At 27.1% G+C, this 72,089-nt stretch overlaps 8 protein-coding genes across 9 annotated transcripts in view; 4 read left to right on the forward strand and 4 right to left on the reverse strand.

The window, feature by feature from the left end:
* Window positions 1-4,021, reverse strand: part of LOC103579108 (protein croquemort) — a 13,587-nt gene extending 9,566 nt beyond the window's left edge. The window contains exons 1-3 of one of the 2 annotated variants that reach the window (XM_053741756.1): window positions 3,838-4,021; window positions 3,701-3,768; window positions 140-497 (exon numbers count right to left, since the gene is read on the reverse strand). In XM_053741756.1, the coding sequence (XP_053597731.1) occupies window positions 140-256 (117 nt within the window). In that variant the 5' untranslated portion in view covers window positions 257-497; window positions 3,701-3,768; window positions 3,838-4,021. Of the gene's footprint in view, window positions 1-139; window positions 498-3,700 lie in introns of both variants that reach the window. The other variant, XM_008560416.2, reaches the window with a different exon arrangement.
* Window positions 4,022-7,416: 3,395 nt separating this feature from the next.
* On the forward strand, window positions 7,417-11,017 carry LOC103579099 (uncharacterized). Its single transcript, XM_008560405.3, has 4 exons — window positions 7,417-7,818; window positions 8,886-9,257; window positions 9,316-9,619; window positions 10,688-11,017. Exons 1-4 carry the CDS (start codon window positions 7,684-7,686, stop codon window positions 10,945-10,947), a joined length of 1,071 nt encoding a protein of 356 aa, XP_008558627.1. The 5' UTR covers window positions 7,417-7,683; the 3' UTR covers window positions 10,948-11,017.
* Window positions 11,018-11,379: 362 nt separating this feature from the next.
* On the forward strand, window positions 11,380-30,763 carry LOC103579300 (coiled-coil domain-containing protein 34). The gene is made up of 6 exons (XM_008560662.2): window positions 11,380-11,390; window positions 11,591-11,719; window positions 12,436-12,842; window positions 12,919-13,059; window positions 14,119-14,220; window positions 30,710-30,763. The coding sequence occupies exons 1-5, from the start codon at window positions 11,380-11,382 to the stop codon at window positions 14,196-14,198; spliced, it is 768 nt and encodes a 255-aa protein (XP_008558884.1). The 3' UTR covers window positions 14,199-14,220; window positions 30,710-30,763.
* Window positions 14,325-29,137, reverse strand: LOC103579292 (uncharacterized). The gene is made up of 22 exons (XM_053741805.1): window positions 29,073-29,137; window positions 27,325-27,485; window positions 27,046-27,255; window positions 25,565-25,766; window positions 24,739-24,899; window positions 24,174-24,305; window positions 23,919-24,098; window positions 23,617-23,847; window positions 23,093-23,491; window positions 22,424-22,633; window positions 22,195-22,358; window positions 21,395-21,542; window positions 21,211-21,325; window positions 20,914-21,009; window positions 17,750-17,806; window positions 17,543-17,673; window positions 16,549-16,686; window positions 16,267-16,471; window positions 16,053-16,201; window positions 15,536-15,751; window positions 14,634-14,735; window positions 14,325-14,408 (listed from the first exon to the last, which is right to left on the reverse strand). Exons 2-22 carry the CDS (start codon window positions 27,475-27,477, stop codon window positions 14,325-14,327), a joined length of 3,483 nt encoding a protein of 1,160 aa, XP_053597780.1. The 5' UTR covers window positions 27,478-27,485; window positions 29,073-29,137.
* LOC128668571 (arginine kinase) lies at window positions 19,619-20,869 on the reverse strand. Its single transcript, XM_053741793.1, has one exon. The coding sequence runs from the start codon at window positions 20,867-20,869 to the stop codon at window positions 19,619-19,621; it is 1,251 nt and encodes a 416-aa protein (XP_053597768.1).
* A 208-nt stretch (window positions 30,764-30,971) lies between the features above and the next one.
* On the forward strand, window positions 30,972-32,463 carry LOC103579089 (uncharacterized). Its single transcript, XM_008560393.2, has 4 exons — window positions 30,972-31,156; window positions 31,250-31,389; window positions 32,026-32,151; window positions 32,223-32,463. The coding sequence occupies exons 1-4, from the start codon at window positions 31,078-31,080 to the stop codon at window positions 32,373-32,375; spliced, it is 498 nt and encodes a 165-aa protein (XP_008558615.1). The 5' UTR covers window positions 30,972-31,077; the 3' UTR covers window positions 32,376-32,463.
* Window positions 32,463-33,835, reverse strand: LOC103579281 (peptidoglycan recognition protein 1-like). Its single transcript, XM_053741849.1, has 3 exons — window positions 33,745-33,835; window positions 33,050-33,376; window positions 32,463-32,725 (listed from the first exon to the last, which is right to left on the reverse strand). Exons 1-3 carry the CDS (start codon window positions 33,833-33,835, stop codon window positions 32,481-32,483), a joined length of 663 nt encoding a protein of 220 aa, XP_053597824.1. The 3' UTR covers window positions 32,463-32,480.
* Window positions 33,836-39,051: 5,216 nt separating this feature from the next.
* Window positions 39,052-54,225, forward strand: LOC103579077 (ATP-binding cassette sub-family G member 4). The gene is given in 11 exon segments (XM_008560375.2): window positions 39,052-39,634; window positions 44,220-44,404; window positions 46,399-46,640; window positions 47,919-48,036; window positions 48,122-48,519; window positions 49,023-49,199; window positions 49,273-49,649; window positions 50,935-51,103; window positions 51,170-51,426; window positions 51,994-52,147; window positions 52,150-54,225. Coding segments are annotated over 10 exon segments (2,214 nt in total). The 5' UTR covers window positions 39,052-39,634; window positions 44,220-44,252; the 3' UTR covers window positions 52,320-54,225.
* Window positions 54,226-72,089: the final 17,864 nt, after the last annotated feature.

A 72,089-nucleotide genomic window follows, 5' to 3' on the forward strand; every position in this document is an offset into this window, starting at 1 on the left:
GTTTACTTTTGAATACTTATTGTCAATTTAACCATACAATCCCTTAATAATAATCCCGTAGCTTTACATCAATCTTTTAATAGAATCAAGGCCTTAATTAAAAAAAAAAATACATAGATTTATATTATTGCTCACTTACTTTTTTTAAAATCCCATCGAATATTAGCTGCCACGTGCAACTCAAAAGACTCCCAACAATTAAACATATTAATCCAATAACACCCAGCGCCACTGTTTTATTAGTCCAGGGTCTCATTTTATTAAATATAACTTGTCTCGTTAAATAAAAAAGTTATTTTTTTTTATTTTTATTCTATCTGCCGTTTCTCCAGCATGTGTATACACTTAATATAGATTTCTGTCATATATTGTACACTTTTTTTTAATAATGCGTCTTCCTTAAAGTGACACAATCATATAATCGTAACCCCCCGCCGGTCAAACCGATTGGACTCCGGGTTATTTTATTTTTTTTCTTCTCTTCTCCTCCTTAAGCTCTAAAAAAGATAAAATATATCTAATCTCATATATTATTATTATTATTTGTACTATTATTTATTCAAAGCATCAATACATTTTTTTATTTATTTAAATAATTTTTTTTTTAACGAATGTTTAAATTAATTAGTGATATAAAATTTACGACTTTTTTTTTTAAATTTAATTAGTCATTGATAATGATAAAAATAAAGTAGAGATAAAATTTTTTCGTTTTTTATTTATTATTAAATTTCTTGTTCATATGTATAATATATATTTATATATACAGTGAAATGTGTAAACAGTTGTATAAACTTAATAAATGAGTTACTCTGCGCGAATAGTAGAATGATTTGTCTAAACTTAATATCAGCGTAAGCAGTTTTTATCCATTTTATCTTCTGCATTCATATATCAGTCTATATATATTTTTTCTGTTGTTTGACATTTTTATGCTTGAAAAGAAGTTTTTTTTTAATCTTGATAATTTGAAATAAAACAAAATTTAGAAAATTTTCAAATTTTAGTATCACAATTTTTTTTTCTAAAATATTAATCAAATTCAAAAAAACCCGCGCGCGCAGTAAGTAGAGTTTTTTCCACGGAGTGATTTCGGAGTCTGGATTTTTTTTTTTTTCAGGGTCTTAATTTTAAAAAGTACAAAATTTTATAAATTTTCAAATTTTAGTATCACAATTTTTTTTTCTAAAATATTTTTCAAATTCAAAAAAACCCGCGCGCGCAGTAAGTAGAGTTTTTTCCACGGAGTGATTTCGGAGTCTGGATATTTTGTTTTTTCAGGGTCTTAATTTTAAAAAATACAAAATTTTATAAATTTTCAAATTTTAGTTTTTTTTCTAAAATATTTTTCAAATTCAAAAAAACCCGCGCGCGCAGTAAGTAGAGTTTTATTCCGCGTAGTAATTTTGGAGTCAATGAATATTTCTTTTTACATGCATTCATTACGGAGTCAAAATAGAATAAATTTTTTTTCTAGTGTCTTAATTTTAAAAAATCAAAAATTTAAAAAATTTTCAAATTTTAGTATCACAATTTTTACTTAAAATTTGGAGTTTATTTTGAGTCTGACTTAACTTCGTTGTTTAAATTTTTGAATTTAAAAAAAACCGCGCGTGCAGTAAATAGTTTTTTTTTGCGGTAATTTCAAAGTTAATGGATATTTTATTTTAATTAGCATTCACTTCAATTACGGAGTCAAAGTAAAATGAATTTTTATTCAATAAAAAAACAAAAATTAATCAGTATTAATAATTTTTCCTCTAGAAAAAAAAACTTAGCTGTCAAAAAAAGATCCAGAGAAAATTGTAAAAAATCGATCTCACAAAATTATAAATAAAAAAATACATAAAAATAAAAAATTGCACTTTGTACATCAACGTAATGACTAATGTACAATTATAAAGATTTCTTATCTTTATGCATCGTTAATTTAACTAGACATTAAAATAATTTAAAAACAAATACAAACTATAAAAAAAAAAAAAAAACAATTCCTTTTTTTTTTTTTTTTATAATGTTTCTAATAACTATAGTGACGTTAAATAATCATTGATAAATTACTTTTTTATATTAAAATTATTATCAAAGTATACAAAATTACAAAAGATGAATCTGCAAGATTTTACGATAGAATTATATTAAACAGTTAATGAGTTTAAAAATAAAAAATTTGTAATTTATGTTTTTTAATTCATTAATTATTCAATGAAGTAGTAAGTCAACATATTTTTAAATTTATCATATATATTATTATTTATTAATTTTTCTATTATATAATAAAACTTTTTACTCCTTTCTTTTTTTCTCTACACATATATATATATATATATATATATATATATATATATATATATATATATATATATATATACACATACATATATATAGACATATGTATACATCCATAGATATACACATATATATACATTTACATATGTATACATCTATACACATACACATATATATACATATGTGTATGTATATATACATATACCCTCATATATATATATATATATATATATATATATATATATATATATATATATTTATAAATTTAAAAAATTATCAGTAAAATATATGAGTAAGAAACCCTAGTTCACTGCCTTTAGATCACGTGTCGGTAAAAGAATTAAAAAAAAAAAAAACCGATAAAATAGACATAGACTTCGTAAGTTTATTCTTAGTTAGACATTCTTATTTCAAATTAAGATCACTTATGACCCTCTTTATATACATATTAACTATTTATTTGATAATAAAATTAAACAAATACTTTCTCTTAAATATTTAATCCAAGTAAATAAAATTTATCATAATTTAAATAAATTTATGTTAACATACATTTTATTAACATTTTGTATAATCACACTAAAATTTTGAAAATTTAAATAATAAATAAAAATAATTGTTTATCGACCTTGGAAAAATCTAACAATATACTGATATTATGGTATGAGATAATTTTTACATACTTTCGCTCGTTTCGTTTTTGTGAAAACCTGTTTTTTTGAATGTTTTTAATACACCATTTATATTCTAATGCGTAATCTAACTTACGAGTAATTAGTTTCCAATAAATTATTTTTTTTATTCATAGACCTTTACAAAAAACTTTCACTTTTCGTTTGAACATTTCTTGGGTCCCTTTAAATATTTAAAAACTACAAAACAAGATTTAAAAATTTCCATGGTCTTAATCTGTAATAATTTCCCCCGTTTTTTTCTAAAAAAAACCTCGAAACCCAAAATTATAACGAGGCTCAAATAATCTAGCAATCTACATTTCATTTTCCAAAATTTTTCCTTTGTTCAAAAAACCCTGAACAAAGTTTCCTCTACTGCGCAAGTGCAACCAGGATCTAACGTTCGTCGTCTTTAGTGTGATAGAGAAAAAAAGTTAGGCTTCTTAACAATTTTTAAAAAAGTCTATTCCTTCCTTCTTATACTATATATACATATATATCTATATATATATATTTTTTTTTTGTTAATGTATAGTACGATCCATGCACATGCTAGTAAATAAACGTCACTACTACTAATGTATTAAATAACAGGGGGAAGAAAAAGGGGGAGGGGATTCTTTGTCCCCCTTAGAATCATCCCCCTAAAGAATTTTTTTTTTCTCTACTCCGTTTTAAAAATTTTTACCTGCTATTTATTATTATTATTATTATTATTAATAAAAAAATTTACTTACAAATAAAAATGTTGAATTAAAAAAATAGTAAAACCGGATGTTATCGGTAATTAATAAAATGACATTAACTAAACATAAATGTATATAAATGTATATGTACTACAAAAAGTATGTATTAATACAAACGATGAAATTACCGGCATTATCTTAATATGTATATGTATATGTATATATGGGAGCTGAGAAGTGAAATGACTAAAGTGTGTGAATATGAACACATTACACGATACACGAGATCCAAACCCGGTTCATAACACGAACTTACTATTCTGATCGACACGAGGATAGACAACAAAGAAACTGAGCGACCGACTCGCCGGATTCGACTGAAACTGAACTGATATATGTGAGCACAATATGAGCCGGTAAACTCCGATGTGGTAGGGAGTGAAGCCTGTTTAAATTTACGATAGACGATGGCACTCTTTTACGGCAGTTTCTGTAGAAACTCTGTTGATAATCTAGCTTTTTGTTATTTTGTTATAAATAATTTATAAACTGACGAAAGTTTATTCAAATTTTTGCGGGAATCGATGTAATTAATTTTTTTGGTAATTATTTATTAGTATAATTGATGTTTTTTTTTATATTATGCTTTGTGACGTTTATTTAAATTTTTAATTTTAGTTAATTAATGAATAAATAAATGGAAGTTATTCAAATTTAAATTTTGGTTAAAAAAACGGCAAATATCAGGTGCCGAAGTTTACAGATTTTTATTTTTAAATTGATGAAAAAAATGTAAAATATATTTCTAGGAAAATTGACTTCAAATCGCTACTCGTAAATTTGTTGCCTTGAAATCGTCTCCCTGGTGGAAATTTTTCAGACTTCTGTCTTAAAAAGTCTTTGGAACTCTGAAAAAGTCTTTAAAACTCTAGAACTGAGTTTTTAAGACAGAAGTCCGAAAAATTTCCACCAGGGCTATTAAACGGTTCTGCTTTAATTCGATCCATGTCAATGTACACCAACTCCAAAAGTCAGTTTTTCACTTTTTTTTACATATTTTTGGTAATAGTGAAGAAACGGCTCATTTTACGAAAAATATGTATAGCATCAATCTTTTAGGAAATTTTGTCCTCTACAAAATTGCTTATGTCACTTTTATTGCTAAAGTGCACTGTTTATAAGATACAAGCAGTTGAACATTTACAGCAAAAAAAATTTTCAAGCTAACAGTAGAAAATAAGTAAGAGAAGTGGGGTAAAATGGGTTCTCAAACGCGTAGGGGTCCATTTTGCCCTTAGGGTCCCATTTTGCCTCCTTTCCTTTACCAACATTAAATAAATTTTAAATCAAAGTTTACATCGTAAAAGTAATTGTACGCAACATTACGAAATTCTCGAAATGAAGGAAAAGATTCCAGGCTTAGAGGTAACACTCGAGATACGAATCGTAGATTCAATGGATGATTAATCATGTGATGCTAGATGAGTAGTAGATAAACGTAATAGTACTAAATCAATCACTACTTTTATAGTTTTTGAATAAGTTGTATCGAGCCGATTGACGTAAATGTGAACGTAAAAGATTTTCAAACCGAAAATCAAAACAATACTCTGACCCATGTCAAGTGTTTTTTTAAATTTTGAAACAAAAAAATACATATTTTAAGGCATGAATAAATTATTGAAGTAAATGAAAAAAATTTAATTCTTACAATCTGTACAAGGAAAGGAATAATTATAAACAAGATAAATATGCAAATTTGTATATTTTTTTTATAAATAAATTTTTAACTGAAACTTAAACTCAATACACTTGACAGTGAATTTTTTTTTAAATTTTTATCCTAAGTCAAGATTTAAATACAATAGTAATACTTTAAGTATATTAAAAATATATACATTGGTAAAATTTTTCAGAAATAGAAAAAATTTGGAAAATCAAACGCAGTGTAAAAAAAAATTTGTTCTAAAAATATTTCTAAAAAAGTTCATAAACGTGAAATTCTAAATTTGAGACAATTTTGAATTTTGAGTTGATCATTTTTTGAACTTTGAAAAAATAACACTTAAGCTTATGCTTAGAAAATGCAAAAAAATGTCCCTAAAAAGCACTCAATTGAAAATACTTTTTACGCTTAAGTGTTATTTTTTCAAAGTTCAAAAAATGATCAACTCAAAATTCAAAATTGTCGCAAATTTAGAATTTCACGGTTATGAACTTTTTTAAAAATATTTTTAGAACGAATTTTTTTTACACTGCGTTTTTTTTTTTCCAAATTTTTTCTATTTCTGAAAAATTTTACCAATGTATATATTTTTAATATATTTGAAATATTACCATTGTATTTAAATCTTGACTTCGGATAAAAATTTATTAGGGTAAAAAGTATTTTCAATTGAGTGCTTTTTAGGGACATTTTTGTGCATTTTCTAAGCATAATTAAGTCGATTTTAAAATTTTTGCTGATTTGAAAAAAAAAAAAAAAAAAACAAAACAAAAAAAAACTTTAAAACCCATGTTTTTTGACTTTTTATAAAAACTTTTCAAAAACGAGGTCTGTAGATAAAATTTTTTTTTCAGTTCCAAAAATCATCAATTCAAAGTTAAGAATTGCTTCTAATTTTGAAGCTTACTGTCATGAGTTTTTTGGAACACTTTTGAAAGTAACTTTTTTTACATCGGTAATTTAAGTAATCTTCAAAATTTTGCTTTTTTTTTTATGAATTCATTTAATGATTTGCTCTTTCTTATGTCATAATTATTGTGAATTAGTTTCAGAATTGTTTCTAGTTTTCGAAAACATTAATTTTTTTTGTAAATTTACAAATAAAAACTAGTTTCAAAACTAAAATTTGAAATCCGGCCAAATCATAACAATTTTAAAAAAAAGTTATTCGATTTACAGCTTTTTAAATAGGAAAAATTTTAAATGTAAAAGGAAGTAGGGGAAGGGGCAGGGCCCAAAATTTAAGGGGCCCATTTTGCCCCCCCCCCCCCTCCCTCCTCTACTTAAAATGAATATTAAGGACTCAAAGTTTAAGGAAAATTTTTTTTCCATGTTAACAATGACATTTAGGTGTGTTAGCGAAAAAAAAAAATGTTCGTTTCAAACAAAGCACTTTGACGTAAAACTGCCAATAATTTATTTATTTAATTGAAACATTTTTATTGATAATGTCATACATATGGTTTTCATATTTTTTAGTCTTATTTTCTTAAATTATTTCTATTTCTGTGGAATTTTCCCAATTTTTTTTTATATTTCCGTGTAAAAAAAAAATTGGTAAAAAAAAGGTTAAAAAAGTGTTGACTATTCTAAACTTCAAAACGTGACACAACGACGAACTTTTTTTAAACTTGAAAATTCATACTTCCATAAGATTTATGTTTTTTGGAATTATTTCAGAGGTTCAGTGAATTACTAATTTTCTTCTTAATGTTAAATAAATTATTATTAACTTGAAATACAAATTCATCAGTGAAATAAATATGGCATTGAAGCCACCTATCGGGAACTTGTCAAACTAAAAAATAAAAAAACACCAAAATTAATAAAAGCCAACTCCAAGTAGTATTTAAAACTCTAATAAGCAATAAACTAAAAAAACATTCAACTAAACTCTTCTTCAGCCGTTCGATGCTTGAATAAAAATTCAAAAATAAAATGATTCGCGCTTCGGCTCTTAAGGTCTCGCGTTTGCGCGGCGGCTTATCAACAAAAGATCAAAGAAATTTCTCAGTAACCCGCGGAGTAAAAAAGTAAAAAAACAAAAAACAAAACAGGAAAAAATAAGACCTGTCATTTTGACATTTCAAGGTTAGATTTTTCGATATGGAAAAAACGCGATATCTTAATCACTCAAAAATTTACAAAACAATGTGACTTAAATAATTTAATCTAGAGGCTCAATACAAACAAATACACAGTACATATCCAACAATGGGTTAGACATATCTCAGTTAGACGACAAATATTTATTTATAAAAAAAGTAGTAAAAGCAACAAAGTTATAAAAAAATATATAATGTAAACAATGCGTTCTAAATGTCTGCTATTATTTCTACTTTGTTTAGTAGGAGTAACAATATTGTTTATAACCATCAGTAATCAGCATCCCGCGATACAAAATTTAGTCACCGAAACGCATAAACAATTACGAAGCTTCCAGGTAAATTTTACTATTCATTCCACTGTTAAAAATCGGGAGTGAATTCGGAGTGATTAAGGATTTTATTTAAATTTGCATTCAAATTTGGAGTTCACTCCGAAAATTTTTTACAGAGTATAATTACATGTATGCACTACTATATCATATGAATAAATATTAGACTGATTCAAAAAAATCGAATTTTTTTTTTAATTTCTCGGAGTCTATTAAACAGTTGTAGAGGAGTGAAAAAAGATGCCTAAGATGAGCTCTTAATATTAAAATTTAGAGGTCGCTAATCGCAATCTTCTATTTCCCATTTAAATAACATGGAAAACAAAATTTAAGTTTGGAATTTTATACTGGCAATGGCTCATTGTATAGATAAGCTAAGGATATGATTTTGTAGGGAATTAAACGCTCTACAAAAAAAGTCTCTTATAATTTTTTTAAAATTTCATCTGTTGAAAAGTTATTGGAGCTTGAAGTCAAATTTCGAGTAAATTTCGAGATCTTTTTACTTTTCCGGCGAAACTATCGGACTTGGCAGAAAATTTCATAGGACATTTTTTGTAGACAATTTCATTCCTGATAATTTACCTCTGATAAAGTTTTTCAAAATTCCGCATTGTTTTCTAGTTATTTCCATTTTATTGTCAAGCTCTTAATAAAAGCTGTGTTCTGATTGATTTCAAGATCTTGAAATTAAAATGGAAATAACTCGAAAACAATGCAGAATTTTGAAAAACTTTATCAGAGGTAATTTGTCAGAAATAAAATTATCTACAAAAAAGGTCTTATGTCATTTTGTGATAAGTCTGATAGTTTCGGCGGAAAATTAAAAAGATCTTGAAATTTATTCAAAATTTGACTTCAAGCTCCAATAACTTTTCAACAGATGATTTTATCAAAAAATTATAAGAGACTTTTTTTGTAGAGCGTTTAATTCCCTAGAAAATTATGTCCTCAGCTTATTTTTACAATGAGTCACTGCCGGTATAAAATTCCTCTCTACAACTGTTTAATAGGTTTCGAGAAAAATTCGATTTTTTTAATCAGTCTAATAAATACAATAATTAAAATTTCAGGAAAATTTAAAAGATGTTGAAGAAAAACGTCTCGTAACAGATTCAAAATATTTAGCGCTTTTAGGACTCGACAAACAAACGTCATCAGGCGCAACCATAACATTACCAAGTACCCAAAATAATATTACGATTGTAACATTACTGAGACCTGGAAATGAGCTTAATTTCTACGGTTTTTTGAAAAACGTAACTCATTTTTTGCCAAATAATAATATTGTTATTTATGCCGTCAGTTTAACTGACGACGCATTACAAAATTTACGCGGTTATTGCAATTCTACAAAATGCAATATTTTGACATTTGATTTGAATCCTTTTCCAAATCATATTGAAGATGATCGATTGCATGCCTATCGGCCTCTAGTCATACAGGTAATTTTTAATTAATTAACTAATTAATTAATTGACTGATTAATGAGTTTGTTTTCAGACAGCATTAAATACTCTAGGCAATATCTTATATATGGACTCAAATATTCGTATAAATAATACTGAAGTAGTTAAATATTTATTACCAAAGTATGGAATACTTACGTGGCCAACAAATCACGCAATTAGTACATTAACGCACCCGAAAATGTATGAGTACTTTCATTCAAATGCTGAAAGTTATTTCTTCCTACCGTTAATTCATGCGTCGCACATTATTATTAAAAATAGTTACGATATTAGGGAAAACATTATGCTGCCTTGGGTGCAGTGCGCACTTACCCGGGATTGCATTAGTCCCATAGGTAATTCATTAATTACTTTCTGTTTATTTTAATTACTATAAATTTTTGATATTTTATCTTTATCTTAGATAAAAATTATGATTGTGGTTAAACTACTGGGTTATGTAAAAAGTCATAAGAACCTTTTTTGTAGGAAATTTAATTCTCTACAAAATTATCTGTATACATTTTTGTCATATCTCTGATAGTTTAATCAGAATTTTAATTTTAAGTTTTTGAAAAAATTATGGTGACTGAAAATCAAATTTTGACGTTTTTCTTGAAATTTAAATATTGTGTAAACTAATGAGTTTGGGAAAAAAATGAATGAATACTTTTTTGTAGAGAATTGAATTTCCTAAAAAATTGTTCTAGTGCATTTTTGCCGTATCTCAATTAGTTTAGTCGCAATTTAAATTTTAAGTTTAAAACTACTAGGCTTCAAAGTTTCAATTTTGTATATTTTATATTTATCCAGACAAAAATTATAATTGTGTCTAAACTACTAGGTTTATGTAAAAAGTCATGGGAACTTTTTTGTAGGAAATTTAATTTTCTACAAAATTATTTCTATACATTTTTGTCATATCTCTGATAGTTTAATCAAAATTTTAATTTTAAGTTTTTAAAAACAATTATGGTTACTCCAAATAAATTACACGTTTTTCTTAAAAGTGAAATATTATTCAAGCTATTGACTTTAGAGAAAAAATGAATAAATACTTTTTTGTACAGAATTAAATTTCCTACAAAATCATATCAGTATACTTTTACCATATCTCTGATAGTTTAGTCAGAATTTTAATTTTTCCGTTTAATAAAAAATTCCGGTTACTCCAAATAAAATTTTGACGTTTTTCTTAAAATTGAAATAGTATTTAAACTATTGAGTTTATAGAAAAAAAGAGTAAATACTTTTTTGTAGAGAATTAAATTTCCTAAAAAAAACTATCAGTACATTTTTGCCGTATCTCTATTAGTTTACCCGTAATTTAAATTTAAAATTCAAAACTACTAAACTCCAATTAATTACCGCCTCTAAATATTTGAATTAATTAACACTATTAATTATATATATTTAAATTACAGGAGCTCAATCAGTAGGATGTCGATTCAATAAAAAGCCACAATATCGTTATTCAGGCTGCCACTCATACGACACGTCGGCACTGAATATCGTTCTTGGTCGTTATTTTAATTTTGACGAATCGCGTTACATTAGTCAAGAACGCGAGTCTTGTTTTGTTGAAATAAAACCTTCTGAAATAACTGACGAGTATTTGTCAATTACTCGGCAAAATAATACCACCGAAATAAACCAGAAAAATATTGCTATCATCGACCCATAACTTTATTTATAAAAAAAAACCCATGATATTAAAAAAAGCCAATTAAATAATTAAATAAATTAATTACAATTAATAATTATGTCTAATTAATTTTTTACCTTAAAAAAAATTTCTATTGTCTTTTGTTTAAAAAATTTTTTTTTAATTGTCAAACTTTTAATTAAAAAAATGTAAGTAAATTTCTATTAATTAATTAATTAATTAATTGCAATTAATGATTAATTATTTTTAGGTTAATTAATGGCGGACAGTAATAAATTAATTAATAATAATTTATGTGTAGAAGATATTTTAGAAATTAATTCATTGCCGGATATTTCATATGAGTAATTAATTTTTTTTAAAGGGATTAATTGAAGTAATTAATGGTCATTAATATTTATTAATTGGGTTACAGTTTGACGGAGAGACGCTGCATTAATTCGGCAATTTATGCGGAGTCGGTAAATAATTTACATGAGAATTTTGATAAAATTGATTTGAATTCAAATGGCGGGGAATTTAAAAATGAAAAACGCGATCTGACTAATGGGTTGCCGAGAAGTTTTATTGAAAATCCTTGTAATAATTATAGTAATAATGATAGTTGGAGTAATTATATAAATAATGAATTATTGAATACTTATCGCTGTAACTCATTGAGTTCATTAACGTCCTCGAGGCCGTCGATAAACTCCACGAAGTCAAGATCCACCCGAGTTGAGCGACGTTGTAAAATTATTAATGATTCTAATGATTTTTGTTTTGATGGTGATCAGGATGAAGTCCAGAGGTAAAAAAAAATGATTTTTTTTTTTTAATTATTTTTGGGTATGATAAGGGATGGGGGTAATTTGGGCCACGTGAAATTAATTAAAAAAATTTGGAATTTAAAATTAGCCGAAATTTTTTCTAAAATTATTTGAATTAAAGTTTGTAAATTATATAATTTTTTTTGTGGGTGATTTTGGACATTTTGGACGTGATGGGGTAATTTGAGCCACATAAAGTTAATGGAAAAAAAAATTTTAAATCCAAAATTAGTCTGGAAATTTAAAAAAAAATTAATTTAATTAAAATTTTGAAATTTGAGTTTTTTTGTGCACTTAGAGTATGATGAGGTAATTTGGGCCACAGAAAAATAGTAAAAAAAAAAATTTTTAGTTTAAAATTAGTCTCCAAATTTTTACTTGAAGAATTTTACTAAAATTTTGTAATTTAAATAATTTTTTTTGTACAGTTCAGGCGTGTTGGGGTAATTTGAGCCACATATAATCAATAGAAAAAAATTTTAAATTCAAAATTAGTCTTAAAATTTCTTCAAAAATAATTTAATTAAAATTTTGTAATTGAAGTTTTTTTTGTACGGTTAGGGTTTGATGGGGTAATTTGGGCCACAGAAAAATAGTAAAAAAAAAATTTTTAGTCAAAAATTAGTCTCCAAATTTTTACTTGAAGAATTTAATTAAAATTTTGTAATTGATATAATTTTTTTTTTTTTTCGAGTAGATATTCAGTAAATGGTTATAAAGTAGTAAAAATATCAACATCACTACCAAACTGTACTTCAAAACGCCCTCAATCATCATCGGGTAAGAAATTAGCTTACGATGACTGGATTGAAAAGAAAAAAAGTGAAATTTTAGAGCAGAAAAAAAAAATCGCTGAAATTGAGTTGAACAAAAAAATAGAGGAAGAAAAACTACTGAAAGAAAAAAAAGAGCGTGAGAAGAGAGAAAGGGACAATTTTAAGTCGTGGGTCGAAAAGAAGAAACGAGAAGATTTAAAGAAGAAATTAATCGCTGAAAAGGAAATGGAAATCGAGTCGCGGCTGGAGGAAATCGAGGCCAAGACTGTCGTTGCGAAAGAACTTTATTTAAAGCAGTGGTGTAGGAAAAAAGACAAAGAGCTTAAAAGTAACTGAGTAAATCAATAAATTAATTAATTAATAATTAGTAAAATAATTAATTTATTAAATTACATGATTTAAAGTGCAAATGAATGAAAAAAAATTAAAAACCCAACAACTGGAAGCTGAACAAAAAAAAAGGTTTGAAGAAAGTGTTAAAGCATTTGAAAAATGGCGGGAGAAAAGTAAAAAATGTCCTAAACCTGCTACTCAAGGTCTTTTACGTAAGTGATGTCGAATTTTACTGTCGGATTCCATTATCTCGGAATTCCCCTCAATCCTGATCCCCACTACGAGCTACGCTCTTACCCAATTCTATACATTTGTATGTACGTCTATATTTATATATGTATATGTAAGAGCGCATGCGTGTAGTTTACTCTTTAAAAAAGGGGCATTCGATAAGTTGGGATTCCCAGGAAATTTTTGCTTTTCCGTAGACTGAGCCCAGGTTAATGGAACTCGACTGTTTTTAGTTCAGAAGTCAGTTGGTACAAATTTGGTTGAAGGTTATGGTGTCACTTGCAAACACATCCCATGATAAAAAAGTCATAACTCTAAGGGTGGATGAGAAAAAAAAATATTGTCATCCCAACAAGAGAATGGACTTCGGATGTCGTCGGTTTTTACTCCCACTCTAGATGTTTTGTGTTAAATGTCCTCCCACTTTTCTGTGCGCATGCGCAGTTCATAAATATTCGGTAGTAGGGCCAATTTCCGAGGTCTATTCTCGGGTAGTTCCGGGAACATTCCGAATTGAACCTGGAACCTGGAATCAAAAATTATTCTGCTACTTGACTGCTTGTTGGTAATGATGACAGTGGCGCGAAAAAGAGAACTAGTGAGCATACTAAAGTGAATTTTGAGAAACGACCGGATACGTATCCGACAAAAGACATAGTTCATGGAACTATACATGTCTGGAACTACCCACCTCTAATTCTCTTACTGGGACCACAATAAAAACATCCTCAAAAACAGATTTTCGCAAGCATGTGAAAAAACTTACAAGCAAAACTATTGTGATTTAAAGTACATGTTATGAAATTTAAATTTTGCTTACTATTATTAAAACTTTTAACGGTTCAATAATAAACATATTACAAGAAATCTACTTTTCGGCTGCCGAATGTCTTTTTTTATTTCGGGGATGTATGAGGGTAGCATCGTAGACCTTCAACCAAATTTGCACCAACTTTCCAGAAATGTCTCCTATTTTGTAATTTCGAGTGGACAAATAAATTTTTTTGTAAATAGAAATTTAATCTAATAATTAATTACAGCTCATCAACAAGCGACTCCTGCGTATGTTAACCCCGTGCCTTGGGTTGATACCACAGAGGAAGAAATTAATTTGTCTTGAAAAAAAAATAATTTATTTTCAGGTACAGAAAATTTTTTTTATTATCAATACATAAATCAATAGTAATTGATATAATTATATATTATAAATAATTAAATAAATAAATATATTTGTTGATAAAAAATATTATTTAGGCATCGTTTGCTCTTCGTCTTGTAATCTTTGAATGTCCGTTTTATCCATAAAATAATAAGATGGCTGCCGTGATTTCTTAAACAAATTAATTATTTTTTAATTACATATATTATAAATATACACATATATAGTCAACCTGAGTAATTTTCACGGTGGGGTAAGATAGACATACTAAAAAAAATACTAAAGATTTTTTTAGTAACGATAAAATTGCGCGTTAGCTTTTGAAACGTTCGCTAATTACGCGAGTGAATAAGAAATTAATCAGATTGACTAATTATTGTATAGTTTATTACTTACGATGTCTTTTTGGATTCGTTTAGCACCGGATTTTATTAAAATACTCGTTACTATTTCAACAGAAGGCACTCCCATGGCATAGTGTAGAGCCGTTCTTTCCATCTTAATTTAAAATATATTTTATTTATTAATGCATATTTTTTTTTTTTTTTAATTAAGGTCTGATATTAAAAATTTTTTCTCTGTTATTTAAAAGAAAACTGGGTAAGATGGGGCAGCAGTTTTTTTTCTATACAGTCGACTCGTCATAAGCCTGGTCTAGGGTACAGGGTAAATTTTTTTTTAAATTTCAGTCTTCCCGTGCATTTAGTTTTGTTCTCGACTACTCGTTATAAGCCTGTGTTTATTTTATATAATTTTAAACGTCATATTTACGTTTTGTCACATGCGCCAGTGTCCCGGTTTTTCTAGTGCTTATAGCGCTAAAATAAATACTTATCTTTTTACACAAATAATAATTGTAATGTAAAAAATAATAATTACAAGGGTATTAATGAAAGTAATAATAATAATAATTGTTATTGATCAACATAATGCTCAATAAAACTTTTAAATTGTAACAGAAGCTTTAATTGTAATTAATCATTACAATTATCACCAATAAATAATATTTAACTTAATATTTATAAAATTATTATCCGCGAAAGATCGATAGTAAATTTTCATAATTAATTTAGATATTTTGTTGCTATTGTTAGTTTATAATTTATGTAATTTTAACGGAGGCTTATAACGGGATGTCTGCTACCAAACTCAAAAAAGTGGTTAAAGGTGCTGTTTGGACTCAGCTGCCGATTAAGGGGAAGAGGCTTATCGACTGTATTTTCGCGGGAAAAATTTTGAATAAAATTACACGGACTTAATTTACCAGTAAAAGAGTAATTAAAAAAAAAACTAATTACATTGTCCCCGATGCGTAAAGTCTCTGGATAATTTCCAGCAATATATCGAATGATGTCAACATGTTCTCCTAGTACTGCGATATGCAAAGAACATCTTCCATATGTATTTTTACCAATCGCGAACAAAGTCGATCCCCCAGGATTTTTTTCAAATATTTTTTTAGTCGATTCCAAGTCTCCGCCGCGTATAACTCGGTGTAATTCATCTCTCTGCGTCTAATTATAAATACAGAAAAAAAAATAAAATATTAAATTACTCCTAATCTGCATATTCTGACCACAACTCGCCTCTCAATAATTTATTGACCGATTCGTCCATTTTTTTTTTTTTAACCAGTTTTAAAAAAATTATCAGACTTCGCCAGCCTCGAAATTTATTTCTCAATTCTTATTTTCATTTCTTATTTTTTTTGATATTAAAAATCAGTCAATAATTTTCTGAGATCGAGATCGCCAGTAAAAAAAATTTCCTTTTTTTTTCACGTGACTCAAATAATTAAAAAAAATTTTTATTTACAATATAATTATCTATAGTTTGCAAAAATTGTACAGTAGGATGTCGATTTCGTTCAGCGGAAATGTCGACGATATTAACACCGTCATCCTGCGCGTCTAGAATATGATCGTAACCTTCCAGTAATAATTCCACTAATTTATCCGTCTCTCCTGCAATTAAAACAAAATTTAATTACCATTAACATAAAAAACAAGTAATTAATTATTGTTAGTACCCCTGGCCGCCAAGTAAACAACAAAACGATCGATTTCTTCTACATTATCATAAAAATTAGCTTCCTCAGCGACGTCGCGTGCAGTGCGATACAATTCGTCTCTTAGCGCGATATTTATTTGACGCTCTTGTAATAAATGAAAGAAACCATTTTTTGGGTGAGTTCTTACTGCTGAGTAGTGGATTAGACTCTGGCCATGTTCGTCCTTAAATAATTAATCAATATTAATCAATTAATTAATTTATTAATTAATTATTATAATTTAATAAATTATTTAATTACTCTAGAGGCTTCCATGAACGCAGACTCGGGTAATATTGAAGACTCGGGACTTTTCGGATAACCGTCGTCTAAATTACCGTTTTCTAAATCATATTTTTCAGTTGATTCTTCAGAAGTTATTATTAACACATCACTTTTCTATTAATATATTTAAATAAATTTATTTTAATCAGAACATTTTTTAAATTAATTCACCGCTACCTTTTTTAACTTTTGTTTTTGAGCGGGACCACTAGTGTGACATTTTGAAAAAATCATGTTTTTGCATATTGATTGCAGCTTCTTTTATACATGTTTATACGGACCATGAACCTCCAGTTTTTCGATCGAATCAAAAATTCGCGCGAAATTTAAAACTTTTTTTTTTAAAAACCCCGCCATTTTATTAAATTTTTGAATTTTCTCTTCACCCGAGGGTCATGTTACGGGAAATATCTTCTAGTTTGATAAACTTTTTGGTTTTTTTTATTTCCGGTACTGCGAAGGTCGCTGTCCCTGCAGCGGGGACTTTTTTTGAGCGGGAAATTGTGAATAACTCGCTGAATTTTTAATTTTTTTGTCCGAAAATTTTATCCTATATTCATTATATATCCACAAATATATCCTTAAAACATTAAAACATTCCATGCAATAGTTTTCTTTAAAAAAATTCCGTAAGATCATTTTTATTTCAGGCGATCACACTAGTGCTCCTCCTTAATGAAAATTTTTTGATAAAAAATTTTCCCCGTTTTTTTTTCTTGATTTCAAGAAAAAAACAAAAATTTTGAGATTTTCATTTTTTTCTTTGTAAAACTTCGACATTTTCCTCAAATTTTCCAAAATTTTCAGTAGGATTTTTTTCACTTGCTTTTTTTTCCTCAAATAAAAAAAAAAGTTAATTTATATTTTATATTTATGACTAAACTTTTTTCCTCTAAATTTCAAGGAAAATTTTTAATTGAGTAATTAAAGATAGCGGTTTAATTAAAGTAAAATAAATAATTAAAATTACCGGAGATGAATATTCATTTTCCTGACTTTTACTTGCAAAATTATTTAAATACGTTGCCAAGTACGTCACTGGATTTTGAGGCCGTTTGTCTACGACTTCAGTTAATCCTTTAATTAACGGTGCGCCCAATGCTGTTAATTAATAAATAAATATATCAATTAATTAATAAAAAAGTATAAAAATGCTTAAAAATTAATATTAACTTACAGGAAGCTAAATAACGTCCATCTTCTTCACGAAAAATCGGAAAATCTTCACCGTCGTCTAAACAAATAAATAAACTAATTAATTAATTAATTAATTAATTATTAAAAAATTTTTCAACACAAGATAAATTCATATTCCAAAGCAGAAAAGCTTTAAATCTTCAGCTCATAAGCTTGGAAAATTTATTTACGTGCAATAAAAAACAGAAGCGTGATTTTCAATCGATACTTAAAAATAGTTGGTAATAAATATTGTTAAGAATAAATATATAAAAGTATTAATTGGTAGTAGTAATAAGTAATTGACGATGACAGAGAGGTCAGATGATGAAACAATAACAATGTTGGAAAGATATGTGCGATTTTTTTTATCTTCTTGTGACAATGACTCGTGACAGACAATAAAAGCATCTAAAATATTTATTTTTAACGCTATTTTTTATTTTTGTTTCAAAATAAGTCAATTTGAATTTTCGCGGGCTTGGAAAAATAATTAATAGTCTATTTATTAATATTTTTTTTTGTAATTGTAATTGTAAAAAATGTAAAAAATGTCGAATTTTCCTTTGAAATTCTTCAGCATTTTTTTATCGCATATTTTTTGAAAAAGTTTTTGATCCATTGGAAAAAAAATTTCTAGCGAATTAATTGAAATTAGTCTGTATCCGCTCGGTACAACAAGAAAATTTCTACATTTCCCAGTGAATTTCCATATCAAAATTAAATTATTGTCCGTGATATTCAAAAAGATTTTTCTCTCGTTCATTTCCATGAAAAAAAAATTAAACCCTTGGAAAAATTGTTATTTAAAAAATTAATTAAAAATCGTCTTTGCCCGCTCGGTTTAAGTGACTTCAAAAAACGATTCAGTGTCGAAATAGTCTTATATTTATAATAAAATTTGTTATAACCTCGAAAAATTATAATTTACCAGAAATAGCTGCGCGCGCAGTTACAATTTTTCAAAATCTCGAGTTATAGCCTATAAAAAGTTAAGGATTTTCCCCGCGATTATTCTCCCTCTACTAGAAAATTTTTAGTTTTGCGCATGCGCAGAATATCATAATAGAGGGGGAAATAAAAATGGTTGAAAAAATCCCAAACTTTCTTCGACTATATAAAAATTTAATAATTTTCATGTCTATCTTTTCCTGATTTAAAATTTTGATCAGAAACTAAATCGTATTGAAATGGAAAATTTTTCTTTCAATTGAAATTTTCCCATTGAATTTAATCGGAAAAAATATAGACTTTTTAGGTTAATTTCCGATTGAGTCCGATTCAAATTTTCCAATCGAATTCATTCGGAAAATGAAATGTACTTCAGATTTCAATCAATTTTAGTCAGAAAATTCCAATTGAATCCGATTAAAAATTTTGAAGTCGCGCTTTTTAAATGTTTTTTAAAAATAGCGTTAAATAATTCAATAAAAAACACCAAAACTTTTAATCATTATTAATAATTACTAACCCAAAATATACTCCAGTAGTTTTTCCAGCCGCCATCAAAAATAAATCTACTATTTTTCAAAATTAAACTGACTATTGACCGTTGTCTGGATGAAGATAAAGATCTCACACATCTTTCCAATATTTTTACATATTTTTCATATATTTCTAACCTATTCTTATCACTATATATAATAATCCTAATATTCTTAATATTAACAAAAATAATTAATAATAAAATTGAGGCACTAAAATTATCACAGATAAATAAATTGCTATTTATTAAACATTAATATTAATATTTAATTAAAAGATAAATTTTAAAAAACAAATTATTAATTAACATTCGTAATATTTTGTCCATTACTTAAAATTACAAAGTATTTAGATAATTAAAAATTATTAAAATAAAATAAAAAATTTATCCCCTAAATTTTCGTGCTGACGATTTTTTCTTGAACATATTGACAATTAATGATGCGATATTCATTGAATTGCTTAAAATCATCTCTTTTTCCAATCCAATAATACTGACAACCGCGTTAATGAAATCCTGAAGCGTCTGTAGCTCAGTGATACTCAAACACTGCTGGTTACTCAATTTAAAAGTGTCACTGCGCATTGTCTCCATGGGCTTAAGGCCCCTGACAATACACAACTCTTTCAAATTATCCATTTTTTTGGACAGACCCTGGAGTTTTATAATGACACTGAACCTCAGAGTGTTTCCTACCGCGGAAGGTCTCGCGCTGAGAAACCCCAACTTCTTGTCCCTTTTGAACCTGAACTTTTTGTCCAAAATGGTCAAGATTTTAGCGATTCGGACATAGGTTTTTCCAATTTGCCCGGGTTTATTTTCGGAAGTGCATGCAATTATTCTCAAATGGTCCTGGACATTGACCCAGACTGCGACATCTCCTGCGCTGGCGACGTAGACCCCACGGCCGTAGGGCCAGTGGCGCCCATGCAGTCGTTTTTCGTCGCTCATTTCCGTTTCGTTAATCGGGACCAGTAACCCCGCGGCAGCGAGCCGCATTCTGATGTCACTGGGCCTCTCTAGGACTTCATTTAATGTGTAGTAAACTCCCCCTTCGTCTTCACTGCTGCCCTCTGCCATAATCAGGGAAACTTCGGCGCCAATCAGGACCCCGGTTATCTGTTTCTCCGTTTCCTCGAGTTGGTTTATCGTCAGGGTCAGCGGCAGTGGGAAGGCTTCCAAATTCCGACAGGCGTCGATGGTTCCAGCTGATATATATTTGCCCGTAGGGTCGATATCGAAGCCAGCGATCGCTGTTATGTTATCACTTATGTTGTCGTTTTCGTCCAATTCCTCGGGGTCGAAGAAAAAAGATGGCGGAGGTTGATCTGGAAGCTCCCCGGTTGCGGTCACGCAATGCAGGTTACGGATCAAAGGGTCAAGAAGCTCAGAAAATACGTAGTAACTTTCGTAATCTGGAACGACGACTATTCCGTCAAAATCGTTGTCAATATCTAGCATTGATCTACTACTACTAGCGCTAATTATTTGATTTGAGGAATAGCTATTATTGTTGTTAAGGGTTTGATATTTCTGCAAAGACGGCCAAATAACGTCAAAAAGATTGTGGTCCATGCGAGTCACACGGTGCTTGATTTTTTCAAATACTGGACGTTTCATACAACGTCGCAACATTGTACCGGCATTTGCTGTTGGTGTATTCGGCACCGAGTTCCTACGATTGCTGGCAAGTAGACGGAAACAACGCTCCAGCATTGTTAGGGTATCGGCTTCGTTTATGTCACGTCGTGATGAATATACGTCACCACCCGCAACTACATATCACAGGGTCATTTTTTTTATGTAAAAAATAATATTATTTCGAAAAATTTTAGGTCATGTTTTCTGAAAATTGCGGAATTGGATTTTAGATTAAATTTTTTAGTAAAAGCGTGAAAATTTTGAAAACTGTGCTTCCAATTTCGCAATTAGTGATTTTAAGATTACTAGACTATAGAAAATTATTATAAAATTACCTTTGTCGGTTAACATTTCGTCCGCGAGTTCTTCGCGAGCACCGAAATCCCGTAGAAGACGTTTGTGCGATAGGTCTTCCTGGTGATTGCGGTAGAAGTCGGCTTTATGCTCGAACTTGAGAAAACATTTTTAGTTATTAGGTGAATAGGGTATTTTTGATGAAAAGATATTTTTGAAGCTTACATTGTCTTTGGTGAGCGGGTTGGCGCCCAAATGGAGGAGTAGGTTGTAATAGTGACCATTGTCTGCTAAAGTTGCTGCGTAATGGAGGGCAGTGCGACCATCGACGTCAACTGCGTGAGCTGTTTCTGGAAACCTTCCCGCTAAATATCTAGATTAATAAGGCATTAATTAAATTTTAAAATTGTGGCAGTCTAGGGTTTGGTAAAAATTGTCTGAATTCAGGATTTTTTTCTTGAGTCCATGGAATTTGTATTGAATGAAAAATTTATTCAAATTATGGCGCCCGATTTGAATAAAAAAAATTTAGTTTTGAATTTTCATTGAGATTTTCATAATTTATGGAGTAGTTTTAGTAAAAATAGAAGATTTTTCTTCCAAAATTTCCACTAAAAAAAATAAATTCAAATATGGCGCCCAATTTCACTCAAAAAATTATCTCTAAATTTATGAGATTTTCATTTTGCAGAAATTTTATTAAAAACGGGAGACTTTTTCTACAAAATTTTCACTGAACAAATTAATTCAAAAAATGGCGCCCAAGAATTAAAATCTTTCCCAAAATGACTCATTTTCTTATGAAATTATCTTGACAAAAAGTCAATTTTCATTTAAAATTACAATTCCAATGAATAAACATGACCCAGAACGCAGCATTTCAATAAATCGACCTTGAAAAATTCTCTTTCGATTAATCGATTTGATGACACAGATAAGTAATAAAAAAACTCACATAAAACCTCTTTCGCGTCAAAAAAAAACATGAGCGCTCAGCAAAAACGTCATAAATGAGGGTAAATTACCTGATAATTGCCGTGTGTCCAAAAATGACAGCGACATGCAGAGGCGTCGCACCATGAGGCGAAGTATTGTCTCTAGCAATCGCGAATTTACGTCTGTCCAATGCGTTCTGCAAATCTCTCAGGTTTCCTTCTTTGGCCGCAATATGGACCGTGTGAATTTTGCCCTGGAACCACAACAAAATTTAAGTTTTACTTGGAAAAAAACAGTAAATATAAACAAACTACATACAATATATGAAGGAACATTATCGATGAATGCTTGGAGATCTGGATTTCCTGATTGCCTGCCCAGTAGACGTTTTCCTTCCCCATTGAGGACTAAGGCCGCGAGTTGTTCCATGTTACCATTCACCAGAAGATCTTCAACTTCAGGGTCATCGGGCATGCCCGCGTCGTTAAGCTCCGCTTCGGGCAGTTCTTCATGCTCGCCAACGATAACCTGAATGATATAGACCATAAAAAAGACAATATTACATAAACATTGTTATAATGCGCATGTACGGTTTCGTTACCGGGAATCGATATGTTATAGGTGTTTAGAAAATAGTGTATGTGTATCGTCTACTGCGATCTTGATATGATCTATACACGTAATGTGACATATAAATGCATGTACACGTGTCTAGAACTATCGATTTCTGTGGATTTGCATGTCCGTTTAAAAAAAAAATTAATACGATGTGCGATTTTGATGATTATGATAACTGATAAGGTTCTAAGGGATATCCAGTTTGCTTATATAATTAATTGGATATAAACTGGTTTTGGTTTCAAACAAATGTTTATTAGTTCATTGTTATCATTATTAGTACTATTTTTATATATTAATATTTTAAATATCGGTATAGGAATGCGCTATTAATTTTTGTAATTATGATCGGGTGGATTTTCATCCCACCTGATCTTCGTCGGCAGCTATTTCATCAACACCTGAATCTCCAGTACTTGGTTCATTTTTTTCTTCTTCATTTTCATTTTCATTTTCATTAGCTTCTGCTTCTGGTTCTTCTGCTTTTGAATCAGGTTCTGGTTCTTCATCAGGTTCTGGTTCCTCTGCATCAGGTTCTGGTTCTTCTGCATCAGGTTCTGGTTCTTCTGCATCAGGTTCTGGTTCTTCTGCATCAGGTTCTGGTTCTTCTGCATCGGGTTCTGGTTCTTCTTCATCAGGTTCTGGTTCTTCATCAGGTTCCGGTTCTTCTGGATCAGGTTCTGGATCATGATTTTCATCAGGTTCTGGTTCAGGATCAGGATCAGGTTCTGCCTCTGGATCATCTTCCGGTGCTGGTTCTTCGCCCTCCTGTTCTAGTAAATTGTTCTTAATTTCGTGTATTTTTTTTAAGATCATAACTTAAAATTATCGTCACCCGACTTTAATTTAAACCTTCATATTTATAATTTGTAAAAAAGAAAATAGATTCGTACCCCAATTACGTCCGAGCTTGAACTCTTCATCGTACTCTCAGCACTTCCAAAAGCGCTATCAGCAGGACTGCGTTTTTTCGAGCGGTTCGAGCTTTCGGACTCCAAAATTCTCCAGTCCCAATTTTTCGGGTACTCATTACCTGACACTCGGGGAGCATCGGGTATCACGACCAAATTAGACAAGTCAATGTCTCCTGGACGGTTTCTATAAAAACCAGCAGCTTTTTGTTTCTAAAACAATTGTCATCAATTAATTTTATTTTTCTAGGAAATCAGTCCGCTAATTAGACACTTATACTCACATTGTCTAGTTTACTTTCATCCGCGCCATACTCTACTAAAAGATCGTACATATCGCCGCCATCTTTTAAAGCCGCGGCGTAATGTAATGGCGTTTTACCCTCATTGTCTTGAGCTATAGTCGCTTGGGAAAACTTTTCAACGATTTCTGTCGCTATTTCTAAATGACCTAGACCTGCAGCCTATTTAAGAATTTTTTAAAATTAATTATTAATAGAAAACTTTCTAAATTAATTAATTAATTAATTAATTGTTACCTTATGCAAAGGATTTAATCCATTGTTATCTTTAGCCGAAAGTATTATCGGCGATACAGGATCAGCAATTTTATCTTGCAAAGTATTTAAATCATTTTTAACAACCGCTTGATGAATTTGCTTTATCGTAACCTGAAAAATTTTTTTATTAATCATCATACTGTCAAAAATTTTCCGAGTTTATAAGAAGTAAATGCGGAGCAGATGACTGCATATTTATTTAATTTTCTTAAAGTGAAATTTATCATAAAGTTGAGTTTATTTTTATATTAAAACTCAAAATCGGAGTGAATGGGGATTTAAATAAAATCTAGACCTCCGTTGAAAAAACAAACCTGATGGAAATTTTCCGAACTTTTTCTGAAAAAGTTCAAGAGTTCTAAAGACTTTTTCAGACAAAAATTTCCACCAGAAAATTTTCCGTAAGCGGAGTGATTTTTTTAAAAAACTCCAAAAGTTCTTGGCGGTAAATTTGAATTCAAATAAAATCCGTACTCCTGATTATTTATAATGCAGTGATTTGTATAAATAAAATAATAATTAATTGATTAATTTTTTTTTTTACCATAATAAAAGGAACAGCTTCTAAAAATTTTCTGACACGCGGATTGTTGCTTATTTCACATTGAAGTTTAGAGCCATGGCCTTCCCATAAAACTTGTTGCAGTTTTTTAATATCGCGATTATGGATCCATATTCTGATATTTGATGGCTTGACATCCAAAACTGAAAAGAAATTTTAAATAAGTAAAAATCATAGAGGGGAACTCGAATCGGCGACCTGACACTTGGAAATTTTCTTTGAAATTTGAAAAAAATTACTGGAAGTTATTAATTAACTTGTATTATAAATATAAAATTAATTATTTACATATTTTATATTTATATATAAGAATTTCCAACTGATAAATCTCACAAAAATTAAACTCAGTGTATCTAGAAAAATTGAAAAATAAAATTTTCTTGAGCCGAAAAAGAATTTTTGGCGCCAAGAATTTTTTCCATTTCAAATTAAAAAATTTTTTCCGCGCCAAAAAATTATTTTCAAAAATGACAAGTAATCTTATACGAATTAGTGAAACACTTATAAGATAAATAAAAAATTTCTATATTGTCCTTCGTAAAAAAATTACCCAAGGAATCGATTTCAGCAAAACTTGAATCTATAAAAAATTCATACCATCGATTTCCGCGGGGTCATTGGGAACATGTTTCTGGGCTTTTAATGCTACTTATAGTCTTACATTCATATATTTTTATATATATAACTTTCAAAGTGATAAATAATAATTTAAATTTCAAGGACAATTTTTCAGGTCATTGTAAAAGTGGATTTTTTAACCTTTTTTATACAGAAAAAAAAAGTTTATGGGTAATTAAATTTTAATTACCTTCATTTCTGTTTGAAAATTTATGCTCGTCCATTTTGTCGGGCTCAGATAATTCTATTTTATCAGCGCGCTGAAGATAGTAAGCCGCAGGATGTCCACGTTTGTCACAAATACTCGCGTCACATCCAGCATCAATTAATAAATCCCAAATGACTTCTGGTTCTTTGCAATTGCCGCAATAATGTAACGCTGTCCTGCCTTCCTTTTAATTGTAAAAAAAAATAATTGTTAATGATTAGTGTTAACAGCGGAGTATGTTAACACACTGACTATTTAAGTTGAAATGAAAATAACTGACATTGCTGAAGACGTTACTTTACCTAGAGCAATTTATATCATAGTTCTAGAGGTATAAAATAACTAAAGTGAGGGTAGAAGTAGAGTGGGGGTGACATAAGATTGGATTTGTACATGAATAGAAAACAAAATGCTTTTGATATTTGATGGAAAGGAGCAGAAGCTTCGATTTACCATTGATTTACCGACGGGAGAGACTGAAAACATGTGGTTACACTTTATGATTATACGAGTCACGCAACACTAAATTTCATTCGGAAAAAACTTATGCATTTATGGCTGGATATTATACTATAAAATTACGTATCATTTGTAGTAAAAAAGGAAAAAAAAAAAATTGAAATTTATTGTTTCTATTTAATTTAAAAATTTTCAAAAAAAAAAAAATTGAAAGTAAATTAGAGTTTTTGAAATCTGATATGGAATCAATCAATTGCACTGTGTCGGGATCGAACCCGTGCTCAGAACGACAGTAAATATTTTTTTAATGAGCAGATCGAACCCGGGAGTTAAATAAATAATTATTAAATTGGAGTGTAATTAATGACAAATTTTGGGGTTTTAATTTTACGACTTCATTCTTCATTTTTTTATTGTTCATATTTTTTTTTTTTTTTTTTTTTAAGATGATCAATAAAAAAAAATTATTTATAAAATTTTGAAATGTTTTAAAACAATTTTAATTTAGTCTTGAAATTTAAAAAAAACTATATTTTGTAATTGGCGCGAAATTTAAATTTTTGAAAAATTTCAAAACTTTTTTTAGTTTCTTCTGACATTAATCATTAAAATTCAATAAAAACTAAAAAAAATTTTAATTTAAAGTCTTAAAATAAAAAAAAACTGTAATTGGCGCGAAATTCAAATTAAAAAAAAATTTCAAAGCTTTTTTTAGTTTCTTCTGGCATTAATCATTGAAATCCAGTAAAAACTGAAAAAATCTAAGTCTAAAAGTCAAGCCCTTGTACTTATAATTAAAAATCAGTTTAATTAATTTTTGAGTACCGGTTGAATGTCAAAAATTTTGTATTATTCTCTAAAATTAGCATCACTATAAATACTAGTAATAATAAGAGAGTCAAAAAAAAATTTGAAAAATTACCCTGAGCTGGAATCGAACCGTGGACCGCGCGCTTACTTTACGGATGCTTTCAATTGAATTTTGAGTGTTAAAAAATACTTACTCGGTCTTTTTGACGAACTGTATTTGGATAATTTTGTATCAACCACTCGACAATATCTTGATGATCAAAGTAAACAGCTTTATGTAACAATGGCGTCCCGGAAGTGTCTTTAGCAAAAGCATATTTTTTTTTAGGTTCATCGCTTAAAAATTTTTTCAGCTCTTCTAATGACCCACGTGGTATCGTATCGTGAACTTGACTTATTTTCGTCTTGAAAAATATTGAATATGAATATAATTCTTTAAAAAATAAAGTAAATAATAAAAAGATAATAAATACCAAATAATTAGGAAGAGATCGTAAAAATGCTCGAGTTTTAAGATCTGGTGAATGTTCGCCTAATAAACGGGCGCCACGGCCTTCCAATACAACATGTTCAAGTTTTTCAAATTCACCGCGTGACAGCCAGGATTTTATTGTAGTGTGATTCATTTGCAAATCTGTTAAATATTTCTAATTAATTTTCAATAAAAATTAATTCATTAAAAACTCGAATAATGATAATGAGGGACATTATTAAAAAGTTATGCGAAAAAAAATGATTTTTTGGCACGAAAAATATTTCGTATTATGAATTGAAGACAAAAATTTTCGGATTTTTGTTTCAACGAATCAATTGCAAAAAAAAATAAAAATATGCACATGTTGAAAATTCAAAAAACCACAGGTGCATTTTTTTCAAATATATTTTTTTTTATAATTTATCGTTTAAAAAAATAAACAAATAAAAATTTTCTTAAGGCGATTAAAAAATTTCTGAGCCAAGAAATCTTTTTTTTTTTAGTAGTAATGAGTAATTATCACCTTTTTTAAATTCGGTATAAGAAAGACGATGCATGTAGAAGAATATATGTGGCAAGTTTATCATAGTATATGTATATAGATATATATTTATATATAAATTATTAAATATGTTGGGCATCGAAAATTAAAGACAGACATTGACACAAATTTTTGATGTTTGTCCATTTTTATCTATATATATTTATACATATACATATATGTATATATTGTATATATTATTGATTAAGTATATGTCCTTATAAAAAATTTAGCGGATTCCTTTGTGAACTTTCCTCAAAGCTACAAAAGCCCAGAGTTCATTTGAAATTATTAAACAAACATGTTGACGTCAATTTTTTTTTTTTTTTTTTTTTTTTTTTTTTTTTTTTATTAATTATTCATAAATAGTGGGGAGTAATGATGATAATAATAATAGTATTAAAATTTTTTTTATCAGAAATCATCAAGATATATAATTTTTTTTTCCAATTATAAAAAACATTTAGGAAATAAAATCAAAATTTTATTTTTTGCCGATCAATAAAAAAATTTTTTTTCAATTTAAAATAAAAAATTCTTATATTGTGATATATATTTTTTTTTTTATAAAATTTTACATATATTTTATTAAGTATAGTAAAAATTAATTTGCAAATTTAAAAAATTTATTCATAAATTTGAATAATCAAAATTTGTTTATAAATTTTTTTTTTACTTTCCAATATTTTTAAAAATAATTTATTTATAAAATTTTTAATGTAGGGAAGGGGGCAAAGTGGGCTCCATAAAATTTTCAAAACTTCAAAAAATATCGGGGCAAAGTGACCCCTCAAAATTTTCCATACGTCAATAAATTCAGACGGATAATAAACTTATAAAAATTTCTTATATAATGAGGGTTAAAATGGACCACCATAACTGTTCATTAAATATAATTTGCTAAGAAAGTTACAGATAATAAAATTACGTTTTAAAGTTATATCGCAACAGACTTAAACTGATTTTTTATGTGTAGAAAATAAAAAATATCAAATTCGAAATCTTTTCATGGGTCCTTCGCCCCTAATTTTCGATTTTTCAATTTTAATACACGCAGCATAAGTAAAAATAAGTATCGAAGGTCTAAAAAGAAGTAAACGCGTAAAAAAATTAATATAATTATTTTTCTTAAGGGGCCCACTTTACCCCCCCCCCCCCCTTCTCCCCTAAGTAAATGTGAATAATAATAAAATAAAAAACAATACCTTGTTTGCCAATAATTACAAAATGATGACTTCATTCGATTGTTATACGTAATAACAATCACTAATATATATAAAAAACAAATATATATATATAAATGTATATATATTAGTAATTCATAGAAATGTCACCGGGAGAATATTTTTTTTGCACTTTAAAAACACTAGTCAACACACGTGTATTTTTTTTTTTATATAATAATTCACTGTGAGTATATATGTATATATATATATATATACATATATGTATATAAATTTTTTATGTTACGTAATAAAATATTCCCGGCACATAAAATATTGAATACAGCAAAAATTGAAAGAAAAAAAAAAGTAATTTTTAATTTAAAAAATGACTAATTAATTAATTATTTTTTTTTTAATGACTGTACTATAGTGAGTTAAAAATCAGTGATTAATTAGAAAGTATATTTAAAAATATTGGTTGTATAAAAATACTGAGGACGGTGTAGGGTAATGAGGTAACACGAGAATGTCCAGCGGAAAACTGTCCACATATAACATTGCATGACAATAATAATAATGGAATATGGTAGTGGAGTGAGCTGTGAGTTGGGGTTGTAAGCCAGTGGATAGGTCCTCCACGTGGCCTAGTCTAGTCTCTTTAATAATTCATCATCCTGACAGCCGGAATAACAACCTTACGTTGTAAATAAAATATTTACTAAACTACCCTAAAGACTGTGTTTCGTAAATTCGTTGCCTTCTTTTAATGGTTACTTATTTATTTAATAATCTACAATTAAGGTTTGTTTTTTTGTTGTAGTTAAAAATATTTATTAACAAGGTTTGTGTTTTAAAAGATTTACTTTTTTTATTATTTATATCTTATATATATTTTCTTATATATAGTTTCATTGAGAATATAGGTGAGGGTTGAGCCATGACTGACATGAGAAAAATATGCAATGGAAAATAAAATTAAAATTTTTCATGTCCAACTTACCCTGATAAATTTGCTTTTTTGAACAAAGCTGTAATGTCATAAATTTTCCTTGAAATTTAATAGTACATTACACACCTAGGGTGAAAAATAGTACATATCAACCCACGTGTATTTCCTGCTTGAACTGAATTTTCAAGATCTGTACGAAAGTTTGAATTTTCGCCTCTGGAAAGGAATGGCGCATGCGCTATTTGTTATCATTCGTTTTCTCAACAGAAAAAAACTTTCTTCTCTCTAAACAGGGCGAAAATTTAAACTTTCGGCGCAAGTGTGGCAAAAGTTAGTTTTTATGATACCAGTATCGATACTTAAAGTTTTGTACAAAAAGTTTTGTGCAAAAAACGAAATGCAAAGTAAAAAATTTACTGGATCTAGATTTCCGAAATATTTCGTGTATGTACTAGTATGTCAGCCGAAAATTACCCCCCCCCAATTACCCCTTAAGTCACCTTTAAGCAGTTAACTTATATAAATTTTTTAAATTTTCGTTGCGCGAAAGACAACCCGATCTTTAAGTACGTGAAGTTTTAGTGTCTCTGCAGCCAATCGAAAGAAGTTAATTTCAATTCTACTTAATTATTAATTGCAAATGATAATTTAATAGTTGATTACACCATTGGTCAAAAATTGACTTGTTTCTGATTGGCTGCTGACCTGAAGTTTAAATTCCATGCAGGTAATCATGAAAAATATTCTGTGTAACTCGGAATGAAACACGATGTCACCCAACTTCACCCTGGTCTGAAATTGTTTCATTTCATCCCTCGTCACATAATGTACTATTAAAAAAAAAAAAAAAAGAAACAAGCGAAATATTTTGCTTTGTTTATTATGAATTGAAGATAATTACAAAACAAATGATGAAATTAAAAATGCAGCGTAAGTAATTTTAAATGTGTCAACTTAAATGTAAAAATTAAATTACACAAGTAAAAGAATATTATTTTTTCATCAGCAATTACCGAGTTCACTTTACGGCCGACTATTGAACAGTTTATTTGAATTAGTAATCGATAATTATTAGTTTTGACTGCTGTTTTGAAAATGTTGAAATTTAGTGGCAAAGAAAGCATTAAAATAATTATTCTATCTGCGATTAGTATTTTTTTAAGTCAATGTGCTGGTAATTTCTTTTTTCTTTTTGTTTTTTAGTAAATTAATAATTTTCTATGGATTAATTGATAAAGTAGTTAATAATTGTTTGTCATATTTATAGAAGTCTGTTTAAATCCTGGGTTGAAGTGCGTAGGGTGTCCATATTATAACGTTTCTTTGACTGCGTACTATCCAGATTATGCTAGTGATGATTCATCAGATTATTTGGACATGAGAGGAAAAAAATTAAAAACTTTACAGGTAATTAAGTCTTTAAAAAAAATTAATTTTTAAGTACGCGATTAATTTAAAAAATTGAAAATTTTTATTTTTCAAAACTAGGGTGTGTTTTGTAACGGATTTTTACCGTACAGTTCTATGGGGAAGTCTAAAAAATTTTCCAATAAAAATTTTAATTCAAATTACAAAATTATTTTTTTTTCATTGGAAATTAAAATCAGAAATTTGTTAAAAAATTTTTATTTTTAAGACTTAGGGTGTGTTAGGGAATGGATTTTTACCGTACAGTTCTATGGGGAAGGCTAAAAAATTTTCCAGTAAAAATTTTAATTCAAATTACAAAATTTTTTTTTTTTCATTGGAAACAAAAATCAGAAATTTGCTAAAAAATTTTTATTTTTAAGACTTAGGGTGTGTTAGGAAACGGATTTTTACCGAGTAATCGATTATCGAAGTCAAAAAAAATTTTCAAAATCAAATTTATCATATATTTAAAAAATTGTAATTTTTACTTGGAAAAAAAATGGAAATCCCTTTGAAAAATTTTGATTTCCAACTTTTTAATATTTTTTTTCTTTGGAATATTACTTCAGGTCTATACAATTTTAATTTTCACCAAAAATTATTTAAAAAACATTAAATTTGTTATTTTCCAAGGACTTTTTAGACGGACGCGATGAATATGTGACCGCAGCGATGGATAAAAATCCAGAAATACCCTACGGAACACGAGTCTGCATTCCTGAATTGAATCAACATTTCAAACAATATATACCCATCCAAGTAAGAAATTTATTTACTATCATTATCAATAAATAATTACTATCAAATAAAAAAAAAACATTTTTTTTAAGGTAAGAGATTACAGCCCAGATCTAGAAGGTGAAGGCCATTCTAGTGTAGACATTTGCGTACGCAGTGAAAGTGACAGCTATGATTTTGCTGTTAATCGAATGGTCACTCTTTACATTCGCGAAGACGCGAAAAATAATAATAATGAAAATTAAAAATTATTCAATAATTATTAGAAAATTGACTATTGACGTGGAAATAAATAATGAATTTTATTGTACAAATTTACAAAATAAATAAATAGTTGACGTAAATATTCTTTAATTTTTTTTATCACTGTCGACTTTGTCGATAAGACTAGAATTATTGTTATAAACAGGTACCGGAGTAGATGTCCATCTTGGCATTGATTTTACGTAAGAATAAAAAACTTCACCTGGACAAGCAGTAACTCGACTTTGACGATGACCAATTACTTGGTAATTTGGACTTATTTTGTTAAGTAATACTCCACATGCTATCAAATTATCTAATGCTTTTAATGCATTTTTATTTGGCTGAAAATCTGAAAATTTTTAATTCAAAAATTTATTACAATTTTTTTTTTTTTTTTTTTTTTTTTTTTTTTTACGACACAGAAAAAAAATTTCTTGCGTCAAAAATTAAAGACAAAAATTTTCTTAAGATGGTAAAATTTTTTGGCACAGGAATTTTGTTCTTGATTCAAAAAATTTTTTCCCGCCCCAAGAAAATTTTTTTTCAATTCGAAGTGCAAAAAATTTCTTACCATAAGTAGAAATTTTTTAGCGCCAAGAAATTTTGTTTTCTGTGTAAAAATAATTTTTTTTTTTTTATGTACAAAAATAAATTTAATAAAATAATAAATTACGTGAAAAATCTCCAATTATTGAAATCCCAATACTTTGAGTATTAAAACCGGGCGCATGGGCGCCAATGTAATCCCAACCGCGAGCCTCGTAAATGTTCCCATCTTCCCCGATTACGAAATTGTAGCCGATGTCAATCCACTTATTGGTATCGATATGTAAATCTTGATAGGATTTAACTATTAATGAACATTCTTTTATGTCGTAACAGTAGTGAAGTATTCCGCCGTGATGTATGACGATGTATGGCGTAGGCCGCGTCCATAATAACTCGTGTCCACTTACGTTCCTAGCGTTCCACTCCTGCCGACTCATTATTCTAGGACATTCTAAAATTATAAATTTACAAAAAAATCAAATACTAATCAATCATTTGAAAATTTTTAAAATTCGAATTTTTTCCCGCCATTCAGTCGCGGTTTATTTTTTGACATTCAAATTTGTTTTACTCACGTCTACGCGCTTCTAAATTAAAACAAAAATGACTGATAATTTTGAAATTATTTTTTTTTTTGCTGAATATTTTCAAATTTTCCAAAATTTTTTTTAAAATTATTTAATTGCTGAATTTTGATTTTTTTTTATTTTAATAGAAGTGCAGAGAAATTTAAAAAAAAAAAAATAATAAAATTGAAATGAAAATAAAAATGAAAAAAAATTTTTGAATTTTAATGAATAATTAATTTAAAATAATTACCATGTTCAATAATTTTATCAATCGATAAACAATTAATTTTATTTAAAATTATTAATAAACAATTTAATAAAATGAAATAAAAATATTTCATTTTTTTTTTTTCTTTTTTTTTTTTATTTAATTTAAATTTGTTATTATTTGTTGTTTTTATTATGCAATAATTGATGTTAGTATTCACGATAAAAAGTTGTTAATGATTGAAGATAGACTAATAAGCGCAGCGGCTTTTAAGCGAATAAATAAATGGCACTGGGAAGTCCCCGGATTTTATTTCTCGTGATTTGATTTTATCCCCACTTTTTAAAATACTTTCAGTTAAATAAGTAATTAAACTATTTATTTGATCATATATTTTTTGAATCTTCTTGTCAATATGAAAAAAAAAAAAATAATTAAAAATAAAAAACTGGAATTTCAAAAAAATTAGTTATTTCTATTTTCCTTTTTTTTTTTTTTATGGAAAATATACAACTGATGTAGTGAAATGATAAGTGATAATTAGCGCTGATTATTGTGATAAAAATTAACGAGTATTGATAATCGATAGATAAAGAGTAGTTGATATTGCAAAAACATTTCCGGGTGATATATTTATGAATTATATTTTTTTTTAATGGAGAGAAATTTATAGTGAAAATTTCAACATGTATGGGAATATTCTCTATAGCATATGGTAACAAGTTCTCTTTTTAATATCGGTTATAGAAATGAATTTCATATCGTATTGTAACAGGTTCTTTTTTGAAAATCGATTATAAGAATGACACCCATATAAATTATGATAACCATTCTTATCTATATGGTTTTCATTTCTGTACGATATCAGAATGGTTCCCATAAAATTATATTAACCGCTCCTATACTCGTATGGTAACATTTACCATATACTATGGTAACCATTACGATATATTATGGTAACCATTACCATATTCTATAATAACCATCACGATATATTATGGTAATCATTACCATATATTATGGTAAAATTTACTATAATATTATAATAAGGATTACCATAACATTTAGAAATTTCTCATATTATGGGAATTATTATCATAATATCATTCTAATGGTTACCATACTGTTATAGTAATCATTACAATATTATTATGGTAACTATTACCATAATACTATGATAACCATTACGATATATTATGGTAACCATTACCATATTCTATAATAACCATCACGATATATTATGGTAATCATTACCATATATTATGGTAAAATTTACTATAATATTATGATAAGGATTACCATAACATTTAGAAATTTCTCATATTATGGGAATTATTATCATAATATCATTCTCATGGTTACCATACTGTTATAGTAATCATTACAATATTATTATGGTAACTATTACCATAATACTATGGTAACCATTACGATATATTATGGTAATCATTACCATATATTACGGTAAAATTTACTATAATATTATGGTAAGGATTACCATAACATTTAGAAATTTCTCATATTATGGGAATTATTATCATAATATCATTCGAATGGTTACCATACTGTTATAGTAATCATTACAATACTATTATGGTAACTATTACCATAATACTATGGTAATGATTTCCATACAATATGGTAACGTTTACCATAGGAGTAGGGAAATGATTACCATAACATTATAGAAATATTTCTCATAAATTATGGCCATAATGGAGGGATCGGTTACCATACGTTGTATAGGGTTTTTCCCATCCGCACCTAAAAACCATTTCAATGTGGGTATAGGATTTATTACTATTTCTATGGGAATATTATGTGACTATGGGAATTATTTCTATGAGCATGGTAATCATTACCATACGACATAAAAAATTTTAATATAATTATAGGAATTGTTCCCATAGTTATGGAAACCCTGGTGGAAATTTTCCCAGAAATTATGGGCGTATATCCCAAATTTCTAGTAATTTTTACCATACCTTTATGGGTTTACATTTCATAATTTTTCCTCCATGTACATTTATTTAATATTCTCAATTTTACTTAAATCTCATCTAAAATTAAATTTTTTAATTACAAAAAAATCCGATCTACATTTTCTAATTTATTTATTTATAATTTCTAATTTTCCTAAGAATCGATTCTCAAAATAATAGACATTTCATTGCTAATAAAACTTTCCTTATAATCAAAAGTTGATAAATTAGCATCAATAAATATTTTTAACAAACAACATTTCTATATCAACATACGTCGATAACATTCACATTAATTCCATTTTTTAAATAAACAAATTTAAATTTAATATCTAAAATTTTTCTATTTCCATAATCAAAATTCCTATATATATTTTTTTTTTAAATACAACCCAAAATTTCAAATTATCAATCAAAATCTCAATTTCCAAATTCTCTAACTTCTCAAAAAAAAAATAATTTTAGCCGTTCGATATTTCTGAAATTTTCCAAATTTAAAATTTTTGATTTTCATCAAAATTTTGCCGCGATTCCATTACTTCTAAAATTGACACCGTAATTAACTTTCAGTTGGTAAAATAGAGTAACAATTTAAACAATCATACGTTAACTAACTTTATGTATAATTACCCTGATAGCCAAGTTGGCGAGAAATTTGCAGCCGCAATTGGACACCAAATTGACCTCCAATAGTTGATAGACATTTTCTGAGAAAGTTGGTGACAAAAGTTGTAAATCCAAAAAGTTGACGGTCACTTTCTGAGAAAGTTGGTGGCAAAAGTTGCTTGCAAAAGTTGGCATCCATAAGTTGACGGTAAGTTTCCTTTAAATTTCCTCAGAAACTTGCATTCCAATTGCGGCTTCATACTAACGCCAACTTTCTGAGAAAGTTGGCGGTAACTTGTAGCCAAAAGTTGCAAAAGCTAAAGTTGTCGATAACTTGTCGTCAAGTTGATCGGAAACTAATGAATGACACTTTTTCACGATCAACTCATGTTATCAGGGTACGGATCTACATAATCAACAAACAATTAATTTTTTACATAAAAAATTTAATTACTAAATTATTTAAAATGTACAGCAGAAATTTGGACTTTGAACCCTTGCGCCTCCAATTATTATTATAATTATTATTATTATTATTATTGTTATTATTATTAAGTACAGTCTGAGTGCACATGTACCGAGAGCACGAGGAACCGATTAAGTGATGACTGTGCGCATACTGTCCTAGAAAATACTAGTAAAATAAATTACGCCGATAGAAATGTCAAAGTCTAGTGATAGCAGATCTCTGTTCTCCATATTCTTCAGTAAACTCATATTTAATCGCAACCAAAAATAAATAAATTATTTGAATTCATAATTCGAATTATCCATTTTTAGTGCAACTTTTATTTTTCTAAATACGGCCGCTGAACTCGCGACATCAATGACCTCTGGTAAATTATCTTTCCGGAAAAAACTATTTTTTTATGATGCAATTTATTTTTATTTATTAATCAGTACAACAATTTGATGTCATTAAAATATTTAAGGATTCTAGGAAAAAATTACAGCCTATATATTTATTTTTATGATTCAGACAGAAGATTGGAGCTTAAAAATGAATAGTGATGACAATTTTGGATTTGAAAATTTGAATTTTTTATGGGATATTAAATTTTTTTGACTGATTATGAAAATTTGATAAAAAATATTATTTTAATTCAGGTTCCTGTAATATTAATGTAGAATTTTAAAAATTCACCCGTCAGTGTACGTTTTTCAAAATTTTTTTTTTTTTTAACTGATTAAAAAAAAAAATATTACGATTTTTTTATTTTGACTAATAGGAAGTCAAATTTTGAAATTGTATGACAGTAAAAATTATTTTTAAAAGGGGAAGGTGGGGTAAAATAGGCCCTTAAAATTTTGGGAGTCTATTTTACTCAATTCTCCTAAAATTTATCAAAAAAAATTTCAAAATTAGTCATAAATCCGCGGTAGTTAATAAACTAATTTCAAAATTCCTTTTTTTTTGTCTATCAAATTAACAAATTTCCAAAATTTCTTTATCAATTCTCCAACAAAAAATCAAAAATTTCCAAAAAAAAAAATCACCAAATATTCAAATTATCCCCAAAAAAAAAAAATTTCTCGGCTCAAAAAAATTTTCATTCTGAAATAAAACAAAAAATTTTCTTGGAACAAAAAAAAATTTCTAAGCTTAAAAAAATTTTCATTTTCAATTCGCAATACAAAAATGTCCAAATCATTTGAAAACTTTCTTAGTTCAAATAAATATTTTTCCCGCCAAATTTTTTTTTCCTAAATTTGAAATTTTTCCTAAAAATAATTACCAATTTCTTTCAAAAACCTTAATAACCAAATATAAAAAACAACCAACATCACTATCATTACCTCCGAGAGGGGGGTAGGGGGGCAAATTGGGTCACCAATTAATAAAATAAAAAAAAACCAATTTTCAAATTTCTAAACAATTTCCAATAAGCAATAATACAAAACCACGTCATCAACGTCCTCGCGAATTCCATCTATAAAAAAAAATCATTAAGTGACGCATAAAAAAAAAAAAAAATACCAAACAAATTTTCTTTGTTTCCAGTTTCCAGAGTCCGTTACTTGCAATCTCAAGTGCATGTACAATCTATACATTATAACTCTATTGCTCATCCATTGAATCTATTCGCCACTACACAATCTAACAATCTACAACCTATATATATATATATATATATATATATATATATATATATATAAATTGTAAGAGAAAGCTTCTCTCTATAATAAAACTCAAGTGCACATGTACCCTTGAGTACACATGCACTCACGGTCGCTTCAGTGCTCGAGTATCGACCCAGGCCATAGCCCTTACCTTCTATTTCGAACCTACATTAACTATTTTCTCTCACTTACTCCAACACTAATCAAGCAAATTCTCTCTCTCACACTCATACTCTCTTATAATTCACCCCCACTCATAATAACCGCGAAGTAAAGTCACTACGGTCGAATCTTCCTCGTCGTTCAAACGATTTTAGTTCTTAAAAATAATTTCTTTGTCCCGCGCAAACTCCAGGGCCGTATTTTTAAATTCAAATTACAGTCAAAAATAATAACCCGCGATTTGAATTATTATTTTTTGAAAATCAAGGAAAATCAAAATTTGAATTTTTATTTACTAAAAATTTTGATATTTTTAAATTTTAATACTCATATATATTTTATATATTTATTTATTTATATTGGCGGCTAAAGTGCGGGAAAAAATAAATTATTTAAAAATAAAATAAAATGGCGGGTTTTTTCGAATACTATTACACTCCTGACAGTCCTCGGAATAATCCACATGTACTAGTTGAGACTCAGTAAGAAAAGCAGCTGATTTTGACACTGGCCATTGTCAAAATTTAAATATTGTGACAGTGGATTTAAAATAATTTTTTAAAAATTTTTTAAAGGATTTAAATAAATAATTTTATTATTTGATGATTAGAAAGTTTTTTAGCACAAAAGGATTCGACACTGACAGTATCAGTGATTAGAGTCCTTTGTAGTTTTGTTTTATGGGTTTAAGTTATAATATAAGTAAGAGTGGATTGTCAGTGAGCAGTGACCAGTTAGAGTCCAGTCAGTTAGTCCTTTCTTTCTTTTAGTTCTTATACTAAACCAGGGATATAAAACTACGGTCTGTTGTCACGCGGGCATTTAACTCCAGTGTTCGTTCTGCCTCAGTAGTGTCAGTAGTGTCAGTGGTGTCAATAGTTACGGATGTTTTGTGTCAGACACTAGGACAACACTTATTAATTTTTTTTTTAAGTAATCAGTGATTTATTTTTCTGTTTTAATTAATTAATTTTTTTTAATGAGCTCTGATAAGAAGTCGGATAATTATTTTAATTATTGGAGTAGGTTATGAGGATTTTATGGATTTATTCAATCGTGTTGTAAGTTTTTTTTTTTTTTTATTAATTAATTTTTTAAATTAATGATTTTGTGAGAATTCATTTTTTTTGAAATTTAAGAAACATTTTTTTGATAGATAAATAATGAAAAAAAAAATTTCTAAAAAAATCGGCATGTCAAAAATTTCATAAACTATACGTGCAATTTTTCAAAATATTTTTTTAATATTTATTTTCTTTGTTAAAAACAATCAAAAAATTTTTAAATGTCTGATAATTGTTGTTATAATTTTTACAACTTCGTAATAAAAAAAAAAATTTTATAGAGTGAAAATAAAAAAATGGACGTTTAGAAAATTCAAAAATAAGTACATGCATTTTTAAAAATTTTTTTTATTTTAATTATTTAATATTTTATATGTAATTTAAAAATTGTCGTATGTCTGCTACATTTACACTCATTAATAATTTTTTTTAAAATTAATTAGTAATTATTGTACAGTATTTATTGAATTATTTAATTGAAATTTCAAATTTATTTTATTTGAAAATTTGAATAAATTTTTTTTGTACTGAAAAATAATTAATTTTATTAATGAGTTTTTTTTTATTAAAAATGGAAAAAAAATTTTTACGTTGATTAATAATTAATTTAATTAACAATCGTAATTTTTTTATTAATCAATTTATTAAATTAATGATTTTGAAGAAATCATATTTTTTATTTTTAATGGAAATTTAATTGGAAATTAATTATTCATTAATAATTAAGAGGCTTAATAATAAAGATTTTTTTAAAGTAATTATTTAATTATTTAATTAAAACGTCAAATTTGATTTATTTGAAAATTTGAATGAATTTTTTCTTTTTACAAAATAATTAGTTTTGTTGATATTTTTTTTCTTTATTAAAAATTGAGTGATTTTTTTTTTCATTAATTAGTAATTCAAAAACATGAGCCATATTTATATAAAAATGATAATTATAACAATGGATCATTAAAAAAAAATTTTTGTCTTATTCATAATGAGAAAATTAAGCAGCATAATTAAATATTTCTATCATCTTTGAATTAATTATTCTAGTAAAAATTTCTTAAAGACCTAAAAAAATTTACTGTCATATTTGAATTAAATTTTCATTTTCTTTCAAAAATTTGATCAAAGTTTTGTTTTAATTACTCAGTAATTACTAAAAAATTAAACTAATTAATTACATATTTCTACCGCCATTAATATTTTTAAAAATTATTACAAAATTTTTCAACAATTGACATCAAAAAATTTTCTGTCAATTTTGAAAAAAATTTTTGTCTCCTCAAAAAATTTATTCAAAATTTTTTTTAATCATTCAATGACTTATTAATAAATTTAATTAATTAACTTTAATAATAATTACATATTTCTACCCTAATTAATATTTAAATTAATTACTTAAAAATTTTTCAATAATTGACATCAAAAAATCATCTGTCAATAATTTGAATTAAATTTTTTTTTTTTAATTATTAAGTAATTACTAAAAAATTAAATTAATTAACTTTAATTATAATTAAATATTTCTACCCTCATTAATATTTAAAATTACTCTAAAATTTTTCAATAATTAACATCAAAAATTTTCCGTCAATTTAAATTACAAATTCAATTTTTTTTTTTAAATTTCAGCCAAAATTTTTTTACGCTCATTAATTGACCCAATTAACTTTAAAAATAATTTTTTTATTTATTTATTATTTAAAATTTTAAAAAAGTAACTTTTGAGTTTAGTATCCTTGACCTATCTACAAAGATATCCTCGCAGATACTAAAGCATGACTCCACTTGCCTACTAATTTCTTTGTTACTCATCTCTTTGTCTCTCCCTCTCTCTCTCTCTTTATCTCTTTTCATTACACATTTTAATCTTTGAAACAAAGTAAAAATATTAATCACTTCTCATTGTTTACATTATTAATTTACATATAATTCCTTCTAATTTATTATCCAATAAAAAAAAAAAAAATTTTAAATTAATCAGTAAAAATTACGATAAATATTTTAATTTATAAAATATTTAAACTAAATATTTGTCGAGTTATTTAATGCAAAAAAACGTCAGTTTGCTTTTATCATATCATTTTCTGATGCATGATATAATGAAAATACGCTTGCGCAATATATACTCGACTTGTCTTTTATATTTATATTTACTTATATATATATAGAGTATTTCGAGCGACATGAAATTTTATGTCTCTTTATTTTTTAAGGCATTTAATTTAACATTCAAATTTTGGCGCGAAAAAATTTTAATTAAAATTTTTATTTTAATTTTGGCGCGAAAAAATTATAAATTCAAATTTAAAAATGAATTTGATGAAAAAATTTTTTTTTGAATATTGAAAAGGTCAAAGAACTTGTATTGAGTCACACGTTAATAAAACAACTCGGGGTTTCGATACTGAGATGACCGCGAGAATTCAAACAGGATCAAGTATAAGGTCAAATATTTTTAAGTGAATTTAAATAACTATTTATTGATTTAGATTTTTTATACTTAAATATTGTTATTTTTATTCGATTATTAAGTAATTGATTGTGTCATTAAATATCGATTATCGATTAGATTATTTAAATTACTGTGCAAACTGATACTGTGTTATTTTATATCGATTTATGTAAAAAAAAATTTCAAATATTTGAATTTTTTTTTTTTTTATAATTTATATGAAGAATTTTTTTAAAAAATTCATATTCTACGTTAACTATTGAACAATAAAAAGTTTATAGAATATTAAATTTAAATAAAATAATTAATTTAATTAATTAATTAATGAAAGACTTAAAAAAAAATATTGAGGATTGAACTGAAAATTTTTCACTCGTTACTTTAAAGTTAAATTCTGCATAAAATATTGAATTTACAAAAAAAATGAATGAATACTTTTTTGTAGAAAATTTAATTTCCTATAAAATTGTTCCTGTACATTTTTATCGTACTTTTACTAGTTTAGCTATAATTTGAATTTTATCGAGTGATATAAAATAGAATTTTAAATATTTGCGTTTTTTTTCTTTTTTTTGTAATTTATATGAGAAATTTTTTAAGAAATTCCAATTCTCAGTTAACTATTAAACATTAAAAGTTTTTATAGAATATGAAATTTAAATAAAATCTTTAATTTAATTAATTAATTAATGAAAGACAAAAAAATATTTGAGACTTGAACTGCAATTTTTCACTCGTTACTTAAAAGTTAAATTCCGTATTAAATATTGAATTTACGAAAAAAATGAATGAATACTTTTTTATAGAAAATTAAATTTCCTACAAAATTGTTTCAGTACAATTTTGTCATATCTCTACTAGTTTAGCCATTATTTAAATTATAAGAACAAAAAAATAAACTTTTGACGAATTTCTTAACTACGGACCAATTTACCCATTTTTAAAACTAAAACATCTGATAAAAAAATACATTTGTTGTAAAGGAGTTAATTTCCCTATAAAATTCTTCTCATACATTTTTATCATATCTCATATTTCAGCTACCAATTAAATATTCATAAATTTTTTCCTTACATCCTTTATTGCCTCCGAAATAAAAATAATATAATTTTTTGTTTACAATAAAAAACAGGATCTATTTAAATTTACCGTTACAATAAAATATGAAATTATCTATCACTTGGGCACTTCCTCAATCATAATGACAGTACGCATGTACAAATAAATTACAACACAAATGTAAACGTAAACATAAATACGCTACCCAACCATCCTTTTTTTTTTTTTTTTTTTTTTTTTTTTTTTTTTAAATATATATGATATTTATGAATTTTTTTCATTTTCATATTTCTTTATTATATATTATTTTCTACTCATTAAATTTTTTTATTTGTTGTTTTGAAAAAGAAAAATCTGAATTGTTGGAAATACCCTGGGACAAAATGAGTCATCACTTTTTAAATAACAAACAATTTAAAATAAACTTTCTTAGTAATTTTTAAAACAGAATGGGGTAAGTTGGTCAGCCCATACAAGACTAATTTCGTATTTTTACAATTGTGCCCTATTTTACCTCAGTATCTTTTTTTTTTTAATTAACCGCGAGTCAAAATTGTTCAACTTGCCCCCTTTTTTTAAAAAACTTCGACTAATAATTTTTAAATAAAAAACTAAAATTTTGTAATTTTACAATCGTGGCCCATTTTACCTCAGTCATTTTTTACTTTTTTTGTCATCAATAAAATAATTTAAATAACCGCGGGAAAAATAAAATTTTGAATTGACCGCGAGTTCAAGTTGATCAACTTGCCCCATTTTTTTTTTTTTAATTGTAACTCAAAATTTTCCACCAAAAAAAAATTTTTCCCCTTCAAATTGTGACGCAAAAACTCAAAAAAAAAAAAAAAAAAAAAAGTTTTCTCAAAAAAAAAACGTTATGTCATGCTCCAGTATCTCGTTTTGTTCCGAGTTCAATCATAAATATTTCCGTGATGACTCAGTCAATAATTTACATCCCAGTACAAAGTATTTACACAAAAAATAATTTATGACGCATGTACAGATTAATGATAATAAATGTTTTCAATTATTCAATAAAAAAATAATTAACTTTTTTTTTATGTCTTTTCGAAATAGGAAAACACGAGGTGATAATTAGCATTTAAAATAATGGGTGACATAAAAAATTTAACACTTGGAAGTGTACCAAGATACAATGGTGACGAGCAAGTGCAATTTATTGCGGAAGGAAGTAATCAGGTGACAATTAGATCGCCACCACCTTCGCTGCATCTTGAAAATCTCAATAACGCAATCTTAGGGTAATTAATTATCTCATTACTAATTACTGATACTTTTATATTTTTAAAAAATTCATCATTAATTTACTCGAATTTTTTAATTAATTTTTTTTATTTATTAATGAAAATCAAAATTAATGAAGACCAAAAAAATTTAACTAATTAAGAATTAATTAATTTTTTACGAACACGAAAATATTTTTTCCAAAATAAATTTAAAAAATTCTGTATTATTAATTAATAATTAATTGAATCAATTATTGTAATTAATAATATTATTAATTTTATAATGAATAATTAATTAAATTAAAAATACTTTATTGTCACTACTTTATTTATGTAAAAATTATTTTTAACTTAATGACTAATTAATCAATAGAAAACTTTACTAACTAAAATTAATAATTAAAATACAAAGAAAAAAAATAATGAAAAAGAAACAAGACAATTACCTTGACCTTCATAGATAATCAATGTTTTAAACTATTAATTTTTTACTTTTAATAATTACACTAGTTGACTAATTGTTGTAAATAATTAAAGAATTATTATATTTGTTTAAGGAAATTATTTTACTTTATTGTTGTCTTTGAATACGAAATCCAGACATTTTTATTGTATGCCTAAAGATAAAATAGTTTGACTAAAGGTCAAATTGCTGGCGTGTGCGTCACAAACCGGAAATCTTTTTTTTATTTTTTTTATGATTTGAAATTTTTTTTTTCTTATTTATTTAATAATCCTTAGAATTATTTTATTTAAATTATTAAAATAATTTATTAATTAATTGAATTCAAATTAAAGTAAAAAAAATTAAAATTTTAATTAAAAAAAAAAAAAATTATGAGTCATTAGATTTGAATTGATCCTTGCGACGTTTCAGATGTCCTTAATTTTTTAATAAAATTCAAAAATTAACAAAAAAAATATAAAAATCAAAATTTTTTTATTCAATTCAAATTTTTCAAAAAAAAAAAAAAAAGAAAATTATGACATTAGATTTGAATTGATCCTTTCTATGTCACAAATGTCCTTAATTATTTAATAAAATTCAAAAAATAACGAAAAATTGAAAATCAAAATTTGTTTATTTAATTCAAATTTAAAAAAAAAAAAATTTTGACTCATTAGATTTAAATCAATCCTTTTTATGTCACAAATGTCCTTAATTATTTAATAAATTTCCAAAAGTAACAAAAAAAAAATTGGATAATAAAATTTGATTAATAATTAAAATTTAAAAAAAAAAAAATAAAAAATAGCGGGTAATTATGTAAATTTTCAAGAGAGCGAACAAGTATTTGAGCATAAATTTATAAAAAATTTGACCTCGAGTTTTTTGTGCCATTGGCATTTCTTAATGATTCAAATGGTAAATGAGTTTATTGATCTTTTAAAAAAATAATTCAAAAAAAAAAAAATACAAATAACAATAAAAATTCAAATTTCGTTGAATAAAAAATTAATTAATGTCCAAGACTAATTTATATTTTGTATTTAATATAATACTAGCCTTGTAAAATAATTACGATTAGTTACTTTTTTATTTTTTTTCAGAAAGAAATTTTAATTTATACGAATAAATTAATTGAATTTTATAACCATTACATATTTTATTAAATAATTCAACGGAATTTCGTGTGCTGGTGAATTTAAAATTTATTTTTTTCTCTCTCGCGCTTGAAAAAATTAACAAATAAATTTTTTTTATATTTAATTCTCTATCAAATATATATACATACATATATATGTATATGTATAGAGAATTAAAAGTGTATTTAAGTCGATATCGAGAGCCAAGTCGAGCCAGACATTTTGGCAGCACGTGAATAACTTTTTATAAATAATATATTTTATTTTTTAAACTCATTGTATTTTTATTTTTTAATTCAAAAGAATTTTGGCAAAAGTACAAAATCATTGCACGTAAATTTAAATTCATAAAATCAAAATTACCTCACCCCTCTCCAATAATTTAAATAATTTTGAACTAAACTGTAAATGAATTATTTCAGAGGTTCTCAAAATAATTTGCACTGCAGTTGCAATGGAACGACCCAGGCACCAGTGAACGGTAACGCGGGCACTGGTTGTGCGAGTGGAGGCCTAGCTAGAAAAATTCAAAATCACACGGGCGTGAGTCCAGGTCAGGTTAACAAACGGCCTGCTGTCGCTCTTACGCATTTGCCCAAAAGACCCCCGGTGGACATCGAGTTCAAAGATTTGGCCTACAGCGTTTCTGAAGGTAGACAAAGAGGTCAGTTCTCTATTTCAAATCGTTCTGCTTAAAATTTTTGACAACTTTATTAGAGTGTGCGAATGATTCGAATTTACGAATTATTTATATAGAATCGAATCGAAATATTCGAAATTTTGAATTTTTTGAATTATTTTAAAATTTTAAAATAGTTGTAAGTTTTCGAATTATTCGTGAATGTTCGAATTATTCGTGAATGTTCGAATTATTCGTAATTTTTCGTATAATTTATATAGAATCGAATCGAACTATTCAAAATTTTGAATTTTTTGAATTATTTAAAAATTTTCGAATAGTTGTGAGTTTTTGAATTATTCGTGAATATTCGAATTATTCGTAATTTTTCGAATAATTTGTTACTTTCTATTCCGAATAATATGGAACTATTCGAATAATTCAAAAAGATTTGAATAATACGAGAAGATTCGAATAGTTTCAAATTATTCGGATAGTTTGAAAAGTCACGAATGATAAAAGAAAGATCCGAATTATTCGAATAGTCTCGAATTATTTGAATAGTTACGAATAATTAAAAAAGATTCGAATAATGCTAAAATATTCGAATTATTCGGAAAGTTTCTAATTATTCGAATAGTTTGAAAAGTCACGAATTACAAGGAAAGATCCGAATTATTCGAATAATCTCGAATTATTTAAATAGTTACGAATAATTAGAAAAATTACGAATAATTAGAAAAGATTCGAATAATTCTAGAATATTCGAATTATTCGGAAAGTTTATAATTATTCGAAAGGGTGGGAATAATAAGAGAAAATTTGAATTATTCGAATAGTCACGAATTATTCGAATAGTTTTGGATCGCTTAAAAAGTGAAATATAATTCGTAAAGATTCGAATAATGCAACAAGATTCGAATTATTCGAATAGTTTAAAATTATTCAAAAAGCTTCAAATTATTCGTAGTTTCGAATAATACGAGATTTGAATTATTCGAATAGATTCGAAGTATTTGAATAGACTCAAATTATTTGACTAGTATCGAATTATTCGAACAGATTCGAATCAGTAGAAGAAATTCGAATAATTAGAAAAATTTCAAATCATACGAGAAAATTTGAAATATTCTAATAGTTTCGAATTATTCCAAGAATTCAAAAATTCAAATAATTCGAAAAGTTACAAAAAATTCGAAAAGTTACGAATAATTCAAATTATTCGATTCGATTCGAACCCAATTCGCAAATCCTTAGAATTTATCAATTGATATATCATTAATTTTATTAATTAAGCCAATAAATAAATAAATAATTTAACAGGCTATAAAACAATATTAAAATGTGTCAATGGAAAATTTCGTTCAAGCGAATTGACGGCAATAATGGGTCCGTCTGGCGCTGGCAAAAGTACACTAATGAATGTGCTAGCAGGATACAAGTAAGTAACAATTACTCTTCAATTGCCAATAACAGTTCACTATCAATAGTAACAAGTCCGGGTAAATAATAATTGGTTTCAACAGAACGTCAAATTTAAACGGATCAATATTAATAAATGGTAAGGACCGGAACTTGCGACGTTTTCGTAAAATGTCATGTTATATAATGCAAGACGACCGGCTGCTGCCTCATTTGACGGTCCATGAGGCGATGATGGTATCGGCGAACTTAAAATTAGGCAAAGATCTCGACGCCGCGGCAAAGAAAGTCGTCGTTGCGGAGATAATTGATACATTGGGCCTAAATGACGCAAACAACACCCAAACACAGTGCCTAAGTGGCGGACAACGCAAACGTTTATCAATCGCATTGGAATTGGTTAACAATCCACCAGTTATGTTCTTTGACGAGCCGACTTCAGGCCTTGATAGCTCGTCTTGCTTCCAGTGCCTCAGTTTGCTCAAATCCTTAAGTAGAGGAGGTGGGTTACCATTTTTTTTTTTTAACAACGAAAATTTGAATTTTTTAATTCGCGATACAATTTCCTGTAATTTGAGTACCCACATCAATATGTTTGGATCAAAAATTTTTTTTTGAAATTTTCAAAAAAAATTTTTTTCAAATTTTATCAACTGATGATAATTTTTATAAAAGAATCAGCACAAACTTCGCAAAGGTCGCAGTGATTTTTTTCAATTTTTAAAATTTAGGAAAACAATTTTTGAAAATTTTTTTAAATTTTCAAAAAAAAAAAATATTATATAAGACATGAAATCCTGATGAAATTCTCTATAGTTTGAGTGGTCACATCGATATATTTAGTTTTTGCCGAAAAAATATAAACAATTAAGATAATTGTTAGTAAATAAATATGACAATTATCAACTTTTCAAAACCTCTTGATGTTGGTACTCATTTTACGCGGAATTCAGTCAGGAATGAGAATAGGACCTCCATTTTTTATAAAAAAATTTTGTATTCAAGGAAGAACAATTATTTGTACAATACATCAACCTAGCGCACGTTTATTCGAAATGTTCGACCATTTATACTTACTAGCCGAAGGACAATGTATATATCAAGGGAACGTCGGTGGTCTAGTACCATTTTTATCATCAATGGGCCTCGAGTGTCCCAGTTATCACAACCCCGCGGACTATGGTACCGTAAAAGCAAATTACCTATCACTCTATCGCTATTAAAATTTTTTAAACATCAATAATATTTATTCTAGTAATGGAAGTTGCATGCGGTGAGCATGGCGAGTGTGTGGAAAAATTAGTAACCGCAGTAAATAATGGAAAGTGTAATAACTACCAGCATCATCAAGCAGCATTTGCTACTCCCATGGTGTCAAACGATATCGCGAAACAATCACCGCCAAATGAACAAACCAAGCCCGGAGCTCCTGGTACCGGAAACTCACTAATACCCAATGGTATTCCTAAAGGTCCAGGTGGTGCAATAGCTCTCAATATGCCAGTATCTTGCACTACTTCTTTATTAGACAGTGCCGAGAGTATAGAACAAACTGTTGGCTTTCCTACTAATGGATGGACACAATTTTGGATTTTACTTAAGCGGACGTTTTTATCACAGATGCGTGATATGGTAAATTTGTTTATTAATTACGACTACACGTCATAAGCCTGCCTCTTAATCGGCAGCTGAGTCCAAACAGCACCCACTTAACCACTTTTTTGAGTTTCGTAGCAGAACCCGTTATAAGCCTCCGTTAAAATTACATAAATTATAAACTAACAATAGCAACAAAATATCTAAATTAATTATGAAAATTTACTATCGATCTTTCGTGGATAATAATTTTATAAATATTAAGTTAAATATTATTTATTGGTGATAATTGTAATGATTAATTACAATTAAAGCTTCTGTTACAATTTAAAAGTTTTATTGAGCATTATGTTGATCAATAACAATTATTATTATTATTACTTTCATTAATACCCTTGTCATTATTATTTTTTACATTACAATTATTATTTGTGTAAAAAGATAAGTATTTATTTTAGCGCTATAAGCACTAGAAAAATCGGGACACTGGCGCATGTGACAAAACGTAAATATGACGTTTAAAATTATATAAAATAAGTCAGGCTTATAACGAGTAGTCGAGATCAAAACTAAACCCACGGAAGACTGAAATTTAAAAAAAAAATTTCCCTTGTCTCCTAGACCAGGCTCATGACTTCGACTTTATACACGAGTTGGAATGTCCTATGGTCGACTTCCTGTTATATGCCTGGTCTAGGAGACAAGGGAAATTTTTTTTTTAAATTTCAGTCTTCCGTGGGTTTAGTTTTGATCTCGACTACTCGTTATAAGCCTGACTTATTTTATATAATTTTAAACGTCATATTTACGTTTTGTCACATGCGCCAGTGTCCCGATTTTTCTAGTGCTTATAGCGCTAAAATAAATACTTATCTTTTTACACAAATAATAATTGTAATGTAAAAAATAATAATGACAAGGGTATTAATGAAAGTAATAATAATAATAATTGTTATTGATCAACATAATGCTCAATAAAACTTTTAAATTGTAACAGAAGCTTTAATTGTAATTAATCATTACAATTATCACCAATAAATAATATTTAACTTAACATTTATAAAATTATTATCCGCGAAAGATCGATAGTAAATTTTCATAATTAATTTAGATATTTTGTTGCTATTGTTAGTTTATAATTTATGTAATTTTAACGGAGGCTTATAACGGGATGTCTGCTACGAAACTCAAAAAAGTGGTTAAGTGGTGCTGTTTGGACTCAGTACCTGCCGATTGAGGGAAGAGACTTATGACGGGTTGTTGACTAATTCCCTCCCTTGGTCTGTAATATACTATTTTTTTTTTTTTTTTTTTTTTACAGACATTAACAAGAGTACGACTTATATCACATATTATTGTGGGTTTACTTATTGGTGCTCTTTATTATGATATTGGTAATGAAGGTGGTGAAGCTTACAGTAATGCCGGATGTATATTTTTTACTGTTATGTTTCTTATGTTTACTGCAATGATGCCTACGATACTTACTTGTAAGTAAATTTTTTTTTTTTTTTTTTTCAAAGACTAAATAATAAACTTTTCTTCTGTTGTTTCAGTCCCAACAGAGATGGCTGTATTTGTAAGAGAACACCTTAATTACTGGTACTCATTGAAAGCTTTCTATTTAGCCAGAACGGTCGCGGATTTGCCGTTCCAAACAGTATTTTCAATAGCCTATGTTATGATTGTTTATTTTATGACGTCGCAACCACTGGAAGCTTATAGATTTTTAATGTACATGAATATATGTATTCTTACGGCCCTGGTTTCTCAGTCCATTGGATTGTTAATCGGAGCTGCGATGAGCGTTGAGGTAAATACTTTTTTTTTCTTGTAGGGAAGAGTGTGAAATATAAAATTGATCTGAGATTTGGGTCGTGCATAAAATTTCCGAGTGTTTGAGTACCCACATCGATATATTTCATTAAAGTCGATGAATAATATATATGAAATACTATATATAACATATATATATACTCTACTGTAATATATCATTGTTGATACTCATTTTACTCGGAATTCAGTCAGCTAATTAAGTATCACATTCATTTTTTTTTTATTTTTTTTTTTTTATTTTATTTTATTTATTATTTTTTTTTTTTTCAAAAAAAATGAATAGCATCAAGTTATAGGAATTTTCCTTACGAGTAAAATAAGTACTCATATGATTATAAAAAAAAAACAAAGTATACCTCAACAAAAATATACCCATCATATATATCAATAATTAACAATTAAAACACTTAATTACAAATTTATCGTAATATATCATTGTGGGTACTCATTTTACTCGTAATTTCCTACAGATTTAAAATATCATACCCATTTTACCCCAAAAAATTTCTACCAGAAAATAAACATAAGATAATTTTAAAAATAGAGTGGAATGTTCATCGGACCAGTAATGTCAGTACCAATAGTCCTATTCTCTGGTTTCTTCATAAAATTCACCGCAATGCCGAGTTACTTGAGCTGGCTGTCCTATGTCTCGTACATCCGGTACGGGTTCGAGGGTGCAATGATCACCGTCTTCGGGTACAATCGACCGCGTCTCAAGTGCTCGATCGAATACTGCCACTTCAGAACTCCGACAAAATTCCTCGAGGAAATGTCAATGCGCGACGCCGTCTACTGGATCGACGTCGTCGCTCTCATTGGTTTTCTTCTTCTATTGAGGATCACAACCTACTTCGTCTTGAGACTTAAGCTTCGATCTCTTCGCTAATCAGCAACACGACAATAAAATGGGTATCCAACAAAATCCCAATTAATCAACAAATTAATTAATTATTAATTATTTACTTAAAGAAAATCAATCAGTTATTTGAAATAAATAAAATCCCGCCAAATGTTTTCAAGAGGAATATGTCGAAGACTGAAATTCTAAATGTTCTGAAGACATTTTTAAAATAATTAACGCGATACAATTTTAATAATTAACAAAAAAAAAAATAATTATAATGAATCGTCATCTAAAATTAATTATAAAAAAAACAAATCGTGGGAGGAGAGAGAAGTTAAGACACAAAATCATGTTAATTAATTTATCTTTTTTTTTCTCGACAATGTTGGTTGTACGGTGGAATTGTAATTATTAATTAATTATTAATTATTAATTAATTGAGATAATTAAAATTAAAAAATAACAGGATTAGTGTGAACTTGACGAAATAAAATAACTCGCCAGAGGCCTTCTGAAGCCTACAAGACTTATTTCCCTCCACGATCAATTAAGATCGATTAATTAGGGATTAACATCAATAGTCCCTTAATTAGAAAAATTAATTAAAATAATTTAATATGAAGATTAAATGTAAAAGTGTTTCATTAATTAATTAATTAATTAATTACTATAGAATAATTAATACTAGATAAATAAATTGCTTATTGGTAACAGAATAAATTAATGAGCAATCGTGATTGGATACTCGCTATAGATTATTAATTATTAATTAATGGTAAATAATATTAATAATAATTAATGGGGTAAATAATCGACGGATTTTTACAATTAACTCGATTTTATTTAACAATAAAATTCATATCGTCATTTATTGATGGATCATTTTATTAATTAGTTATTAATATTAATTAATTACGTAAGCGGATTATCAAGAGCTCATTACATTAAACAATTGACCAATCACTGGCTGCCTGGTTAATAATTTGCTTGACGCGAAAGTTGCGTTTTTTTGTGAGATCAACGAATTAAAAAAAAAATTAATTAATTAATTATATGATAGATGATTTTTATTGATTAATGTTGTTATTGACCCTCTGTACACAAATTTCAAGTAATTTTTATTTTAATTAAAAATTATTTTTCGAAATTTTATTTAGGGGGGGATTTAATTTTTATAAATTTGTGGAAAAATGAATTTTAGAAATTTTTAATGACAAAAAATTTATTAATTAACTTTTTAATGGGGTAATATGGCAACGTATGGAATTTGAAATTTGAAGTCTTGGGTTCGAATCCTGGTGTCGGTATAAAATTTTTTATAAAAAAAAAATAAGCAATTAAAATTATTTTTTTTTTTGTGTCATGATTAAAAAAAAAATAATTTTTAAATTAATGAGTCAGAAAATAAAATAGAAAATTATCTCGTAGCAATTTCGTCGTAAGTGTACTGAGAGTTAAAAAAAAAGGGAGGGGGGTCGACGAATTTTTATAAATTTTTGGAAAAATGAATTTTAGAAATTTTTAATGACAAAAAATTTATAAATTAATTTCTAAATGGGGCAATATGGTAACGTATGAATTTTGAAATTTGAAGTCTTGGGTTCGAATCCTGGTATCGGTATAAAATTTTTGATAAAAGAAAATTTAATTAAAATATTTTTCGTCATGATTAAAAAAAAATTAATTCTTAAATTAATGAGTCAGTAAATAAAAATAAAAAGTTATTTTGTGACAATTTTGTCGAATGTGTACAGAGGGTTGAAAAAAAAATTAAAAAAAAAAAAACATAACTGAGGTCTTACGTATTAATAATAAATGTAATATATAAAAAGTGCGAATGAGAATTTTTTTTTTGTAATAGGCATCGAAACAAAAAATTTTTTAGCGAATTACCCTAATGGAAGTAATTATATTAACATTTTTTATTACTAATTAATCAATAGATCTAGAATTTTTTTTAACAAAAATAATCTATAATTAATTAAGTTTTTTTTTTTATTTTTAATCAATAATTAATTGATGAAATTTATTTTATTAAAATATTGTTTAGATATTTTAAAATTCTTGCCTAATTGTTAGAGCAAAAAATGTGCACGGAGTATTTTTTTATGTGTTAAGATTAAGAGATTAAATATTAATAATTGTTTAGTAGAAATATTTTGTGATAGAGTGACCCAGTATTTTAATTAAATGCTTAATTTTATTTTGTACGCTATTGTTTAAGAAAACAATGATAATATGTAATACAAAAAAATCATTTTTTTATGTTGCCATGTGTTAAATTTTTTTTTACACCCGGGAAAAAAGTTTAAATCAAATTACATAAAATCTTATAAAATTTTATGAATGCCCGGGAAAAAAAGTTTTTTTTTTAAATTTTATACTGAAAATGGCCTAGTAAAATTTTATAAAAATTTATGAAGTTTTGTAAAATTTTAAAAAATTGTATAAAATTACATTTGATTATTAATTTCATTACTCAGATCTTACTTTAAAAAATTTTATAAAATTGTACAGCAAAAATTCATAAAATTTTTAAAAATTTTACAAAACTTCATAATTTTTATAAAATTTTACTAGGCCATTTTCAGTATAAAATTTTTAAAAAAATATTTTTTTTTCCGAGTGTACAGATCTGATATTTGATTTATTCAGATCAAAGTAGATCTAGGTTTAAAAATCAGCCTGTATAGATCTGAGTAGATACAGACAAAATACAGATTCAAACTTTTTTTCCCAGGCGGTAATTTAAATTCAGAAGAATTAAATATAAAAAAAGAAAAGTTGATAAATTTATTTCGATGTGCTTGAAATTTATATGATTTTTTATATTATTAATGCAATTATTGTAATGGAATTATTACTAATAACCATCATGAAAAAAAAAAAAAAAAAAACAATGTGTCATTCAATCATACGATCACAAACAATACCAAAAATATAATAATACCTTTTTCATGTAATATAATTTTTTATGACAGAAATAAATAAAACGATTGGAATAATAATTAATTATACTGAACGTTGTAAACGTTTTAATAATGTACACTCGTGTAATGATAATTATAATAATATAAAAAAAATATAAAATCAATGTGTATTTATTTATTTATTAGATTTGAATCTATTTAAAAATCTGATAATTAAGAAAATTAATTCTTGCCTAAGAGTTTGCTTAGCAAAAGTTCATTTTACAAAAGTTTCCTTGAATTTTTCGGCAAATGTCCGTCAACTTCGGGTATTTTTGTTTTTGACGACAATTTGTGTAAATTTTTTAAATATTTTAAAAATAAATTATTTGAAATTGGAGAAAATTTAAATTCGTGTGTCAAAATAAAATGGCGGCGAAATATAGTAGAAAAATATTTAAAAAATTAAAAAAAAAAACACTTGAGTGTTTAAACAAACCTTGGCAGAGAAATAATATGCAGAAGGGTATCCAAATACACTTGGAGATTTGAATTAAATTGCTCCAAGTGTATTCCAGCTAAAAAACGTCACTTAACTGCTATTTCCCACCAGAAGATGCCGGATGATTTTGATCAGGATCTTGGAAGACATCAGCATCAACCATCAGCAACACTGCACTAGCACTGAACACTCAACACTCAACTACACCACAGACACTTTGCACAATTAAAATTTTACAAACACTACACATTTTAATTAAACAATTACTATTAGCAATAAATATTATGGACAATTCCGCAAATTAACTGCACTACTGTGTTTCAATTTTAACGTACTAAAGAAAGATCTCGACTACTACTGCCATTGTTCATGATACTGACTGTTGCTAGTGGACCGCTAGTTGGTACGAAGTAACCGACTTTGCAACTCATTCCCCCACCGCCAATTTAGCAAAAGTTTGTGCGTTGAATACAGCAACGCGCAGCAGCGCCATTTTGGCGCGAAATTTCAAAATTGGAATTTAAGAAATTTATTAAAGTTCATTTGTGTCAATAATTATATTAATTAGACTAAAAATATACTCGAAAAATTTTATTTTCATCAATAATTTATTAATTATTTTTATTACTTGCGCGGTAAAATTAAATATTTGAAAAATAAATTATTAGAAATTGAAAAAAAGCAAAAAAGGACAGATACAACACCATTCAAAACATCTCTACTCAAATGGTACGCAACATCTCTATTCGTCGACATGTAAATTCAACAACAACTTTATTCATCAGTATATACTTATAGCGATATCTATGTTGATAAAAATATGAATTCACCTCATGCTTATTCAGAATCACCTGAATTCACAATCATCTTTATCCCATTATTTTGTATGGGTGAAATAAAAAATGAACGAAATATGAAAAAAAATTAAAATCAATAGCGATAACTTTGAAATTATAGAATTAAATATATTTATTAAATGAAATAGTATTGTAAATTACATTAAGTAAATTTGGATAAATAAAATATAATTTATTCAACTGAAATAAAATTTCTTTAATTAATTTATTACGATAAATATTTTTTTTTTTTTCCTCAAATTCATTAAAAAAATATAGGCTAAGGCCTAGTGTCCATTTAGCAATAGTGATTTGAGCGTAGCGGGAATGACAAAAAGTAAATGGGACGTAAGCGGAAATTTCAAATAGCAAACCAACCCGAAATGCGCATGCGCGAAAATTTAAAACTATAAAGCGGGAGCCCAATAAAAAGTTCTTCGCATATATATATACAGAAATTTTGTTTTTATTATATTTAGGTATTCTTTTTTTTTACTTACCTTTAGTCATGTACGTAATTTTTTCTGCATAAATAAATGTATTTTCATTTTTTAAAATATACTTATTTTTATTTGTGGAGTAAAATATTTAATTAAAAAAAAAAAAAAAAAAAGGTATTTTCTTGAGAAAAAAATAAATAAATCAAAACAATTTGAATACAAATTTATTATTAAAGAAATAAAGCGATTGAAGACAGACATTTTACTACGCATACAATGGTAAATAAGTCGACATGTACTGCTTTAACAATACGCATGCGCAAGCATTTAAAAATTTAGCAAATCTTTCGATTGTGTAACTAATTTGTTATTTATTACTATTAAATATAAATATAATTATGTATATTTGATTTAGTCATATTTAACTACATTTATGTACATTAATAAACAAAATATTTAATTAAAAATAAAGGAAAAGATATTGTCTTATTTAAATTAGAACTACTTAATATAAAAAGAATTAAAATTAATTAAGAAAAAAAAAACTCAGAGGACAAATATTCTAGTGCGCATGCGCCAACATTTAAAAAATACAGTGACTTCCACAGAGTATTCTGTAGAGATTTTTTTTTCTTTTAAAAAATATGTCTATATATTTACTATATGAAATTTTTTAGTATGAATATAAATATTTATATTTATCATTTATTTCTTTACAATAATTTTGATATTCTGTACGGCAAATATCGTACAGCAATACAAATTTTTGTAACGAAACTGATAAAAAATATAAATAATATTATAAAAAAAAATTATTATATGTATAAATAAATGTATTTTTTTCTTAATTATTTATAATTTTTTTGTTTTACTTACCTGTATCTATGAGGGTTCTTCTGCTTCTTCTTAATTATAATAATTTTTCACTTTCTTATATATATATACTTATTTCTACTTATAAACTAAAATATTTACTTAAAAATAAAGGGAAGGTTATTTTTTTCATTAATAAATGCTCAATTAAAAATAATAAATATTAGGATTTATTATTTAAAAAAAAAAAAAAAAAAGCGGCTGAGGACCGACTTCCTATACTGTGCGCATTCACCTACAATTGTATTTGTTTAAAAATACAATTGTACTGGTCTAGGCTATTTTCTTTTGGAAGAAAGAAAATAGCCCGTTTGGGAAACCTCGACACCGATAAAATACTCCGATAAAAATCCGATAGACCCGGAATCTATCGGTTTAAATCGGAGGATTTTATCAGTGAAAAAACCCGACCAACACAGTGATCACTCGATTGGTGACCATAAAAAAGCTAAATAAAATACAAATACAAAATATTATACATTAAACAATTATAAAATAAATACATAAAAAATACAAATGAATATATATAAATATAAAATTGAATAAAAATTTGTTAAAATTAAAACTTACTATTAGTATCCGTGCCTGGAAATCCCAATAAACAAAATCACACACACACTGATTACACTCTTAAATTTAAATTAAATAATAATAAAACAGACTTAAAATTAAGCGGGAACGGGAATAAAAAAAGGAAAAAGTAAATTAAATAAAAGCAAACCAAACCATGCAGTCAAACCCGAATAAAAAAAACACACTTAAAATTAAAAGGGAAGGGAAGAATGAGGAATAAAATTAAATTAAATATAAACAAACAAAACCATGCGATCAAACCCGAAAAAAATAAAAAAAAAACAAGCAAGCACAAGCCATGCAATAAAAACATGCCACTCGTACACATTCTTACAAAATAAAAATATAAATTAATAAATTATAAATCACTCTTACAGCATCCATCACACTCACACCTTAACAAAATAAGTATTTAAAACTAATTACAATTTGGCTAAAATTAAATAAATAAATATAAAAAATACAAATAAATAATAAATAATAAAAATAAATAATAAAATTAATTAAATAAATAATTTGTCTTCTTCTTGGTCCTGGTCCTCCTTCTTCTGGTCACGGTATTCCTTGGCAGCCATGGATATCCTTATTCTTCTTGACTGGATCTGAAACTAAGATATATATCCCAATAGATTAAATACAGGGATACATATTCATAAAAAAAATAAAAAATTTGAAAATAAATATGCACCAGAAAAAAAAAATTAAAGCGGCGGTGTGTCCTTGGCTCGGCAACACCTTGTCCTTGATGTTCAGCAACATCACTGTCCTCAAAATTATTCTGGTCCTGGTAGGCCAGTCATGTCAATAGATTCCATTGGACTCTAGATTAGACACGTCATAAATAATATGGAAACAAGTTAATCCAAATTATATCTAAACCTGAAAAACAAAATTAGAAAGAGAAAAAAGAGAAAGAAATTAATAGCCTAATAACTTCAACATGGTAAGAGTTAGGTAGGTCCCTGGAATCATGAAAAATCTACTAAAAAAAATTAGAAAGAAAAATTATACATTTAAACTTAAACGAAAAAAAAAAATTATAAAATTTATCCAATCCCTGGTGAGGTTCCGTATCCTTGAAAAATCTATTTAAAAAAAATCATATTTCTAAACATAAAACAAATTCCTAAATAATGCAAAAAAAAAAAAGATAAAAAATAAACATGTCGGGGTACGGTTCGCGTATCTAATTTTTTTTTTTTAATAATAATTAAAATGCTATCAAAACTAAATAGATAAATAGTAAAATGACTCTATTGTTAAAAGAACGACGTTAATTTAAGTGACTTTATATTTAAAAAATGACTAGAATCTACGGAATTTTGATAAAATAAAAAAAAACGAAGGGGAGGGGGGTGAAAGTACATTGACATTAATTAATTCAATTGAAATAAAAATTAAAAAAAAAAAATAGCTCTAATTCTAGTGACTCTACTTTCAAAAAACTACTGACTCTACTTCTACTAAATTGACGCTAAATTAAATGACGATAAAATAATGAAGAATAAATGAGCAATTACATTAAATTAATTAATCAAAGCAAGAAAAAAATGGCCCTAATTTAAGTGACTCTACCCGTATCAAAATGACGCTAAATTAAATGACTCGACTTTTTTAAAAATGACTCGAATAAGATGACTCTACTGTTAAAAAAAACGACTCTAAATAAAGTGAATCTACTTCTATCAAATTGACGTTAAATTACATGACTCGAATTAAACGACGATAAAAAAAATGAGAATGAATGAGCATTCACATTAAACTACTTAATTGAAACCGAATTTCCTTTTGATCGTATACAAAAGTCACTATAAAATCACATCGTTATAATATCATCAATAAAACCATTGCAGTCAATATTAATATCAATTGTGCAATGTGACCTGCCAGGGCCAATTACACTATCATTATAGAATGATAATGGTATTGATATTAATTATGACAGCAACCATAATATTGACAATACCGATAACAGCATGATTATTACAGATTTTCTTAACATATACGAGCAATAACGATCGAAATGTATTGAAAATAAAAATTTAAAAAAAAAACAGTGAAACCTGACCGAGTGCCAGGTTTCTATCATTAAGTGAAACGCAAACCGACTCTACTCTTAAAAGAAGTAACTCTATTTCTATTAAATAGACGCTAAATTAAGTAACTCGACTGTTTGTAAAATGACTCGAATTAAACGACGATAAAAAATTAAGAATAACTGAGCATTTGAATTAAATTAATTAATCGAAGCAAAAAATTAAAAAAAAAATGGCCCTAATTTAAGTGACTCTACCCGTATCAAAATGACGCTAAATTAAATGACTCGACTTTTTTAAAAATGACTCGAATAATATGACTCTACTGTTAAAAAAAACGACTCTAAATAAAGTGAATCTACTTCTATCAAATTGACGTTAAATTACATGACTCGAATTAAACGACGATAAAAAAAATGAAAATGAATGAGCATTCACATTAAACTACTTAATTGAAACCGAATTTCCTTTTGATCGTATACAAAAGTCACTATAAAATCACATCGTTATAATATCATCAATAAAACCATTGCAGTCAATATTAATATCAATTGTGCAATGTGACCTGCCAGGGCCAATTACACTATCATTATAGAATGATAATGGTATTGATATTAATTATGACAGCAACCATAATATTGACAATACCGATAACAGCATGATTATTACAGATTTTCTTAACATATACGAGCAATAACGATCGAAATGTATTGAAAATAAAAATTTAAAAAAAAAACAGTGAAACCTGACCGAGTGCCAGGTTTCTATCATTAAGTGAAACGCAAACCGACTCTACTCTTAAAAGAAGTAACTCTATTTCTATTAAATAGACGCTAAATTAAGTAACTCGACTGTTTGTAAAATGACTCGAATTAAACGACGATAAAAAATTAAGAATAACTGAGCATTTGAATTAAATTAATTAATCGAAGCAAAAAATTAAAAAAAAAATGGCCCTAATTTAAGTGACTCTACCCGTATCAAAATGACGCTAAATTAAATGACTCGACTTTTTTAAAAATGACTCGAATAATATGACTCTACTGTTAAAAAAAACGACTCTAAATAAAGTGAATCTACTTCTATCAAATTGACGTTAAATTACATGACTCGAATTAAACGACGATAAAAAAAATGAAAATGAATGAGCATTCACATTAAACTACTTAATTGAAACCGAATTTCCTTTTGATCGTATACAAAAGTCACTATAAAATCACATCGTTATAATATCATCAATAAAACCATTGCAGTCAATATTAATATCAATTGTGCAATGTGACCTGCCAGGGCCAATTACACTATCATTATAGAATGATAATGGTATTGATATTAATTATGACAGCAACCATAATATTGACAATACCGATAACAGCATGATTATTACAGATTTTCTTAACATATACGAGCAATAACGATCGAAATGTATTGAAAATAAAAATTTAAAAAAAAAACAGTGAAACCTGACCGAGTGCCAGGTTTCTATCATTAAGTGAAACGAAAACCGACTCTACTCTTAAAAGAAGTAACTCTATTTCTATTAAATAGACGCTAAATTAAGTAACTCGACTGTTTGTAAAATGACTCGAATTAAACGACGATGAAAAATTAAGAATAACTGAGCATTTAAATCAAATTAATTAATCGAAGCAAAAAATAAAAAAAAAATGGCCCTAATTTAAGTGACTCTACCCGTATTAAAATGGCGCTAAATTAAATGACTCGACTTTTTTAAAAATGACTCGAATAAGATGACTCTACTGTTAAAAAAACGACTCTAAATAAAGTGACTCTACTTCTATCAAATTGACGTTAAATTACATGACCCGAATTAAATGCCGATGAAAAATTAAGAATAACTGAGCATTTGAATTAAATTAATTAATCGAAGCAAAAAATTAAAAAAAAAATGGCCCTAATTTAAGTGACTCTACCCGTATCAAAATGACGCTAAATTAAATGACTCGACTTTTTCAAAAATGACTCGAATAAGATGACTCTACGGTTAAAAAAACGACTCTAAATAAAGTGACTCTACTTCTATCGAATTGACGTTAAATTACATGACCCGAATTAAATGCCGATGAAAAATTAAGAATAACTGAGCATTTAAATCAAATTAATTAATCGAAGCAAAAAATAAAAAAAAAATGGCCCTAATTTAAGTGACTCTACCCGTATCAAAATGACGCTAAATTAAATGACTCGACTTTTTCAAAAATGACTCGAATAATATGACTCTACTGTTAAAAAAAACGACTCTAAATAGATTGACTCTACTTCTATCAAATTGACGTTAAATTACATGACCCGAATTAAATGGCGATGAAAAATTAAGAATAACTGAGCATTTAAATTAAATTAATTAATCGAAGCAAAAAATAAAAAAAAAATGGCCCTAATTAATTCAATGACTCGACTTTTTTAAAAATGACTCGAATAAGATGACTCTACTGTTAAAAAAAACGACTCTAAATAAAGTGACTCTACTTCTATCGAATTGACGTTAAATTACATGACCCGAATTAAACGACGATAAAAAATTAAGAATATCTGAGCATTTAAATTAAATTATTTAATCGAAGCAAAAAATAAAAAAAAATGGCACTAATTAATTCAATGACTAGACTTTTTTAAAAATGACTCGAATAAGATGACTCTACTGTTAAAAAAAACGACTCTAAATAGAGTGACTCTACTTCTATCAAATTGACGTTAAATTACATGACCCGAATTAAATGGCGATGAAAAATTAAGAATAACTGAGCATTTAAATTAAATTAATTAATCGAAGCAAAAAATAAAAAAAAAATGGCCCTAATTAATTCAATGACTCGACTTTTTTAAAAATGACTCGAATAAGATGACTCTACTGTTAAAAAAAACGACTCTAAATAAAGTGACTCTACTTCTATCGAATTGACGTTAAATTACATGACCCGAATTAAACGACGATAAAAAATTAAGAATATCTGAGCATTTAAATTAAATTATTTAATCGAAGCAAAAAATAAAAAAAAATGGCACTAATTAATTCAATGACTAGACTTTTTTAAAAATGACTCGAATAAGATGACTCTACTGTTAAAAAAAACGACTCTAAATAAAGTGACTCTACTTCTATCGAATTGACGTTAAATTACATGACCCGAATTAAATGGCGATGAAAAATTAAGAATAACTGAGCATTTAAATTAAATTAATTAATCGAAGCAAAAAATAAAAAAAAAATGGCCCTAATTAATTCAATGACTCGACTTTTTTAAAAATGACTCGAATAAGATGACTCTACTGTTAAAAAAAACGACTCTAAATAGAGTGACTCTACTTCTATCAAATTGACGTTAAATTACATGACCCGAATTAAATGGCGATGAAAAATTAAGAATAACTGAGCATTTAAATTAAATTAATTAATCGAAGCAAAAAATAAAAAAAAAATGGCCCTAATTAATTCAATGACTCGACTTTTTTAAAAATGACTCGAATAAGATGACTCTACTGTTAAAAAAAACGACTCTAAATAAAGTGACTCTACTTCTATCGAATTGACGTTAAATTACATGACCCGAATTAAACGACGATAAAAAATTAAGAATATCTGAGCATTTAAATTAAATTATTTAATCGAAGCAAAAAATAAAAAAAAATGGCCCTAATTAATTCAATGACTCGACTTTTTTAAAAATGACTCGAATAAGATGACTCTACTGTTAAAAAAAACGACTCTAAATAAAGTGACTCTACTTCTATCGAATTGACGTTAAATTACATGACCCGAATTAAACGACGATAAAAAATTAAGAATATCTGAGCATTTAAATTAAATTATTTAATCGAAGCAAAAAATAAAAAAAAATGGCACTAATTAATTCAATGACTAGACTTTTTTAAAAATGACTCGAATAAGATGACTCTACTGTTAAAAAAAACGACTCTAAATAGAGTGACTCTACTTCTATCAAATTGACGTTAAATTACATGACCCGAATTAAATGGCGATGAAAAATTAAGAATAACTGAGCATTTAAATTAAATTAATTAATCGAAGCAAAAAATAAAAAAAAAATGGCCCTAATTAATTCAATGACTCGACTTTTTTAAAAATGACTCGAATAAGATGACTCTACTGTTAAAAAAAACGACTCTAAATAAAGTGACTCTACTTCTATCGAATTGACGTTAAATTACATGACCCGAATTAAACGACGATAAAAAATTAAGAATATCTGAGCATTTAAATTAAATTATTTAATCGAAGCAAAAAATAAAAAAAAATGGCACTAATTAATTCAATGACTAGACTTTTTTAAAAATGACTCGAATAAGATGACTCTACTGTTAAAAAAAACGACTCTAAATAAAGTGACTCTACTTCTATCGAATTGACGTTAAATTACATGACCCGAATTAAATGGCGATGAAAAATTAAGAATAACTGAGCATTTAAATTAAATTAATTAATCGAAGCAAAAAATAAAAAAAAAATGGCCCTAATTAATTCAATGACTCGACTTTTTTAAAAATGACTCGAATAAGATGACTCTACTGTTAAAAAAAACGACTCTAAATAGAGTGACTCTACTTCTATCAAATTGACGTTAAATTACATGACCCGAATTAAATGGCGATGAAAAATTAAGAATAACTGAGCATTTAAATTAAATTAATTAATCGAAGCAAAAAATAAAAAAAAAATGGCCCTAATTAATTCAATGACTCGACTTTTTTAAAAATGACTCGAATAAGATGACTCTACTGTTAAAAAAAACGACTCTAAATAAAGTGACTCTACTTCTATCGAATTGACGTTAAATTACATGACCCGAATTAAACGACGATAAAAAATTAAGAATATCTGAGCATTTAAATTAAATTATTTAATCGAAGCAAAAAATAAAAAAAAATGGCACTAATTAATTCAATGACTAGACTTTTTTAAAAATGACTCGAATAAGATGACTCTACTGTTAAAAAAAACGACTCTAAATAGAGTGACTCTACTTCTATCAAATTGACGTTAAATTACATGACCCGAATTAAATGGCGATGAAAAATTAAGAATAACTGAGCATTTAAATTAAATTAATTAATCGAAGCAAAAAATAAAAAAAAAATGGCCCTAATTAATTCAATGACTCGACTTTTTTAAAAATGACTCGAATAAGATGACTCTACTGTTAAAAAAAACGACTCTAAATAAAGTGACTCTACTTCTATCGAATTGACGTTAAATTACATGACCCGAATTAAACGACGATAAAAAATTAAGAATATCTGAGCATTTAAATTAAATTATTTAATCGAAGCAAAAAATAAAAAAAAATGGCACTAATTAATTCAATGACTAGACTTTTTTAAAAATGACTCGAATAAGATGACTCTACTGTTAAAAAAAACGACTCTAAATAAAGTGACTCTACTTCTATCGAATTGACGTTAAATTACATGACCCGAATTAAATGGCGATGAAAAATTAAGAATAACTGAGCATTTAAATTAAATTAATTAATCGAAGCAAAAAATAAAAAAAAAATGGCCCTAATTAATTCAATGACTCGACTTTTTTAAAAATGACTCGAATAAGATGACTCTACTGTTAAAAAAAACGACTCTAAATAGAGTGACTCTACTTCTATCAAATTGACGTTAAATTACATGACCCGAATTAAATGGCGATGAAAAATTAAGAATAACTGAGCATTTAAATTAAATTAATTAATCGAAGCAAAAAATAAAAAAAAAATGGCCCTAATTAATTCAATGACTCGACTTTTTTAAAAATGACTCGAATAAGATGACTCTACTGTTAAAAAAAACGACTCTAAATAAAGTGACTCTACTTCTATCGAATTGACGTTAAATTACATGACCCGAATTAAACGACGATAAAAAATTAAGAATATCTGAGCATTTAAATTAAATTATTTAATCGAAGCAAAAAATAAAAAAAAATGGCACTAATTAATTCAATGACTAGACTTTTTTAAAAATGACTCGAATAAGATGACTCTACTGTTAAAAAAAACGACTCTAAATAAAGTGACTCTACTTCTATCGAATTGACGTTAAATTACATGACTCGAATTAAACGACGATAAAAAAAATAAAAATGAATGAGCATTCACATTAAACTACTTAATTGAAACCGAATTCCCTTTTGATCGTATACAAAAGTCACTATAAAATCACATCATTATAATATCATCAATAAAACCATTGCAGTCAATATTAATATCAATTGTGCAATGTGACCTGCCAGGGCCAATTACACTATAATTATCGAATGATAATGGTATTGATATTAATTATGACAGCAACCATAATATTGACAATACCGATAACAGCATGATCATTACAGATTTTCTTAACATATACGAGCAATAACGATCGAAATGTATTAAAAATAGAAATTTAAAAGATTATAGTGAAACCTGACCGAGTGCCAGGTCTCTATCATTAAGTAAAACGAGAACCGACTCTACTCTTAAACAAAATAACTCTATTTCTATTAAATAGACGCTAAATGAAGTAACTCGACTGTTTGTAAAATGACTCGAATTAAACGACGATGAAAAATTAAGAATAACTGAGCATTTACATTTAATTTATTGATTGAAAGAAAAAAAATTTTAAACTGAAGCTACTCAAAATATTTCCGATTCTGTAAATATGATTCTACATTGATGACTCTATCATTGAAAAACTGGCGTTAATTCAAATGACTCTAATCTTATAAAATTGAAGTTAGAAAAAAAATTATTGGGGTGTAAATACATGTGTGATAAAAAAAAATAAGTGTTTGTGTGTTTTTTTTCGAAAAATAATAGAAACGACATAATATATTACCATCAAAACCGAACCGTATGCGTAGCATTAGGCCACCAGCCAATCGATAAATCGAATCCCCGTTTTGATCACACACAAAAGTCACTATAAAATCACATCATTATGATATCATCAATAAAACCATTGCAGTCAATATTAATATCAATTGTGCAATGTGACCTGCTAGGGCCAATTACACTATCATTAACTCACTCATAAAGTGGTAATGATATTGTTATTAATTATGACAACAACAATAATAATGATAACACCGATAACAACATGATAATGATAGATTTTCTTATAGCATGCGACCAATAAGGACCGACATCGATCGAACCGGAGGGTTATGCGTACCAGCCCAGAAGATCAGGATATATATTATGAAAAAACTAACAATTTAAAAACGCGACAGCCTGACCTAGTGCCAAGGCTCTTTTTTTTACGCGGAAATGCCATTTAAATTAAATTTATTATTAAAGGAAAAAAAATTTTAAAAAACTCGATTTTAAAAGTGACTCTAATCAAATAAATACTACAAGCAAGCAGTACTAACGAGTAAATTCAAGACTCTAATGCAAATGCCACCTACCCAAGTGCCAGGTGTCTTTTTTTAATTTAAATCTAATTTAATGAATTTAAGGGAAAAAAAAGTTAAGGGTGTAGATTGGTGTGTGGAGAAAAGTCGCCGTAAGCGAGGTTGTAAGTAACCTCGACTATACGGCGACGTGTGGGGTGAGACTCGATTTCATTAAAGATGAACAGAGTCTCAGGGGTAGTGTAAGTAAGGGTGTATGAGAGAGAAAGAAAAAGAATTGAAGCTAAAAAGAACCCAAAGCAAAATTGACTCTAATTTAAAAGCCCCTGGACCAGTAACTTAAATATCTAAAAAAACCGTGACGCTAATACTCGAATTTTAAAAATAAAGGGGGGTAAAGTGTGTAGTAAATGAAAGAGTAAATGAGTGGTAGAGTTACCACTCATTAAGAAGAAAGAGATGGGATGACTCTAATTAAAAACAAAAAAAACCCGAATTATTTAATTAATCTACTCCCCCGATCAGTCTAGTGACATCAAAACCCCAGTCCTATATTATTCCCCTCCTATAGTATAACTAACTTATTAACTAACGCAGCAAAAGTGACTCTAATTAATTGAATAAAAAAATAAAAATAAAAAACACATATCGCTCTACAGACGCTTAAACACTTAAAAAAGAAAAGATTTGATCAGAAAAATTTTTAATGAATTGAGACCGGCACCCAAATCGCACCCGGGTACTCAAAGGGTGGGACAGAATAATTCAAAAAAAATTAAAACTGATCAGGGAAAATTTCTTTTTTCAACTTTTTATCATTAAAAAAGAAAAAAAAATAAATTTTTTTTAATTTTTAATGGATAAAAAAAATATTTTATATACGCTGCTATGGTTGGCCACCCATAACAGCGTAACAATATTTTTCGCCTTTAAGATCTATAGAGCGATACATATTTTCAGACTCTAATTCGCGTGAATTTAATTCTAAATATATTATAAGAACCAAGTGTCCTTATAATCCCTAACACCCATAAACCCCCTCCCAACTAAATCACTAGACCAATATCCCATTTCGCGGACAAAAACCCAACGCGAATTAATTATTAAAAAAAAGGGGTGAAGGTGGTGGTATAGAAAGAGAAAGAGATGAATTAGGGAAGGGTTGGTTGACTCTAAAATTAAACGCGTGATTCTACTGAGAGAATACTCTCAACAAAAAACCTATTACTGGTCCACTAATTAATCTAATTACCCCGATTAAAAAAATTAAGAAAAAGATAAGAAATAGAAGAGAGAGAGAGAGAGTTGGAAACGCAAAGAGCGTATGTGTATGTGTGTGAGATGGGAAAAAAAAGTTATGTTTGAATTATCAACAGCAGAAGGCTATTGATAACCAATCAATCTACACCCCATGTTAAATTAAAAAAATAAAATACAATAACTCCAGAAGGGAGTTATTCAATTTATAGAAAAAAAAAGGTTACTCGGTTAGTACTGCTTGTGATTCAAATGACTCTAATTAAAATGAATGTAATAAAAAAAAAGACAAAATTTAAAAAAACAAATGACTCTACTTGGAAAAATTAATTCAAGTTAAATGGCATATTCTAAAATTGAACGAATTTACTGTAACTCGAATGAATCTACTGTAATTCAATTAACTCTACTTCTAATAAGCTAAATTTGATATAGTTGACACGACATTAAAAAAAATGACGCTAATTTAAATGACTCGACTTAAAGATCTAATTCTAATAAAATGTGAGTGACTCTAATATTAAAAAGCTAATATGTATTGTTGTTTATGAATTCACACCCCAAAAATAAATATGACTCGAATGTTACTAATTCTACTAACTAAAAAATAAATTGAATTTAAGAAGAAAAAAAATTTTTAATTTATGTGACTCGACCCTAATCAGAAAAAAGTAAATTTAATGTAAATGCTCAACGTTAATTTTAAAAAAACTAAATGTAATTCGAATGACTCGACTTTAATTGAAAAGACCGAAACTTTATGTAAATGACTCGACTTTAATTAAAAAGACCGAAATCTAATCTAAATGACCCGAATTTAATTTTTAAAAACTGAATTTAATTTAAATCACTCGTTTTTTATTCAAAAAAACAAAATTTAATGCAAACGCTCAGCTGCAATTGAAAAAAACCGAATCTAACGCGAATGACTTGACTTTAATTGAAAAAACTGAATTTAATCTGAATAACCCGAATTAAATTTTTAAAAACTGAATTTAATTTAAATTACCCGATTTTTATTCAAAAAAACAAAATTTAATGCAAACGCTCAGCTGCAATTAAAAAAAACCGAATCTAACGCGAATGACTTGACTTTAATTAAAAAGACCGAAATTTAATTTAAATGACTCGACTTTAATTGAAAAGACCGAAATTTAATTTAATTGACGCGACTTTGATGTAAAATTACTGAATTTACTGAAAATAACCCGATTTATATTCAAAAAACAAAATTTAATGCAAACGCTCAACTGTAATTCAAAAAAACCGAATCTAACGCGAATGACTTGACTTTAATTAAAAAAACTGAATTTAATCTAAATGACCGGAATTTAATTTTTAAAAACTGAATTTGATTTAAATTACCCGATTTTTATTAAAAAAAAAAAAATTTAATGCAAACGCTCAGCTGCAATTAAAAAAAACCGAATCTAACGCGAATGACTTGACTTTAATTAAAAAGACCGAAATTTAATTTAAATGACTCGACTTTAATTGAAAAGACCGAAATTTAATTTAATTGACTCGACTTTGATGTAAAATTACTGAATTTACTGAAAATAACCCGATTTATATTCAAAAAACAAAATTTAATGCAAACGCTCAACTGTAATTCAAAAAAACCGAATCTAACGCGAATGACTTGACTTTAATTGAAAAAACTGAATTTAATCTGAATAACCCGAATTAAATTTTTAAAAACTGAATTTAATTTAAATTACCCGATTTTTATTAAAAAAAAAAAAATTTAATGCAAACGCTCAGCTGCAATTAAAAAAAACCGAATCTAACGCGAATGACTTGACTTTAATTAAAAAGACCGAAATTTAATTTAAATGACTCGACTTTAATTGAAAAGACCGAAATTTAATTTAATTGACTCGACTTTGATGTAAAATTACTGAATTTACTGAAAATAACCCGATTTATATTCAAAAAACAAAATTTAATGCAAACGCTCAACTGCAATTAAAAAAAACCGAATCTAACGCGAATGACTTGACTTTAATTAAAAAGACCGAAATTTAATTTAAATGACTCGACTTTAATTGAAAAGACCGAAATTTAATTTAATTGACTCGACTTTGATGTAAAATTACTGAATTTACTGAAAATAACCCGATTTATATTCAAAAAACAAAATTTAATGCAAACGCTCAACTGCAATTAAAAAAAACCGAATCTAACGCGAATGACTTGACTTTAATTAAAAAGACCGAAATTTAATTTAAATGACTCGACTTTAATTGAAAAGACCGAAATTTAATTTAATTGACTCGACTTTGATGTAAAATTACTGAATTTACTGAAAATAACCCGATTTATATTCAAAAAACAATATTTAATGCAAACGCTCAACTGTAATTCAAAAAAACCGAATCTATCGCGAATGACTTGACTTTAATAAAAAAAACTGAATTTAATCTAAATGACTCGACTCTGATATCAAATTACTGAATTTACTGTAAATGACTTGAATTTAATTTTAAAGAACTGAATTTAATGTAAATGACTCGACTTTAATTAAAAAAAACCGTAATTTAATTTAAATGACTCGACGATTGATAATTGTAACGAATTTAAATTAAAAAAAAGATACGGAACCGTTGATAAATATTAAAAAATGAAATTAAATAAATAGATTATAATAGAGAAGAGAAAAGAAAGTGACAAAATTTAACGAACATTAACAAACCTCAACAGGGAAATAACTTTATTTCCCTGCCGAACGATGCCAGATGATCAGCTGGTAGGATGACAGCTAGCAGTCCGTCGAGGTAAGTCAGTGTTGTTTGCTTCCATCCTTCCTTCCAGTCAAGACATCAGAAAGAGAGTTTTCATCGTTGAAATCCACTGATAATCTATTTAAATAATTGTCATTAATTAATAAATAAAAATCCTGTTGACTATTGTATTTAATTGATGAGACAAAAAAATTAAGAAAAAAAAATTAATTATTTCAACTTGCGAAAACGCTTGTTGAAAAAAAAAAAAAAAAAAA

The sequence above is a fragment of the Microplitis demolitor genome, chromosome 9 (genome assembly GCF_026212275.2).
Source record: "Microplitis demolitor isolate Queensland-Clemson2020A chromosome 9, iyMicDemo2.1a, whole genome shotgun sequence".
Classification (NCBI taxonomy): Eukaryota; Metazoa; Arthropoda; class Insecta; order Hymenoptera; family Braconidae; genus Microplitis; species Microplitis demolitor.

Bases quoted from the DNA above. Each gene is read 5' to 3' on its own strand.
- LOC103579281 (XM_053741849.1), bottom strand. From the start codon at position 33,835: ATGAAATATTTTTATTTCATTTTATTAAATTGTTTATTAATAATTTTA. The intron at 33,377-33,744 runs GTAATTATTTTA...TTATAATTTTAG, and splicing joins TGATAAAATTATTGAACATG to AATGTCCTAGAATAATGAGT. The intron at 32,726-33,049 runs GTAATTTATTAT...AAAAATTTTCAG, and splicing joins AATAATTGGAGATTTTTCAC to ATTTTCAGCCAAATAAAAAT.
- LOC103579089 (XM_008560393.2), top strand. From the start codon at position 31,078: ATGTTGAAATTTAGTGGCAAAGAAAGCATTAAAATAATTATTCTATCT. The intron at 31,157-31,249 runs GTAATTTCTTTT...TCATATTTATAG, and splicing joins TTTTTTAAGTCAATGTGCTG to AAGTCTGTTTAAATCCTGGG. The intron at 31,390-32,025 runs GTAATTAAGTCT...TTATTTTCCAAG, and splicing joins AAAAATTAAAAACTTTACAG to GACTTTTTAGACGGACGCGA.
- LOC103579292 (XM_053741805.1), bottom strand. From the start codon at position 27,477: ATGAATCACACTACAATAAAATCCTGGCTGTCACGCGGTGAATTTGAA. The intron at 16,687-17,542 runs GTAATTTTAATT...ATATATTAATAG, and splicing joins AAAATGAATATTCATCTCCG to AAAAGTGATGTGTTAATAAT. The intron at 14,409-14,633 runs GTAAGTAATAAA...AATTTGTTTAAG, and splicing joins AACGAATCCAAAAAGACATC to AAATCACGGCAGCCATCTTA.
- LOC103579099 (XM_008560405.3), top strand. From the start codon at position 7,684: ATGCGTTCTAAATGTCTGCTATTATTTCTACTTTGTTTAGTAGGAGTA. The intron at 7,819-8,885 runs GTAAATTTTACT...TTAAAATTTCAG, and splicing joins AACAATTACGAAGCTTCCAG to GAAAATTTAAAAGATGTTGA. The intron at 9,258-9,315 runs GTAATTTTTAAT...GTTTGTTTTCAG, and splicing joins ATCGGCCTCTAGTCATACAG to ACAGCATTAAATACTCTAGG.
- LOC128668571 (XM_053741793.1), bottom strand. From the start codon at position 20,869: ATGTTGCGACGTTGTATGAAACGTCCAGTATTTGAAAAAATCAAGCAC.
- LOC103579300 (XM_008560662.2), top strand. The intron at 11,720-12,435 runs GTAAAAAAAAAT...TTTTTCGAGTAG, and splicing joins GATCAGGATGAAGTCCAGAG to ATATTCAGTAAATGGTTATA. The intron at 13,060-14,118 runs GTAAGTGATGTC...AATTAATTACAG, and splicing joins TGCTACTCAAGGTCTTTTAC to CTCATCAACAAGCGACTCCT.